Raw genomic sequence first — 55,543 nt, 5'->3', positions numbered from 1 at the left:
AAAGAAGAAAATGATTGAACAAACATAAAAAGAAGCAACAGTATTCACAAATGGACAAACAAACAATAAACATGTTGCACAAAGAGCTAATCAAAGAGGTGTGTGCCCCAACACAAACAGACTTATCATATTATAAATATGTGAAGCACACAACACACAAGAGAGTCAAGGAATTGTACCAACACTAATGGTTTTACGGAGTGATTCAAACCGTGGACCATCGAGAGGCTTGGTGAAGATATCCGCCTTTTGATTGTCGGTGTGTATGAACTCAAGACACACAACTCTTTCCTCTACCAAATCCCGAATGAAATGGTAACGTATCTCTATGTGTTTGGATTTTGAATGCTGGACAGGATTCTTGGAAAGATTGATGGCACTGGTGTTGTCACAGAAGACACACATCGTTTCTTGAGGAATTCCATAGTCATGAAGTAATTTCTTCATCCAAAGAAGCTGAGTGCAGCAACTTCCAGCAGCGATGTATTCTGCTTCTGCAGTAGATAGAGACACTGAGTTCTGCTTCTTGCTCATCCACGAGACAAGATTGTTACCAAGATAAAAACAGCCGCCTGAAGTGCTTTTCCGATCGTCTACACTGCCAGCCCAGTCAGCATCTGAATACCCAGCAAGACAAGCATTTGAGTTTTTTGAATACCACAGACCATAGTTTGCAGTACCATTCACATATCGAATGATTCGCTTAACAGCAGTCAGATGAGATTCCTTCGGATTAGCTTGGTACCTGGCACAAACGCCCACATTGAAAGCAATGTCCGGTCTACTGGCTGTAAGGTAGAGCAAACTTCCTATGATGCTCCTATACAATGTAGGACTTACTTCGACTCCCAACGAATCCACATTCAGTTTAGTGGAAGAGCTCATGGGAGTGGAGACATGTTTTTTGAAGTCTAGTCCAAACTTCTTGACAATGTTTCTGACATACTTCTCTTGAGATACAAATATACCCTCCTTCTGTTGTTTGACTTGAAGACCCAAAAAAAAATGTGAGCTCCCCCACCATACTCATCTCAAACTCCTTCTTCATCTCCTCAGAAAATTCAGTAGCACGATCTTCGATGGTTGCCCCAAACACTATGTCATCAACATAGACTTGTGCCACAAGGAGATAATCTTCATCATTTTTGGCAAACAGAGTTCGATCGGCATACCCTCTCTTGAAACCTCTGTCTAGAAGATAATGTGTAAGACGATCGTACCAGGCTCTAGGCGCTTGTTTTAAGCCATAAAGGGCTTTCTTCAATCTTAATACATGATCTGGAAAATGAGGATCCTCAAATCCTTTTGGTTGCTCAACAAATACTTCTTCATTTAGATATCCATTCAGAAATGCGCACTTTACATCCATTTGATAAAGTTTGAAATTCAAAGTGCACGCAATGGACATGAGGATTCGAATGGATTCGAGTCTTGCCACCAGAGCGAATGATTCATCAAAATCCACTCCTTCTACTTGAGTGTATCCTTGAGCTACTAACCGAGATTTGTTTCGAATTATCTCTCCATCTTCATCAGTTTTGTTTTTAAAAATCCACTTTGTGCCTATAACATGAACGTTCTCAGGCCGTGGAGCAAGTTCCCACACATCATTCCTCACAAACTGATTAAGCTCTTCATGCATTGACTCAACCCAATTCTCATCTTGAAGAGCCTCTTCAACCATTTTTGGTTCAAACTGTGCAAGATAACAGTGATATGTTACATGATTGGCTAGCAGAATGTTTCCTTTCCTGAGGCGAAGACCGTCATCAAGAGATCCTATGATATTACTTTCCGGATGATTCTTGATAACTCTTGAAGATGGCCTTTTTGAAGTGGAAACTTCATCACTACGAGAGATAGGAGGATGAACTTCTGGAGGAGTAAGAGGACTTGAAGTTCTAGACATCGATCTCGTTTCCATTCTTGGGTTGATGGGAGTCGATTCTACTTCTGGTATAGGTTCTTCACCTTCTATATCCAAAGCTTCTACCTCAACATTGGGCTCTTTGGTGCTCGGCCCTTCTACATCATCAATCATTTCCACCTTAGGTAAGACATCATCAATCTTGACATTTATGGACTCCATCACAGCCTTTGTTCTCTTGTTAAACACTCTATATGCTCGACTTGTAGTAGAGTAGCCAAGAAAAATACCCTCATCGCTTCTCGCATCAAACTTCCCAAGATTCTCTCGATCATTTAAGATATAGCATTTACTTCCAAATACCCGGAAATACTTCACTTTAGGCTTCTTCCCATTCCATATCTCATAGGCAGTCTTCTTTGTACCAACTCGAAAGAAAATCCTATTGCCAATGTGACACGAGGTGTTGACAGCTTCTCCCCAAAATTTTTGAGGTATTTGCTTGTTAAGCAACATGACTCTTGCTATCTCCTGAATCACACGATTTTTTCTCTCTACCACTCCATTTTGTTGTGGAGTTTTGGGAGCTGAAAACTCTCTTTTAATTCCATTCTTCTCACAGAAGAACTCGAATCTTGCATTCTCAAATTCCCTCCCATGATCACTTCTAACTTTGGCTATCGGAATCCCTTTTTCGTTTTGTAGTTTCTTGCACAGAATCTCCAACCTCTCACAAACTTCTGATTTTTCTCTAAGGAATTCAACCCAAGTGTATCTTGAGTAGTCGTCCACAATGACCATAATGTATCTCTTCCCCCCTAGGCTTTCAGTTCTGGTAGGCCCCATTAGATCAACATGAAGTAACTCCAAGCACCGAGAGGTGGCTATCACGTTCACCTTGTGATGACTTGCCTTAGTTTGCTTCCCCATTTGACATGCACCACAAACGGTCTTCTTCACTTTTCCAAACTTAGGAAGTCCCTCGACTGCTTCAAGTTTGGAGACTTTTGCTACTTGTTTGAAGTTGGCATGCCCAAATCTGTGATGCCACAGCTCCAACATATCCACATGAGCACTTCTACACGATATTGGTGCCGTGGGAACTATTCCATAACAGTTATCTGTAGTCCGATTTCCTTCCAAAACCTGAATCCCCTCTTCATTGATGATCAAACATCCTTTCTTAGAAAATTGTACCAGGAAATCATCATCACAAATTTGAGTGATGCTCAGCAAATTCGCCTTCAGCCCTTTTATGAACAGCACATCTTTCAACAGAGGCAAACCAGGTATCTCAATGGTTCCTTTGCCTAGGACTTGAGCATGACTTCCATCACCAAAGGTCACATAGTCACCAACCTTTTCTTTGAGTGTCTTAAACAGTGACTTATCCCCTGTCATATGGCGAGAACAACCACTGTCAAGATACCACAAACACGCATTAAACACCTTCAATGAGGTATGCACAAATAGGTTCACATGTGACAGACATTCTTGACCTTCAAACACAAACTCATCATCAGTTTTCATGCTTCTTTCAGATTGAATTTTCGTTTTCAGATTCTCAATCATCTCACACAACATTCTATTCTTTCTTTTATATTTATTAATCAATGATTTAGATTCAGATATGCTACTGTGTAAGACAAGATTCTGATTTTCAAGATATTCCAGCATGTGAACAAATACTCTAGCATGTTTCTTAGTTTTTAACAACTCTACAAAATCATCAGTAAGACACCTTTCAGACATATGCATAAAGTCATTTTCACAAACACTTAAGCTACAATTCAACATGGTATATTCCAAAACAACAACCACAACACAGGGGTCTAGGATCACACTTAGGTAATAAAACCACAACAAGTGTACTTGCTCTGATACCAATTGAAAGTTCAAAAATGTGTACAAAACACCTTTGAACGTTTAGACCCCCAAATTACAACTTAACCAATACAAGCAATATGTCAAACAACTAGTGTGCGGAAACTTAACACATGCTATACTACAAAATTGGTTAAAGACTATCTAAGCCATAACAAAATAAAACCACAGCAGATAATAAAAGGGTAAAGATAGAGAGGAAGGAAGATGCAAACACAAAGACAACACGCGATGTGTTATCGAAGAGGAAACCGAAGTCCTCGGCGAAAAACCTCTCCGCCGCCCTCCAAGCGGTAAACAATCCACTAGAAAATACAGTTGGGATACAAGGACAGCAATAGACCCTCAAAGCCTAATCTACCCAGTGCACCTAAGCCCTCCAAGCTTCTTGCTCCAACGAGGTTGCGCCGAACCTTTTTCTTTTCTAGCTTCCCGGATTCCGCTACTAGACCGTAGCATCAACCAATGAAGATTGGTTCCTTCCTAACTGCTTCCCAGAAATCCAAACAACTGTCTCACAGTGATAATGATGGTGAGTACCAGGTTTGGTATAATGCCTCTCAAGGATTTGACAATGGAGAGGAAGAGAGTTGAGGAATTTGAAGAGACTCTAAGGTAGAGATTATGGGTGAAACAATCTGGTTTTTCTTTAGGGTTTCTCTCTCAAAATTCTCTCTGGAAGCTCTCTTTCAATCGTGGGTAAAAGGGGTATTTATACTGGAGTGGGAGAGGAATGTGAAACGTCAGGTTTTACAAAACAGGGGTGGCTCGCAGCTTGACCTCGCGGCTTGACTAAGTCGCGAGATCCAGTCGCGAGTTAACCGTATGGCCAGTTGTCCTGTTTTGTCCTGTAGTGCTCCAGCTAGCATGACTGTTCATCTTCCAGCATGCTTGGCACGTGTGCTGCTTCTGGCGGCTTGCAGCCGCGAGTCACCCGCGAGTCCCAGCCGCGAGTCTATGTTTTCTTGCACACTCTTGAGCAATCTTCACTCTATCTCACTCACTACCCTTACAACAAACCCACCTAAATACAGGGTTACTAAATGCTGAATTACAAGCAAATTTGGCACGGAATAAAGCCAATTAGATGGTTGAATAAATTCAACCTTACAAATAGATATCTTTTGGCATATATATTACAACAAATCTTATATATACCTATAATGCAACACAAACTAAACTAGAGATGCAACATTCTATCTCTTATCCCTTCTCACAAAAAAATAATAAATAAAACAAAATTACTTTCTTTTGCCTAACTAATAAAACTAAAACTGTGTTTTTTCATTCAATATCATTTTTTTTTATAAATTTCATGCATTTTGCTTACTATTCCAACTCAAAAAGAATGACCTTTTTTTTTTTTTTTTTTTTTTTTTTCATGAAACTTATTCAGTTCTATTCTCGTGTATCGCACGGGTTAGTGACTAGTAATAACTAATAGCCAAAACGTTTGACTTTTTGTTGACCTTACCTCATTGTGCCATGTGGCTACACAAACTAGTGCCACGTCTACATTTAAAAACATGAAACATTATGCCTTTTGAGATTTTTACTTCCGATTTACTTCAATTCGTTTCACAACATTTTTAAGTTTCAACTATAAACAACATCTATATAATAACAACACATTCCTTCCTTTTTTTTTAATGAACAATTGCTCATTCATTTAAAAAAAAAAAATTGATCACCCATTGACCCCGTTTGGTCCCTGTAATAAGCTGTCTATAATAAAAGTTGCCTATAATAAACTAGGGACAATGTTTGGTCCCTTGGGCGGTAGTTTTAAAAGACCAACAACACCCTTTCTTATTTTTTATGTTTATACCCTTCTCTTCCACCGATGGCTCTTCCTCTATGATGAGAGAAGAAGCACTGAGCTGTACAAATCTCTACTCAGAGAGACTTGGGAAAGGTTTACAGGAGACTAAATGATGCTAACCGAGTTGGCTGTATGATTGAAAGAACAATGGAAGCTATAACAACGACTCTCTTGCTATTGCCTTCAATTGAACAACAAGATTTGCAATTCGAGCATCACAATCTATTGTGATTTTTGTTAGGTTTGATCAAGCACATAGAGGAGACCATCAATTTCTGCGTGATTAGAACAATGTGTATGTGGCTTGATTTTTACTCTGAAAAATATCTTATAGACTATTAATTTCTAATGAGAAGTCAGATTCCTCTTCGATGATAGAACATTCTAATGTTGATTTTGTTTTTTAAATGGATCATTTCGAAGTTTTTTTCTTCAGTTCTGTATTTTTTGTAGGGATTCATGTTGTTAAACTGTCTTTTCAATCCCATTAAGAACATGTACACCATGTGTTTGACAAAATATCTCACTCACTCTTGTAGTTTTCTTTTTTCTTTTTTATAATTCAATAGTTATACTCTTACATTAGTTTAAGTCAACTTCATGGTTTATGATTGTTTAAGGTCTCAGATATTGCCAAGAACTATTTTATTTTTGTTTCTCTCATAAAACTACACAGTAAAAACATGCATTTTTCTTTACAGAAACTGTCCAATGAACAGTAAGACTGACATGTTCTTCCATTTGGTTTTTGAATTTGATTGTTTTTCATATACTTACTAATATATTAATTGTTTCTGTGTCTTATTGTGGTAAAAGACGAATGCTTTAGTGGGGTTTTCAAACTTGGGCTTCTTTCTCTACAGGTTGAAGATTCTTCTATATTTTTCTTTAGTTTTTGGTTATTGGTTTCTGATTTGCATTACTTTCTTATTATTGTTATATATTATTATTTCATATTTGATGTGTAGAATTAGATCATGGGTGAATTAGAAATTGAGTTCATAGATTGATGAGTTGGATTTAGAAGGTTTTGATAATTCAAATTATTCGATGCATTGTATTTTTATGTTCCTATTTGTGTTGTGATTTTGATACATATATGTTTGTTTTTTTGATTGACTCAAAAAATATTTTATAGTTTTAATCATCAATTGCCCTTTTTAGTTGGTAGATTTTGGATCAAGCTGAATTGTATGGTTCCTTCTTTCAAAATGCCAGACCTTTACATAAGACTCATTGAGACAAAAGATCAACCACTGAGTACTACCATTAAAAAAAAAAATTACTACCATGTTAAAACATATTAGAATAGTGAACTCTCTTCTACCATGCTCAAATAATGTAGTGAAATGAGACTTAAATTTATATTGCTAAAATAACTCTCTTTTTCCCCTTTTGGGTATTTGGATTAAATTGGTTTTGGGTATCTTTCTATTTTCAATAAGGTTGAGGACAATTGCTATACAATATGAGACTAAAATTCATATTGGTAAAATAACTCTATTTTTTCCCAGTTTTGCTAATTACCTACCATGAGTCATTGATTTCCCCTTTGACATTCTTATGCTATAGCAAAATCTTTTTCTCATTTTGATATACATTAGATAGGCCCATAGGCATTAGGAAAAAGGTTAAAATATTCATGAAAGTTATGCCACTATGTTCATATTAATTTTTGTATTGTAGACAATTTAGCCTCACTATATGCACTTTATCTTTGCATCTTATAAGCCTTCAAAGAGATGAACAACAATACCTTCTTTGATCTTGAAATAATGCCGGTATGTCTTGAGCTAAGTAGAAATTACTTAATTTTGCAATCTTACTTATTTTAAGATAATATCTAATACAATTATCATCCTGCATAATCATATTTAACTGAGTTATATTTTAGATCAAGTTACGTTTTCAACAACAAATAAATTCATGTGTATGTATGATGCAGGGCTGTCTGCACCATAATATGTTTGAACAATGCAATTTGTTTTGATGGCTTTTTTAAAAAAAATAAACAAATAAAATTTAGATACTGTAGGGATTGTTTTATATATCTTTCAGTTCCATTATAGGAACATGTTCATGTTTATATGTCCTACTAAAGTGTCCTTATAAAATCTCACCTTGCCAAATCATGCAATTTTTCTTTGAAACTCTGTTCCCATCTATTGCGGTGGAGTTTATTCCTTACCCTTGGCTTCTGTAATATACCTTTCCCTCCATCCAACATTCTAATTCTTCACAAGGCCTTAAATAACTAAGTGAAGAATTTGTGAACATTCTTCAAGGTATGAGGTGAATAATTCAATAAAGCTATTAATTCTCTATGGTTTCTTTGTTCTTTAAAAATATATATATATATATATATATTTCTTTACTTTTACTGCCCATGAATATGATGGGCTTATAGTGGATGGTCATAATATGAATTTTTTTGCCAATAAATCTGGGAAGTGAAACCCATGACTTTGATTCTTCAATTAGGTTTGTGGTTACCATTTATATAGATATTAGTTGTCCATTCATGTTGTTTTCTAGGATTCCCTCAGTTTATCTCAAAACTACAAAATGTACCAATACTAAAAAAAATTATTTGAAAGGAGATTTAATTGGAAAATAAGTGTGCTTGCTAAAGGAGGAGTAAAAATTCATAAATTTACTTTTGTAAGTTTGGAATGAAGTATTTTTGAAGTTTATAATTATGGATTCATCACACTTGCAACATTTAACCATTTAAATTTGTTGTTTAAGTACATGAATATTAGGAATTAATCTTATAACTTTCATAAATCTAGAGGAAGATGAATTAAAAAAAAAAAATAATAATTTCTTGAAAATTTTTCTAAATTTTCACGTGCATCACACGGGTTAGCGACCAGTAATAGCATAAGCCTTTAAAGAGATGCTGTCACGTTAGGAAAAATGACCCTTTAAAATTTTGCCACGTATGTAAGTGAAAAAGCAATACATTATATTGTCTAGTAACACTACAACACCGTTAAAAATCCTCTCATCTATATATAAAATAATAGGTGAAGCAGAGAGAGTGTGAAATTGAATTCCAAATTAGAACTCTAATTTTATGCCATGTGTCTAGAATCTGAAATTGAAGTTGAATTTTGCATCATGTGGCTAAATGTATGTGGGCTCATTTTCATTAAAACCACTTCTATGTATCGGGCCAAGTGGGTTACTGTGCTAATTAAGTTTTTTCTTGATTTTGTAGTCAAACGTGAAAACCAAAGAGATTAATATCGGTGATAAGAACTTGGTTTGGGTACATTGCATAATTTCCAAAAAGATAGCAAAGCCAGAGTTTGCATCTTTGTTATAAATTGCTTACAAAGTTTGCATCTTTACATTTGCACTGAGTTTCGAATTAAAGTGCTTTCTTCTTGATTCTGACACTGAGTTTTGTTTACTATTTACTTACAAAGTTTGCATCTTTACATTGTTATAAATTGCTAATATGTGATTAGATGCACATTATGCCTAAAAATCACTATCCTTATATTTGGCTTTTTGTTCAGGTTGGGCACCTATGGATGATACTTTTTGTAGGCTGCAAAGGAACTTAGTGATCAATGGAATCTCACACGAATTGGAGAGGACCCGACTGTAGATGTCTGGATGGCAGATGTGAGTTACTATGTTTTTAAAATGTTCAGTGAAGGTAAAGATTATGAACAATGTAAATTTTCCGGAAAGAGATTTATTATTCTATATTTACGCAAGTTTGGTCGCCTTCTTGGAGTGGATCACTCCACCCTGTCTTTCTACTGGAATTTTTTATTTAGATTGTTGCAATTTAATTCGAAATTTTATTTGAATTTTCCTATTGTTGTTACTATCATATATTATCATTCCAATTTTTCATTCCAATTTTACTATACACGTGTACAATCTAATTATTTTTAATTTTGCTATCATGTGTAGAAGCCAGTGAGATGAAATTAATAACACATTAAACACTCATGCTTTGGGAATCGGTAGTACCAATCTAAATCCATTGGACCTACTTTGTGATAATAGAACTATGAAGGATGTATAAAAATACGCACAAACCCATCTCTCTATAAAAAGAGATTGGAGAGAATTTCTTTTATCAGCCATGGAACTTCAAAGGTTTTTTTTCACACAAACGGCCATCATATTACAAAATGACCCATCGTAAAACTACAAAATGAGTATAACTTTGAGGATTTTTTTTTTTTTTTAATTTAAAATTTTTTAAGCTGCGAAAATTTCAATCACCAATAGAGATTGAAGATTCAAAAGCGTGAATGGATCTTTTGGATAAACATTGTCACCAAGGTTCATCTTTCTGTGTAAAATCTATATACTATTAAGTTTTGTTAATGAAATTTTCTGGTTAATAATATGAATTTAGACTTAACTAAGCCTTTTAAACATGAATAAACTCATGATTAATAATATATTCATTCCTGTGCGGTAGCACGGGGCTACATACTAGTTATAAATAACCAAAAAAATTGGTTAAAATTAAAAGTACATGCAAATAGAAATAGAGAGGCAATTAGGACACGAAGAGAAGCAGAGAGAGAGAGAGAGAGAGAGGCAATGAAATAGAGAGAGGATGAGATCTGGGATAGAAAGAAAGAAACATAGAAAGAGGCAAAATGGTGAACAATGCATCGATTGGGCATAAGAAATCAAAAAGTTACAAAACATGATTTTGCAGACTCAAAACCTAGGCAGAATGGTAAACAGAGAATGCACAGAGAAAGAAACAGAGAAAGAGGCAAAGTTCCTAAGGCCGTCCATTGTGCGTCACAATCAAAAGGTAAAGAGAGCAAAGTTCATCCAAACCACACACCGTTCTTTCCCTTGCCAAATTTAGACCACCAGACAGCAGAACCGGCCTCGACAACGGTACTTTTTTTTCTCAATTTTGTAGGTTTGGGTCTAAAACGTTACTTTTAATTGAGTTTTTTTTTTTTTTTTTTTGGTTGGGTAGGTTCAAATTTGATTCGTTTTTGTTTTGGCTTTTTGGAATCTCTATCCAAATGTTTGTTTTCTCAATTTTAGATATTTGCTTTTGTTTTGTTTTTGGTTTTTTTTTAGATTATAGAAATCACTAAAAATATTGTTTTTAGTTTGGGTACTTTTGTTTCTAATGTTAACGAAATCATTGGGATTAAATAAGAATTGGATTGAATGTTGCATTGATATTTTTTTGTTTTTTTGTTTTTTTTCTGTATACCCATAACCAGTAAAGTTATTGTTATTTATTTATTTATTTTTTTCGAATCTGGGGATTGAATATGAATTAGGTTTGAATTTTTTGGTTGGATTGCTTTAGATTTAGTTATTTGAGTTAAAAACTTAAAATACAATCAAAACTCAAAAGGCTTGAGATACAGAGATAGGAGAGACAGAGTTCGTAGGGCAATTTTTATTTAGGTATATGGGTTACATTAGGTTTTGATTTGATTTTTTAAATTTGGGATTATATGTGATTTAGGTTTGGAGAGGGCAAAGGCAAAGAAATAAGAGAGAACGTGAGTTCGCTATTCAGAAAGAGCATTGGTAACGAGAGAAATCTGACATCTTCCAATCAAACCACCAGAAACTTTTATTGGTAATTTTATTTTTTAATATTGCTTTAAACATTTGAGTTGATATAGTCTTAGGTTTGGGTATTCAATTGAATTAATTTTGAAAGTTCAAATAGTGTATAAAACACTTTTGAACGTTTAGACCCCCAATTACAAAATAACCAATTCAAGTTTTATGACAAACAACTAGTGTGCGGAAAATGAACAAAAGCTATGAACAGAATTGGTAAACAATCTAAGCCAATTAAAATCACAACCATAGCAGATAATAAAAGGCAAAGATAAAAGGGAAGGAAGATGCAAACACAAGGACAACACACGATGTGTTATCGAAGAGGAAACCGAAGCCCTCGGCGTAAAACCTCTCCGCCGCCCTCCAAGCGGTAAGTAATCCACTAGAAAATGTAGTTGGGATACATGAACAGCAATAGACCCTCCAAGCCTAATCTAATCATTGTACCTAAGCCCTCCAAGCTTCTTACTCCAACGAAGTTGCGCCGAACCTATTTCTTTTCTAGCTTCTTGGATTTCGCTACTTGACCATAGCATCAACCAATGTAGATTGGTTCCTTCCTAACTGCTTCCCAGAACACCAAACAGCCCTGTCACAGTAATGGATATGGTGAGAAAATGTTTTGGTAAAAAGACCTCTCAAGGGTTTAACAATGGAGAGGAAGAGAGTTAAGAAATTTGAAGAGTCTCTTATGTGAAGATTGTGGATGAATCAATCTTGTATAACTCTAGGGTTTCTCTCACAAAATTCTCTCTGGAAGCTCTCTTTCTTTTGTGGGTATAAGGGGTATTTATATTGGAGTGATAATGGAATGTGAAGAGTCAGGTTTTTCAAAACAGGGCTGGCTCGCGGCTTGACTGAGTTGCGAGATCCAACCGCGAGATAACAGAATGGCCAGTTGTCCTATTTTATCCTGTAGTGCTCCAGCTAGCATGACGCTTCAACTTCTGGCATGCTTGGCATGTGTGCTGCTTCTGGCGGCTTAAAGCCGTGAGTTACCCGCGAGATCTAGTCGCGAGTCTCTATTTTCTTGCACACTCTTGAGCATTTCAACACTCTATCTCACTCACTATCCTTACAACAATCCCACCTAAATACAGGGTTACTAAATGCTGAAATACAAGCAAATTTGGCACGGAATAAAGCCAACAAGATGGTTGATTAAATTCAACCTTACAAATTTTGATTAAGGATCTGTCTACATTTTTTTACTTTTTTCCCTCTAAACTACAACCTAAAATACCATTTACAGGACAAAAAAAAAAAAAAAAAAAAAAAAAAAACAGACATCTCCTTCCATTATATAGAGCAAGAGGGAGATTAGAGAAGTTTGATTTTTTTAATTTGATTTTAATTGTCAATTTGTCATATACATACTACTACAATTATTGTTTCTTCATGTCTTATACTTATTTTCTTTTATTCATGTTTTGATTTCATGTTGGGTTAAAATTATAGGAAAAAATAATTGTGTTAAGTTGTTAAAATTTTCTGTTGCATATGACTAATTGTTGACAATGTTCTAGTCAATTTTTATCCATTTTAGATTAGTTCTATGACATATTTCGTTTGATGTTTCTTAATGATTTCAAATTGCAGAGTGAATATTTGTGGTGTAAATTTGAAATTATTTTCTAGGTTGTTTACACTGTATTTTAACTGGTTATTTTTCCTTTTATACTGAGATGCTATCAAATGGTGTGTTAACCTAACGAAACAATATAATTTATCCTTTTTTTAATTGCAAACATGGCAGAGTTTTAGATGACTAAATGGTGCAACGTGTGGCTGGTTTAATTTAAAAGCTGTATATGTGGCAGCATTTTAAGGGACCTTTTTTCCTACATGGCAGCACCTTTATAATGTGAACTAGATTGCCACTTATATTGTAAATAGTAGGTTCTTCTCCATTGTTATATATAAACTTTACTAATGTTTAGAATGTTCTAATATTACAGATTCATCTCGCAATGAAGTACAAAACTTTGAAGCAGATATCAATGAATGTGGGATGTAGTTAACATAGCAAACAACCATGATTTGATCAATATTTCTATGATTTTAGTTGACTAATAGGTAAGTTTAAAGTTTTTTTTTTAAACATAAAATAATATTAAAAAAATGGATACAAAAATCTAAAAAACATTTTCCATATCTGTTGGAACTTAATATTATAAGCATCAATAGTTGAATATAGAGAAGAAAAAAAAGGAGAAAGCTTACATTTTTGGTCATGCTTTCTTTAGGTTTGTTTGAGAAGTTGGTCTGACTGCTATGGGGAGTTATTGATGATCTTAGCCCTCTTGGGTTTGTGAGAAAGGAGGAAACTTCCTATATTTTTGGAGTACAAAAGGGTTCTGTTTATGGAGTGGGCAGCAACAGAAACTTACCAAAAAAAATGCCCCCTTTTGTAAAATATGTTACTATCTAATTTTATAAAGAACATTTTCCTACCATTGAGTTGGCTTATCTGATTTGGAGTATATGTAGTTTTTTTTTTTTTAAAATCTAATCCACATATGTAAAGGGTTTTAATGTTTCCTTCCTTAAAGGTATAGAGTATGGATATATACACTTCACATGAAACTGTAATTTGTGTATACACCAATTTTACTAATAATAGAATATTTTTTGCTGTGATTGTTTAAATCTGAGCTATGAAAACAAGCGATTGTATGAAATTATTACTCTTCATAGATCATACAAATATTGTCAAAATATTGTTGCAAACCACACAAATTGTTTTGCATTTGGCGAACTACAAGTTTTGGTATGAATTTAAAAAATGATCAGCTCATATAAATTCAATTTTAGGAGTGTCAACTTTCCTAGAAGTTCGTGCCCTCTTATGTTAATAGACTATAATTTACATTTTAGACTTGAGGAAAATTAATCTTTTTTTTTTTTTTTTTTTGAGAAACAAGGAAAATTAATCTTTAATTTCATTAATTTAGTTTCTGTTATCTTAAGTAGCATGGGTTCGATGAGGTTCTTAGAGGAATCCACACATTTTACAAAATTCCACTCAAAGGCATTATTTCAACTTAGCTCTTTGAACAGAATTACGTATTATTTGCATTTCTTATTGCATACTAAAGTTAAGGACACTATGCTTTGCTGATGAAATTGACCACCTCATGTGTTCTAAAAATAAAAGCACAAGAACATGATTTGATTGTTATAGTTGCTTTTATTAGTTTAAATTTTAAAGAGGATTCTCCTTGCTATTTTTTGGCTTTTATTATACTTTTATAGAAGCTATTATATTCAGCTATAGTGACCATGCTTGCTAAATCTGGTACAAATATTTCAAATATGTGATAGAAATTATCATATATAAGGTACTTTCTCCATTTCTTTTTTACTTTTTACAATTCAGTGCACATGTCAAGTCTTAATGATATTGATAATTAATTGCTATATATTGTCTTAGTTCATACTCTGTTAAGAGCATACCCAATTGCTTATGAAAAAAAAAAATGCATTGTCTCACCAAGAGAGAATAAAAAAAGGAAAAGAAAGAATGCATAGGCTATACAATATCATCTAAAAATACATGATACTATAAGAATGTTTAAAACTTGCTACAGGAATGCGAGACCAGTTATGTAATGCTCCGTTTTTCTGTTTTTATTTTTATTTATGAAAATCCTTACGTACTTTGCATTTCTTCGAGTTTTAAAGGACCAGATGAGCATAGAAGTAATACAATGCTTGAATGGATTATCTAAAAGATCTTAGATTTAGTAAGAGATCTCAGATTTAGTAGTAGGAAGAAGAGTACTAATTTTGAGAAAATCTTAGCGTAAAAGAGAAAAATGATGAAGTGTTTGGCTCAACTGTTGTGGCTATGATTTACTTCTTACCAATTATTATATTATTGTTTGAACCTAACATAATTTGTATTGCTTTTTTTATTTCTTTGGAATCGTTGGTCAAAATATTTTGGTACCATTTGATTTTGTAATTATGATATTGAAATATGATATCATTATCTAATAACTGAAAACATCATCTTTTAAAATAGTCTTTCTCACAATCAAAAATCTGGGTATCAATATACATATTAATAGTCATTTGCTCTGTTAAATCTCATTACCTCATGCTTTCACAATTTTTTGAACCATTTAACTGTACTTCTTTAAAGACCAAAATAATAAATAAAAAAATACTGCATTTACGTCTCTTATAAAAGAAATCCAAAGATGAGCATGTGAATGAGAAAAAAAAAATTGTTATAAGTTTTATTCCTTGAAACCTTTTTTTTATAGTTGATACATGCCTTAGTAATTAGTGTTTTGCAAAAACAGTTCTACACTTCTTTTGTAATAAAGCCATTCTCTTTGTTGGTGTAAAGTAAAGCCTTTTTGGCCTTTTGACACTTTAGTAAATTGTTGTTAATCTAGGTGAAATATATTAAGTGGTTATAATATTATTTACTTGAATGGTTTCAGATAAATGCCTTCACATATTTATATGTCTAATGTTCAATTGCAAAAGAAAATCATATAATAACATTATTGCAGTAGAATATGCTATTACTTTACAATTTGATTCAAAATTTAGTAATGAAAAGTGAAAAAAATCATTAATAGGCATTGATGAAAGATTGTTAAAAAAATTTGTAATGGAACCTTCTTATAGAGATTGGAGATTCAAAAGCAAGGGCAGGTCCTTTGGATATGATTCTCACTAAGGTTCACCCCTCTCTGCAATTTTTATTCGTTTCCCCCGACTTTAGAGTTTTTTTTTTTTTTTTTGGTTAGCACAATTCTCTGCAAGATGAAGTATATATGCACCCCATTTGCTTGACAATGTAAGAATGAGTCTAGAGTTGTTTATAAATTCATAGCATATAACATTCTTTTCATTTCCATTTGAAACATGGACACCATTTGTTTGACAAAACTTTCACTCACTCTTGCTGGGAATAGGGGTTTCTTTGTTTCCTATTTAAAACAAATTAACATGAATGCCTTGAATTTTTACTGCAAGAGTTTCTGTTTTGGTTCACCATGTGGAGAGAGACACCAAAGATGCTTGGGAGGCCTATAGAAACATGTGTTTGACATGCTACATCCTGTGCTTTACGTTGGTTTTACTTATAATTTTTCTTTTGATATACAAACTAATCCCAATTCATAGAAATTGCTTAAAATCGTTATTACTCTTTTTATTCTCTAGGTTGCCGGATAACTCTTTGTTTTAGCTTTATTTGAAAGGGAAAAAAAAAAAGTTAAAATATTTATCTTTGAGAGTTTTCCTTTGGATTATTTTCTCAATCTATATATATCTAAAAGCTGAAGCGTAGCAATTAATGTTGCTACGCTCCTGTTGAGACACATCATCGTCCATGTCATCTCTTTATTTGTTTTTTATTTTCCTTTTATTTTTTTATTTTATTTTGCTTCCCTTTTTTTTTAAATTGTGCAAAACATATGATGACTATATATATTCTCATGACTTTACACATTCTAAATAGTCTCAACTCTTTTGCATTAAATTATGCTTCCTTTTATTTATTTATTTTGCTTCCCTTTTTTTTTTTTTTTTAAATTGTGCAAAACATATGATGACTTTATATATTCTCATGACTTTACACATTCTAAATAGTCTCAACTCTTTTGCATTAAATTATGCTCTCCTCCTATTACTCAAAAGCTTCTTTTAAAAAAAAAAAAAAATTAAATAAAATAAAACCCCCTCAACTATCCATTGAATGTTTTCCTATTTTTCATCTTCCCCCTTTTTTTTTTGGATAACCTCTTCATAATGACTGATCTAACCGCAACCCACTCACCTTCCCCAATTACTCCATTAAACGCAACCAGCTAACTATTCAAATTCACAATTAACAATCCTCCTTAGTCTCTCTCTCCATCAAACAAATAGATAACATCACCCCACTTTTCCACTACCTTATTAAATCCATTTTAACATCAATTCAATACTACTTCAATTCTTTGATCTCAACTCCTATTCTCCCCCTATTGATTTGTTTTCTATATAAATTGCTATTGCTCCCTCTCCACTTCTACAAATGCTATAAAAACACCATTGGACTCGATAATGCTATGGTTTTTTTTGCTCTTCTTCAATCAACTAGGTAACCAATCTGTCTCTCATACTATCTCCTTTTTCTCTATTTACCAAAACCCAAACTACTAAGACCCAATTTGTGTTTCATGCTCTCAATTACTCCGTTGTCCATCTAATTTAATCTATTGAGAAAACCAGAGAACTAGACAATGCAAAAGCAAAAGAGACATATTGATGAAACTGAAAAGATAAAACGATCAATCTTTAGGCTTGATTTTTTGTCAGTAATTTTTCTCCTTTTTGTCAATACAAACTCTTTAATTGTCACCCATTTGTTTGTTTATCCCATGTGGAATGTCAGACAATTTTGCTTTTTTGGTTATTGTTGCATGACATATACTTGGATGAAATTTCTCTTAGATGTGTGGTATGAAATGTCTCTTAGATAAAGTTTTAAGACATGAATCTTGAAAATTTTGATGTTATGAAAGGAGCAGGTTATCAATGGGGAGAATACCTTTGAACACTATTTCTAAACTTGAGCACCATTCTCTTAATGGATGTCTCCATAGTTGAGCTTCAAATGTTTTTGTGGCTCCTAATGGTTGGGAGAGGTTTCTTAAGTTTATGTCCATGAATGCCATTTACATATTGCATGAATTACAACTCCTTATGGTGAGGATTTTGATTTTAATATTTGTGTTTCTATTGGTCACATTTGCATATGCACTTTCTTTTCGTAAGTAATTGCAAGCATAAGATTGAAGGGGAAAAAGACTTTCTTTGTTAGTAGTAGAAATAAGATGTTCGATGTGGGTATGCGGGTTTGCATCGTTGATTGTTGTAAAACTATACTTTACACTTTTTTTTATATAATTTTATAGACATGACTTGAAAATCTAAAAAATCTAGAAATGTTTCTAAGTATAAAAATAACAAATCACCAAACAAAAAAAGAGAGTTATTAATTCAGAATCCAATGTTACTTTGAAACTAATTTATAAATATTTTGTTGTTGGAAACAATCAAGCTCAATCAGTTATTGAAGCTCACAAATTTTTACTTTTAAGAGCCTTCACTTAGAAAACTATTTGCCATTTTGGAGCTAATAGAGACACCACAACTAAAATATGGACTCATAATTGCTTTATTTTATGGGATGTGGATGGAAATTAACACTGTTTTATTTAGCCCATCATTATTGTCAAATTTCTTGATGTTGATATGAAGCAAATTGATAATGAAAAATTTCCACATTTCTTTTATATATGAACAAAATGGTGGATTCATACGTATTTGTAGAGTATAGGAAAAGTCAAAAAATCTTCAATGTAGCTATTTTGTTATTGTTGCATCCCATGTGATTGGTAAAATAGCTTTTAGATTTCTTATATTTTATTCTCAAAATTGTATATTTTTTACTTTTGGTCATTCTATTACAAATAATCAACATCTCTACCATCAAATTTCTTATTGATTTAAGCTTTCTTGGTAAGCTTCTAATTTACTTAGCTGATCATCTTTAGGAAAAGACCAAAAGGAGAATAAGATTAAATATAGTTTACTTGAGAACATCATTATGCTATTATTTTTTTTATGTATAAATACTTGGGTAACTGGATTGTTTTTTTGTTGGCACTTATTATTATTCCAATTATCCTTATATCTAGACCCCTTATATTAATTTTTGGGAGTTCAAAGTGATAGCCTAGCAATAATGACATCCTTTGTGGTGTCTCATTATTTACTTAAATATTATATATATGCAATGCTTATTTCATTTAACATTTTTGAATTAATATTTTATTATTATTTATTTTCCCCTTTTAGTCTCCTTGCAAGCCTTGAAATTGCACAAATTATATTTTAACAATCAGCACCAGATTAAGCTTATGTTGTGGGAACAACAAATGCAATGCCTATGGTGCCCCCACTTTTGCCCAATTAAGCACTGCACCACATAAGCTTCTCAACAGTTTTGGTTTTTATGATGAAGTCTTTGGTATTTGTAACTGGAAGCCTAAATGGAGAATAAACTTTTAGATACCATGAACAATAATGTATTGAAGAGTTTTGTATAACTACTCGACAAAAATACTATAGTTTGTATATGCCAATGCCATCTTCATTCTAAAAAGTGAGAAACTAGGAAAATCAAAGAGAAAACTCACATGGTTGACAGTGATTAAATATTCCGTGATTAATTCCTCTTGGTTGAACATGTACACTCCCTAGAAAAAATAAATATCTTTATCTCACAATGTTGAAGACAATCTACTAGAATTCTCTATCATATGATACTCTCTAAAGATCTTATTAGTTGCATAGATGGTAATTATGATTTAAGAGACAAGATCAACAAAACAGGGGTTTTATATGACTATATTTAGATGACTCTGCAATGCCATGATGGATGGGCTGGTTTTATTTTACCATATAATCCTAGTAATCATGTAAGTTATTAATTTAAAGGGCTATATACCGTGGGATTTTTTCATATGTTGTAATTTAAAACTCAATTTCAAATAATACATACTGAATTTTTAAAAATATACAATATATAATATATAATATATAATATATTAATTTAATAATGTTTGAATAAAAAATTATGATATCAAATTTTCCCACGCATTGCGCGGGTCTGCGACTAGTTGATGATAAAGATTGGTGGTGAGATATTTCTAAGAAAGGGGCTCTGCCTTGGCAAATAACAGCTGTGATGGACTTGCTGGCTTAGTGTAGACATTTATATTTTGTACATAGAAATTTGTTGGCAAAAGAAAAGTCTTAGATGCATTTTTTTGGGACAATAACTGCAATGCATAGTAGTTTTTCTATATTCAAGATTTATAGAAAGCTTACAGAAATGTTCAAAGGGCTTAAAAAGGTTTGTAATACCGTATGCAATATACTTGGATCAATGATGATTTAAACGTAAATCTTCTTTTGAAAATAGATTTTTTTTTTATTTAGTGTTTTAATAATTTTCTAATTAAATACATTTTTTTTTCACACTTTTTTACTGTATGAAGTTTAGCCATTAGTAATTGACTTAATACTCTACTCATCTCATCTCTTTTATAAACTACTAATCTCTTAGGTCTTAAATATCATGGGTATTTTGATTGGATTGGTTTTGATTTAGGTATTTGGGTTAGATTTATTTATTTTAAATAATTTGAATTTTTTTGCAATTAAGATATGTATTTAGGTTAGAAGCAGTTTTGCTGTGGGTATTTGTGTAAGATTTTGTTCTGATTTGTAATATATAATTGCTAAACTTCTATTCAATCATAAGTTAATCTTTGACTTGGGAGGGGAGAATGTTCTACATGGAAGTCTTTCAAAATTGGATATGGTATTTGAGCATATTGGATTGATGGGAATGTTTCATTTTCTTTGCAAGTATTGATTTTTAAGCTTTTCAGTCTGTGGGTCTTAACATTTTCAATTACTTAAGAGATTTTTTTTCCCAATTTCCTATGGGGCTTCTTGAGTGCTGAAAAAAATGTTAGAAAGACAGAGAATTACCATTTTCTGTTTGCAAGATTTGGGGGCTGTGCAAGCTTGAATACAATATAATTTAGCTTGATTTAAAATTTTTTTTTAAAAGCTTTTTAGGAAAATAATTTTCAAGGTTCTTTTGTTTTGATAAATAAAAAGTTCACCTTAGTGATGCAAAATAACTAAGCCAAGCTGTGTTAGAGAGTTTTATTTATTTTACCATAAATAACAAATAAGAGTATCCTAATTCAAAATAAATAAATAAAACTAACTAGCCCACACATTGTGTGGGTCATACACTAGTTAGTATAATGGGAAAAGACAAGAAGAAAATAAATAGATGGCTGTTATTTTCAAGCAAAAGCCCAAAGAAAACGTCAAAAATCAAAAAGCTAGGAACATAGTTTGAATTTTATGTGTGTGTTTTGATACACAATTCTCTTGAGTGTTCCTTTTGTTTGACTCAAGGTTTAGGTAAATATTGCCCCATGATGCGCCAATTATGTTACTAGGCTACAAGCTAGGACTCTACTCAGCATGATATCTTGACAAAATGAGCGAAAATAACAGATTTACTAATGTAAGCAGTATTTTTCCAAAATTATAATATATTAACAATTATAATATATTTTTCACAAAATAAAGAAGATCATATGTCAATCAAAACCTATCATGTGCTAAACGAGATTAGTGCCAACATGGATTTATTATTAAAGTCAACTATAGACACATGCATGGTGAATGAAAAATGGCATGACAATTGTATCAAAGTAATCAAATAACATACCTCCTGGTGAGGGGACCTGCCTCCACTGGCGGTTGTGGCAGCCTCGTAACAAGGCATATAAGTGGGAACCTCAAATATGCCCATAGCTGCACCAACATCAGTGCTCCTCCAATCTGCTTCACCTTCATCTCTTATGCCTTGCATAGGTGCCTGTATAGCCAGGCTAATGCTCCACTGCCTCAACTGTACCTCTTCGCATCGCTAATTGGGTTCAAGAACTGTAGAGGCATCAACGACACCTGGTCTGCCGACTTGTCCATAAACAGAATCAACCCCAACCACACCAGTATGTGATAGCGTGCACATTGCTACACTACCTTGTGAGTAGTATCCGCAGGTAGGGGACCTCTAAACTATTCCTTCAGCCAGCTGACTCTTATCCTTGTCCCAGCAAGGATAGACGTGTTCTCATGGGGATGGGGTACCAGGTTTAGAGGACGATGACCTAGTAACTCATGGCACAACGTAGGTCAATCCAGCTTGACACTCCTAGTAATTGGCAACCCATCAACAGGAACCCCTAGCATCACCTGAATGTCTTGTAAGGTGATACCCATCTCTCCGTGCAGTAAGTGGAACGTGTGCGTCTCCGAACACCAAACGCTCGACCAATGCTGTGATCAATGCGTGATCAAGTTCCATGTTTGGAACCTTAAATAACCCTTCGAAACCTGCCTTAGCTATGTAATGGGCAATTCGTGGGTCCAGCCCAGGCTGGGATAACTCGCAAGATCGGCGTCTGCACTTTAGCACGCCTGGAACTACTTGCACATAAAAGAGCGTTGTCTTAGTATAGTGCACACGAAATAACTATAAGAATGCTACATAATAATAATATGCAAGAAACAGTAGGCTAATTGGTTAGTTACGAACATTTTGCAATATGTTAGTTACGATGTTAACTAGTTATTCACTTAGCTCAATAGTAGATAGGATCAATTCAAGATCAATGACATTGTTTAAAATTAGCATTATGTTTGGGAAAATAATGGCAGGGGGTTCATTTTAATTGATTACTATAACTTTTAAATGAGATCTATTGACTTTGAATATACCTTTTCATTAGCCACTACTGATGTTTAATATTTTTTTTAGCAATAGTAGTTTCACAATCATTTTCTCTTTGGATTAGATAAAATTCTGCCTAAACCAAAAGAGTAATGATACCATTTCCAACATCCATTTTCAAATAATCAAAGAACCTTACAGAAAGAAAAATAAATGACTTCGACATGTCTGAAGTTCAGTACAACTACATACCTGACCGGTGGCAATCGTCTCTGAAAGTTCAATTAGTGTATAAAACACTATGAACATTTAGTCCTTTAGACCCCCAAATAATAAATTACCAAATCAAGCTTAATATCAAATATATTAATGTACAGAATATGAACATGAGCTTAATACAGAATTGATAAACAATCTAAACCAAATAAAATTACATCCATAATAGAAATTAAATGGCAAAGATTAAGGGAAGAGAGATGCAAACACAAGGACAATACACGATGTGTTATCGAAGAGGAAACCAAAGCCCTCAACGTAAAACCTCTCCGCTACCCTCCAAGCGGTAAATAATCTACTAAAGAATGTAGTTGGGATACATGAACAACAAAAGACCCTCCAAGCCTAATCTACCCAGTGTACCTAAGCCCTCCAAGTTCCTACTCCAACGAGGTTATGCCGAACCTATTTCTTCTTTAGCTTACCGGATTCCGCTATAAACCATAGCATTAACCAATATGAAATTGGTCCCTTCTTAACTGCTTACCAAGCACCAAATGGCCTTCTCACAGATGTGGGTATGGTGAGAAAAGGTTTTGGTAATGAACCTTTCAAGGATGTAACAATGGAGAGGATGAGAGTAGAGGAATTTGAAGAGTTTCTATGTGAAGATTGTGGATGAGTCAATCTTGTTTTTCTCTAGGGTTTCTCTCTAAATATTTTTTCTAGAAGCTCTCAATATTTCATGAGTATGAGGGGTATTTATACTGGAGTGAGAATGGAATACGAAGAGTCAGGTTTTTCAAACAGAGCTAGCTGGCGGCTTGGCCTCGCGACTTGATTAAGTCGCGAGTTCAAGCTATGAGCAAACAGGTTTGCCAGACCGAACTTTTTGTCCTGTAGTGCTCCAGCTGGCGTGACTGTTCATCTTCTTTGCATGCTTCACTTATGTGCATCATCTAGCGGCTTGCCAACCGCGAGTCCCTGCTTCTTTACACAAACTTGAGCATTTCTTCACACTACCCTTACATGATTTCCACCTAAATACAGGGTTACTAATTGCTAAATTACAAGCAAATTTGGCATGGAATAAAGCCAACAAAATGGTTGATTAAATTCAACCTTACAATCTCCCCCTTTGGCTATTCCATGACAAAACCCTAAAACAAACTCTAGACTTAACATGTGAGTTAGGAACAGTTGAACAAAACTCACTCACACCTAACTCTAGAATGTGTGAAGCTCTTGAATCATAAGAACAAGTATCTCCTGAAACACAACAACACAACTTGATCATTGTATGTAGAAAACTTGTAATGCAAATGAAACAAACACAACGCGATCAAGCAAAATGGAATAAAGCAATAAACCATGGCTTGACCATACAAGCAATGACTATAGAATAGTGATCACAATGCTCATTCACATATGGAATGAACATCCAGACATGCAAGCTAATAAGATTAAACGTGAAGTATCATTTGCATGTCCAACATTCAACCAATGCACACAACAAGTATGCATCTAGGAACAAGATCCTACTAGGGCACAAGAGTAAGAGTACTTGAAGTAATGCATGACAAAACAAAAAGTACTATGCAACAAGGCATAGGTACAAACCATGAAAGCCTACAAATGCATGAAAACAAACCCTAAAAGCTTACAAAAGCAACATGGGTACAGATTCAAAGTACAAACTAAGCTGAATAACATCTTAAGTATTAATAAACCAAAGTTTCACACCCAAACATATCCATGAGTTTTAAAAAACTAGCAGAATAACCAAATTGTTTAACACATTGTATCAAACCCATAATGAAAACATTATTCAAAAACATAATACCATAACCAACACCATAACTATAAGCATAAAATAAGACTGAACAATAAACTTCATAAACACTGTTTTTGGCTACTCCCCCTCAAAATGGCACTCCCCCTCAAGAGCTACTTCTAAAAAATTCTCTCCCTCAAGCTCAAAATGGCACTCCCCCTTAAGACCGGAATAGCCAAAGGGTTATTGCTGGGTGTTGATGCTGTCAAACTTGGCTGAAAGTGTGTTGAGCTGATCCTAAATTGCTGCCATCCTATCAGTATGCTCATTTTGGACATCTCGGAGCCCATCAATCCTCTCTAGGATGATCTAGAATGTATCTGGAGGTACAGCTGATGAGGATGAAGCTCTGCTCCTCTTGCCTCGACCCCTTGAGCTTGAGGGTTCTCCTGTAGCCTCAATCTCAGTCTCCATTGGTTCACCTTCGTCTTGATCACCTTCATCTTCATAACCTGGGAGATGAACTTGTATCCTTGTGATGGTCAATTTGTTGATGGCTGAGGGTGTAGGCATGAGACTGATATCTTGAGGGATGGCAACTCCTTTTAGTTTAAAAAGCCTCATAAGAAGGCTAGGAAAAATCAACTTGGCCCTTGAAGTTGTTCTAATCTCATCCATAATGGTGTCAAATATGTGAGAGCTGATGTCAATGAAGGTGTTTTCCTTGAGCTCTATGAGAAATATAGCTTTGGCATTATTGATTGTAGTTGGCTTCCTAACTGGGTACAGGTTGAACATCATTATGGTGGTTAGACATCTCATGTTAGCTAGGAAGGCAGTAGTGTTGAGGCATCTCCCCTCTCTTGCTCCACCAATTCGAGATTGAACAGTTTCTATGGATAGCATCCTGTCCTTGTAATTGGTGAAGTCATGGTCATCTAGTCGTTCAAGACCCAGCACATTATCTATATCACTTGCATCTATAGTCAATTCCTTTCCTCTGATCCAACAGTTTAACTCATCTTTTCTCAGCATAGCATTTGCATAAAATTCTCTGATAAGAGGCTCACTCACTCCAGGCAAGTCACTCAGCAACCTTTCCCAACCTCTGCCCTCAAAACAGCTTGGAATGAAGGTGTCCTTCAAATCCATCAAGTCTACAAATCTCTCCTGAATGATGGTTGCCTCAAGTAGAAATCTCTATATCTTTCAAAATGTTGAAGAGACCTGAACTTGGTGTTGTCCATTTTTAGCTATTTATCACTCTTCTTGGCAGTAGTCTTCTTCTTTGTAGGAGAAAGAGCCATCTATAAACAAGCAAAAGAGTCCACAACAAGAGCATAACACAATAGGTGGAAATACACACATATTAGTAACAAGTTAGTTACATAGGGAGAAACAAAGTGACAAGACAGCATATAGACCAAACATAGTTGAGAACTAGAGAAAAATAGCTCAACTCAAAACCTAACAACTTAATCAAGTACAATCTGTATGGATGCAGACTGCAACAAGCACTGATTAGCTAAATTTGGACAGTGTAAACCACACTCAGACAAAAGTAAGCATATGTTTATGAGACATATCTTAATAAATATGAAATATGATATGGCAACACAAAATCAAAGCATTATTAGCCAAACAATCAAAAACCTCAGTCATTTTGAAACAACCATACTCACACTCAGTGTAAATCACAGAGAACCCAAACACATATCTTATGGGTACGAAATATTTCAAACAACAAATGTCAGATTACAGACTAGCTCAATGAAACTAAATCATGATAGCAAACATATTTAGCAGTCTAGCAACGAAAACAACCAACCCTAAACAACCAAATCCAGCATTTTAAGCAAACCTATATTCGAATCACAGCAAAACACACAAACTCAACAAAATCTCACAAAATGAAGAAATACACTCATAAACATGTAAAATAGAGTGAGAAAATAGAAACCCATACCTTTTTCTTGGAGAATGAGGTTGGAGAGACGATCAACAATGGAGGTTTGGGTTGAGTGCACGGTGTGTTTGGGAGAGGGATGAAATGAGGAAGACAGTGACTAGTCACAAAAGTTTGAGGGAAAAACTGAAAAAGTTTAAAAGCTAAACTATTTGCGCAAAACATGCGATTTTTGCGACTGAGTCAAGTCGCGAGCAAGTTGCAAGGGCAAGTCGCCAAAACACTCAAGGCAAAGAATTTGAAAAATTTATCTAAGTGTTTTTCGTAACTGGACCTTCCACCCGCGGAAAAGTCGCCAGACTGAGTTACGAGAAACATTAAAAACCCAAATTTTGAAAAATATTCTAAGTATTTTTTGTAACTGGGACATTGACCCGCCAGTGAGCCGCGAAAAATCTTTATGTTGGCTCACAATTGGGACATGCGACTGGATTAACCCGCGACTGAGTCGCCAAAACAAGGCAACACTGTTTTTGAAATTTTTTGACATTTTTGCAAAAACAAAAGACTTTCCAAAAACAACTAAAATACTCAAAAATCTTTTTGTGTTTGATCAACAATGATTGAGCATGTGAAAACACATTTAATCAAGTACAATCACACAAATGAATATGGCATTCATTGAACATTGACATGTGTGATGTGTGTGGATATCAACAATGAGATAGTCCTTAGTCAAATGTGAAGCTTCAATGATCAATTCAACCAAGCCATACTCAATTAGCACTAGATAATGTGACCTATCTCAATTATAGAAATATGCATGTATGACCTCCCACAAATCTTGATTACATAACTTTGAAGCTTTTCATTTGGCTCCATATTCTTCATAACATTTGATCTTTTTGAATCATAACATCTCATTGTGAGATTGATGCTTGAAATTTTTGACATTTCAATTGATGGGCAAGCCCTTGGCTTTTTGGGCATCCTACTTTTTATTCTAGGTCGCTTTCCCCTTTTCCTAGTCAAATACTAGTATGTGTGACAGGCTTTTGCAGCTCAATATCTCTTTTCATTTTGAGATTTACATTTAAGAGCTCTTTTAAGCAAAAATAATAAAATAAATGAGTGGGAAGATATATAGGCACAAGTCTATGCATGTTGCAAGATCAACAAAATCATTCACTAATCATTCATGACAAGTTTGAAGATCTATTTACAACAGTCACATAGATGTCAAGAATTCTCCCACATGGATATAAGTGCATAGGGAACAAGCTATGCTCGTAGATGCACAAGGCCATTAGTACAAAGGTACAAGGCAAAACATGCTTTGAGACAAAACTCAACAAAGTTGATCAAACTTTTTGATATTATATTTTTTATGCGTTTTTGGATTTTTGACTAAAAAAAAAAATAATGATTAAAACCAACAATGTAAAAACATTTAAAGCTAAAGCAAACAAACAACCAATTGACAACCCAAACAACCAACAAGCACACAACCAAACATAGTCACACAACATAGGAAGTTATTAATGCATGGACATGTTGTAATGCTTATGCATGAGTACCCTTCTTCACCCACACGTCACGTGTGTTTGGGGTGATATCCCTATAGGATTGGGTACGAGAGTTAGGACTTTCAAACCTTCTAGTGAAGCTTTCCAAGTAGTTGGTGAATGCACCAATCATCTTCATCACATCCATCATTCTGGGATCACTATTTCTATCTCTTGATGACTCAACAGCCCAAGTCCTCTTGTCATTTCTTGGTTCTCTTGACCTTTGATCACTTGCATTCCTCAATGCTCTCAGTTTATGAAAATTTGGTCGGGTGTGCCCTTGAAGTCCGCAGTGATGACACATATGGTTCATTCTAGGATCTCTTTGAGATCGTGGAAGAAATTTTGCTCTGGCTGCAGACTTGACCACAAACTGATTATGGGGCTTGTTCAACACTCGCTGGTTAGCCACATTCTTCTTCTTCTCACTCTTTGTCTTCTCCACAATAGGGGCAACTACAACCGACTCTTTGGCCTTCACAAACTTCACTTCTTCGGAGATATTCACAGTTGAACTACTTTCTCTAGTGTATCCTAATCCGGTTTTGTTGGAAGAGGTCTTTTGAGAGGAAAGAACATCATCAAGATTCTTTGTTGATACTCGCTCTACCTTGGCATTTGCTTGAACCACTTCATGCTCAAGGAATCTCACCTTGGTGTAAGCTTCGGTTAGCTCACCATTTAGTGTCTCTATCTCACACTTGGCCTCCTTATATCTCACTAGGAGACTTCTATTGTCCTCCTCAGCTTTCTTTATCTTTTTCACAGCTGCCTTGGCCACCCTTGCATATTCTCCCGACTTCTCAATGAGTGAATTGTAGTTCTCTTGAAGACTAGCTGTATCTTCATCTTCTTTAGGATTTGATTCTTCTATAATTCCTATGAAGTCTTCATCCCTATATTCCCCAAGCTCTTGCACAAGCAAATTCAAGTCCTCCGAAGACTCAACATGAGCAATAGTCATGAATGCTGAGAAATTCCCTTCTTCATCATAGCTATCCTTAAAATCAGATGTGGAAGAATCTGAGTCACTGAGAGTGGTGGCATATGCCTTGCCCTTGGATCTCAAATAATTAGGACATTCCTTTTTGAAATGGCCATGTCCATTACATTCAAAACAAGTGACTTCTTGAGTAGATTAGGACTCCTTCCCTTCTCTTTTTTTGAAGTCCTTCTCCTTTCTGAAACTTGTGAATTTCCCTTTATCACCAAATTTCCCATTGTTCTTGAACTTCAAAAATTTGCGAAAATTCTTTGCAAGGTAAGCAACATCTTTTTCAACAACATCCTCATCCGATGAGTTGTGTGCTTCCACCCTTTCATTTATAGTCTTAAGAGTAAAGGATTTGCTCTTTCTTTGGTTTGGAAATGAAAGCTCATATGTTTGGAGAGAACCAATCAACTCTTGGACTTTGATTTCATTGAGGTCCTTGCTCTCCTCAATTGCAGTCACCTTTGCACGGAAGCTCTCTGGCAATGAACGAAGAATTTTTCTTACAACTTTCGAGTCCTCCATTTTATCTCCCAAGTTAAACTTGCCAATGACCACTTCATTCAGCTTGCTATAGAAAGAGTCAAAAGACTCATCCTCACTCATTCTCAGCTCCTCAAGCTGAGTGGTTAGCATCTGCAACTTGGTGTCTTTAACTTTCTTCGTTCCCTCGTACGTGGTCTCTAATATCTGCCATGCCTCCTTGGCAATGGTAAAGTGTGAAATCCGGTGGAACTCATTTGGAGAGACACCACAAAAGATAGCATTAAGTGCTTTGCTATTAGCATTTGACACCGCAAGGGCTACCTTATCCCATGTGGATTTGGCTGCCTCCAACCTTGTCCAACCTACTTCAATTGCATCCTAAATAGCCTCATCTATTGAACATAAGAATGCTCTCATCCGAACCTTCCAAAAGGCATAATTACTACCATCAAAATATGGTGAATCATTTAAAGATTGAGACCGGTCCATCTCAATATGGGGTGAAGGATCACACTAAGGTAATGAAACCAATATAAGTGTACCCGCTCTGATACCAATTGAAAGTTCAATTAGTGTATAAAACACTATGAACGTTTAGACTCCCAAATAATAAATTACCAAATCAATCTTAATATCAAATAATTAATGTGAGGAATATGAACATAAGCTTAACACAGAAATGATAAACAATCTAAACCAAATAAAATCACATCCGTAGCAGAAATTAAATGGCAAAGATTAAGGGAAGAGAGTTGCAAAAACAAGGACAACATGCGATGTGTTATCGAAGAGGAAACCGAAGCCCTCGGAGTAAAACCTCTCTGCCACCCTCCAAGCAGTAAATAATCCACTAAAGAATATAGCTGGGATGTATGAACAGCAGAAGACCTTTCAAGCCTAATCTACCCAGTGTATCTAAGCCCTCCAAGCTCCTACTCCAACGAGGTTACGCCGAACCTATTTCTTCTTTAGCTTACTAGATTTTGCTATAAACCATAGCATCAACCAATATGAAATTGGTCCCTTGCTAACTTCTTCCCAAGCACCAAATGGTCTTCTTGCAGATGTGGGTATGGTGAGAAAAGGTTTTGGTAATGAACCTTTCAAGGATGTAACAATGGAGAGGATAAGAGTAGAGGAATTTGAAGAGTCTCTATATGAAGATTGTGGATGAGTCAATCTTGTTTTTCTCTAGGGTTTTTCTCTCAATATTCTCTTTGAAAGCTCTCAATATTTCATGGGTATGAGGGGTATTTTGTAAGGTTGAATTTATTCAACCATCTAATTGGCTTTATTCCGTGCCAAATTTGCTTGTAATTCAGCATTTAGTAACCCTGTATTTAGGTGGGTTTGTTGTAAGGGTAGTGAGTGAGATAGAGTGAAGATTGCTCAAGAGTGTGCAAGAAAACAGAGTGTCGCGGCTGGGACTCGCGGGTGGACTCGCGGCTGCAAGCCGCCAGAAGCTGCACACGTGCCAAGCATGCTGGAAGATGAACAGTCATGCTAGCTGGAGTACTACAGGACAAAACAGGACAACTAGCCATACGGTTAACTCGCGACTGGATCTCGCGACTTGGTCAAGCCGCGAGGTCAAGCCGCGAGGTCAAGCCGCGAGCCACCCCTGTTTTGCCAAAACCTGACGTTTCACATTCCTCTCCACTCTAGTATAAATACCCATTTAACCCACGATTGAAAGAGAGCTTCCAGAGAGAATTTTGAGAGAGAAACCCTAAAGAAAAACAAGATTGTTTCACCCACAATCCCTACCTTAGAGTCTCTTCATATTCCTCAACTCTCTTCCTCTCCATTGTTAAATCCTTGAGAGGCATTATACCAAACCTGGTTCTCACCATCATCATCTCTGTGAGACAGTCGTTTGGAGTTCTGGGAAGCAGTTAGGAAGGAGCCAATCTTCATTGGTTGATGCTATGGTATAGTAGCGGAATCCGGGAAGCTAGAAAAGAAAAAGGTTCGGCGCAACCTCGTTGGAGCAAGAAGCTTGGAGGGCTTAGGTGCACTGGGTAGATTAGGCTTGGAGGGTCTATTGCTGTCCTTGTATCCCAACTGTATTTTCTAGTGGATTGATTACCGCTTGGAGGGCGGCGGAGAGGTTTTTCACCGAGGACTTCGGTTTCCTCTTCGATAACACATCGCGTGTTGTCTTCGTGTTTGCATCTTCCTTCCTCTCTATCTTTACCTTTATATTATCTGCTGTGGATTTTATTTTGTCATGGCTTAGATAGTTTATAACCAATTTCATATTATAGCATATGTTAAGTTTCCGCACACTAGTTGTTTGACATATTGCTTGTATTGGTTAAGTTGGAATTTGGGGGTCTAAACGTTCAAAAGTGTTTTTATACACGTTTTTGAACTTTCAATTGGTATCAGAGCGGGTACACTTGTTGTTGTTTAAATACCTAAGTGTGATCCTTGACCCCTTGTGTTTATTTTCCATGGATTGTGCTTTGTATGACTCTTTGCATGATTTGGTTGGTGATGAATGTAACATTCCACATGTTTGTGAAAATGCCTCTATGAGTGTTAATCCTCATAAGTGTGATGACATGTTATTTGAATCTATGGGTGTTGTTGACAAACTCTTGAAGAAAAATGCTAAGAAGTTTCAAAAGAATTTAAGCAAGTTATTTTGTGAAAAGGATGATTTGATTGCTAAGTTCAATGAATCCAACAAATTGGTTGTGAAATATAAAAAACTTGCTGAAGATTCTCTTGAAAAGCTAAAAGAGTTTGAATGTTTGAATATGGACTTGGATGCTAAACTTGTTTTGTCTAACAAACTTGTTGATGAGTTAAAATGTGAAAATGAATCTCTTAAGATGCATGCCAAATGTTTGATTGCTGAACCCATTGATAAAATGGATGATAATATGTGTTGCAATCATGTTGTGGTACCCGATCTTGTGCCTAATGTGTATTCTACCTCTAAGGACAAATCGGTGTACGTTCCTCCACATAAAAGAAATCAAAATGTGGAGAGAAAGGCTGTTAAGTCAAAGCCTCTGTTTAGGTCTCAACCTAAGGCTTTGGATGGATCTAAGTTTGTTCCAACTTGCCACCATTGTGGTGTGATTGGTCATATAAGACCTCAATGTCATAAGTTGAAGATGGAACAAAATCATATTGCTAGATCCCTTCCCAAAAGGCCTAGTGGGCCTAAACACATTGTGTGTCACCATTGTGGTGCCTTTGATCATCTAAGACCTCAATGCTCTAAGTTTCATGCTTTTAAAAGAATCAAAAGAAAAGAGAAACTTGAGCTTTTTGGAAGTTGTGCTAAAAAGAGTAAACTGGATTTGAGTGAAAATAGCATGTTGTTAAAGAAAATGTTTAATGCTCTTAACTCCTTGACTATGTGCATCTCCGGTTCTCATTCTTCCAACCCTCGTCTCGCTTCTCTTGAGACACTCATTCCAAACAATCGTTCCGTTTGGATGAGGAAGGGTTCCTATGGTTGAGCTTTTGCTCTTTTGGTCCTTGATCTAATTCTTTCGATCTTTGTAGGACCCTTCATGCATTAAATGTCATATCTTCATGCATTTTGTGCATCTTGCATTTATTTGCATGCATTGTTTCGTTTTTGATCTTACTTTTATGTTTCTATTTTGTGTGAGTAGAAATCCAAAACCACATAAAAAGTGAAAAATTCAAAAAGTTTGATCGTATATGTTTGAGCACATATTACATGTAAGTTTGGCCTTGTACCTTTGTACAAATGGCTTTGTGCATTTTCGAGCTTAGCTTGTTATTTTTGCACTTATATCTTTGTGGGAAAAATCTTGACATCTTTGTGTGATTGTTGTAAATCGATCTTCAAGCATGTCATGAATGATTTGTCAATAGTCATGTTGGTTTTGATACATGCGTAGACTTGTGCTTATATCTCTTCCCACTCTTTTATCTTTATTGCTTAAAGAGCTCAATAAATGTAAATCTCAAAATGAAAAGAGATAATGAGCTGCAAAAGCCGTCGCACATACTAGTATTCGACTAGGAAAAAGGGAAAGCGACTTATATGAAAATGTATGATGCCCAAAAAGCCAAAGGCTTGTTCATCAAATTGAAATATCAAAAATTTCAGGCATCAATCTCAAAAATGAGATGTATTGCTCAAAATTAGTTGTATTGATTCAAAATGATCAAATGATATGAATTGTAAGAAGCCAAATGAAAAGCTTCAATCTTATGTAATCATTTTCTTGTGGGAGGTCATATATGTTCACTTCTATAATTGAGATATACCACTTGACTTAGTACTAGTTGTGTATGACTTGATTGAATTGATCATTGAAGCTTCATTCTAGACTAAGGACTATTCCACATTTGATACACACACATAACACACTTGCCTTATGTTCAATGAATGTCTTATTCATTTGTTAGATTGTACTTGTCTAAATGTGATGTGTGTGTGCTCAATCATATATGGTTCAATCCAAAAAGATTTTTGATCATTTTATATGTTTTTGGAAGTGATTTTTATCACTCTTTGAGTTTATGTTTAGTGCTTACTTTGTTTTTCAATGTTTAAACATGTTCTGGTTTGAAAAACAAGTGTCAGATTTTTTGGCCACTCATTTTGGCTACTTGCGTGAGCTGCCAGCAAGCTGCCAGTTTTGGCTGGTCGGTTTGGCGGCTTGCAAGCCGCGAGTCTAAGCCGCGAGCTCAGACAGAGAGGTTTCGCGGCTCACTCGCGACTTGGCTCGCGACTCGCCAGTCGCGAGTCGCCCAGAATCAGCTTTTTAAAGAGCTTTTTCGTGGGAAACTTGTTTTAAACCTCTCCCATCCTCTCTAAAACCCCTCTTTCAATATTTTTACATCAAAACCCAACCAATTTGAATGGTTTTTCAATCCATTAACATCTCTAAGGTAATTATAAACTCTTTTCATTGATTTTGATCCTTAGATTATGTTTTGGAGAGTTTTGTGCTCTTGGTTGGGATTTTCATCATAGGGGTTGGGAAAACTTATTTTTTGTCAATTTTCTTCATGGGATTGGTTTCTTTTGTTGATATGCATTGGATGTTGGCCCCTTGTGGCAGTAAGAACATGTATTAAGGGTGGTTTTCATGATGTTCATGCATTGTTTCACATTTTTGTTTATAGTGTGCATGCTAGGTGTTTGATAAAATGCATCTTCGACATTTTCTCGCTTGTTTGGACTCCGATGAGTACCAAAATTTGGGGTTTCTCATGTTTCCTCATTAGGAACATGTTTGGTTCATTGGTTGTGTATTTTAACACACTTTGCCCCACATGTGCATTTTTCATGCATTGATCATGCATTGCACTTAGCCACCTCTTGCACACACCTTTGCTACCCTTGTCATGCATTGGTCTTGACCTTGCTGTTTCATCCTAGCATGTCATGCTTACCTTATGCTTTGTAGCATGTTACTTTGTCTTAGGTTTGAGCTTCATTTTCTCATTCATCTTGCACCCCTCATGCATCAGTAGCATTGTTCATACCTTCATCTCTTGCCCTCGTTTCTTCTTGACCCTTTGTCTATTCCTGACAAAAAGGGGGAGAGTATACTCTAGAGTATGTTTCGGAGTATTTTGTCATTTCTATATGACTCTTGTGCACATCCTTAGGGGGAGAAATTCTATTTCTCATGCACATTTGTAGGGGGAGAGATATTCCATAGGGGAGATGCATATACCAAGGGGGAGAAGACATTGTGTTAACTAGAAAACCTTGTTCTGTTTGTTTTCTTGTTGGCTTTATGGTGCTTTGTGTTATGCTTTGGTGTTCTCATTGCATCATGTTTGTGCTTTGGACATGCATATTTCCCTATGCTATTGTGCTTCTTTGAATGCATGTTCAGATGATCTTTTGCTTTGCTATGAGATCATTGTAGTCATTTCTATATGACTATTTTGGTGTATGATCAAGTTGCTCACATGTTTCACATCATGTTTACTTGATCGCAATTTACTTGTTACATTATACTTGTCCTTTTATTACTTGCTTTACCTTGAGGGTCTAATGTGTTTTGTGCAAGTGTTTCAGGTTACAAGTATATATGTTCCAAGTGCATCACAGCTTCTCATCACTTTGAAGGGGAGAAATTTTAAGCACTTTTAGTTTATATTGTTTAAGTTTTTATTCAATATAATGTGTTTGTACCCATGTGCTTTTGTAAGCTTTTAGGGTTAATGTTTTATGCATAGTTTGTAGGCTTTATGGTATGTACCTTGCTTAAGTGCAGCCTTTATGCTATGTTGAAATCAGTACTTTAATCTAAATGTTCTGCATTTTGGTTTATGTACTGTCACTCTTGTGCCCTTGTAGGATTGTTCCTAGATGCATATGCCTTGTGTGCTTTGCATTGGTTGAGTGTTGAGCATACAAGTGTCTTGCCTTGTGCTTGTTCACTTGTATGTCCTTGTGTTCATTCCAAGTGTGAATGAGCATTGTGATCACTACCTTGTGGTGTTCACTTGGTTGATCAAGCCATGGTTTGTTTATTAACTCCATCTTTGCTTGATCACATATTGCTTGTTTCATATGCATTTATAATTTTCTGCTTACAATGATCATGGTGTATTGTTGTGTTTCAGGAGTTTATGTTCATATGATTCAAGTGCTTCGCAGCTTCTAGAGTTAGGTGTGAGTGAGTTTTGTTCAACTGTTCCCAACTCACATGTTAAGTCTAGAGCCTGTTTTAGGGTTTTGTCACGGAATAGCCAAAGGGGGAGATTGTAAGGTTGAATTTATTCAACCATCTAATTGGCTTTATTCCGTGCCAAATTTGCTTGTAATTCAGCATTTAGTAACCCTGTATTTAGGTGGGTTTGTTGTAAGGGTAGTGAGTGAGATAGAGTGAAGATTGCTCAAGAGTGTGCAAGAAAACAGAGTGTCGCGGCTGGGACTCGCGGGTGGACTCGCGGCTGCAAGCCGCCAGAAGCTGCACACGTGCCAAGCATGCTGGAAGATGAACAGTCATGCTAGCTTGAGCACTACAGGACAAAACAGGACAACTGGTCATACGGTTAACTCGCGACTGGATCTCGCGACTTGGTCAAGCCGCGAGGTCAAGTCGTGAGCCACCCCTGTTTTGCCAAAACCTGACGTTTCACATTCCTCTCCACTCTAGTATAAATACCCCTTTAACCCACGATTGAAAGAGAGCTTCCAGAGAGAATTTTGAGAGAGAAACCCTAAAGAAAAACAAGATTGTTTCACCCACAATCCCTACCTTAGAGTCTCTTCATATTCCTCAACTCTCTTCCTCTCCATTGTTAAATCCTTGAGAGGCATTATACCAAACCTGGTTCTCACCATCATCATCTCTGTGAGACAGTCGTTTGGAGTTCTGGGAAGCAGTTAGGAAGGAGCCAATCTTCATTGGTTGATGCTATGGTATAGTAGCGGAATCCGGGAAGCTAGAAAAGAAAAAGGTTCGGCGCAACCTCGTTGGAGCAAGAAGCTTGGAGGGCTTAGGTGCACTGGGTAGATTAGGCTTGGAGGGTCTATTGCTGTTCTTGTATCACAACTGTATTTTCTAGTGGATTGATTACCGCTTGGAGGGCGGCGGAGAGGTTTTTCGCCGAGGACTTCGGTTTCCTCTTCGATAACACATCGCGTGTTGTCTTCGTGTTTGCATCTTCCTTCCTCTCTATCTTTGCCTTTATATTATCTGCTGTGGATTTTATTTTGTTATGGCTTAGATAGTTTATAACCAATTTCATATTATAGCATATGTTAAGTTTCCGCACACTAGTTGTTTGACATATTGCTTGTATTGGTTAAGTTGGAATTTGGGGGTCTAAACGTTCAAAAGTGTTTTTATACACGTTTTTGAACTTTCATATTTATACTGGAGTGAGAATGGAATGTGAAAAGTCAGGTTTTTCAAAACAGAGTTGACTGGCGGCTTGGCCTTGCGACTTGACTGAGTCGCGAGTTCAAGCCGCAAGCAAACAGATTTGCCAGACTAGACACTTTGTCTTGTAATGCTCCAACTGGGTGACTATTCATCTCTCTGCATGCTTCACTCGTGTGCATCATCTGGCGGCTTACCAGTCGCAAACCACCCGCGAGTCCCAATCACGAGTTCTTACTTCTTTGCACAAACTTGAGCATTTCTTCACACTCTCTCGCACACTACCCTTACATGATTCCCACCTAAATACATGGTTACTATTTGCTAAATTACAAGCAAATTTGGCACGGAATAAAGCCAACAAAATGGTTGATTAAATTCAACCTTACAGTCTCCCATAGTGCCATGGATCGATGAGCTAGTTGTTGCGTTAACTGTATACCAACCACGGGTCCAAGATCCATATTTGGCAATTGTTGCATATCTGACACACATGCAATCATGTTAATAAACCGTTGATCATAGGCAGACATGAATAATACAGCCAGGATTTGCAATTATAAACATTCATAATTTCCAACACACCCAGCACTTGCAAAAAACATAGAACTTGCATATTAAATATGAAAGTATCATAACAACTAACATGCAACTTTAGACAGAAAACGTGCATGAGGTTAAAATTGAACATGCATGAGGTTCAAATCTGGCAGAACAGAATTTCCATCAGAACCGATCACCATGAAATTTGGAGGGGAAACTTACTATAGAAATTATTTTTTTAAACTATCAAAACCATTACATATATGAAGAAGATAGACATACTTAATATTCAGGTAAAAGATAGCAACAATTCAGGTTGAATTCCCACAGATTAACACCAAGACTAAACTAAAACCAATAAAGTCCACTGCAATGAATGTTTAACTTAGGACTTTATCAGAGCCAGATTATAATCATACAACCCAAACCCATGTGCTTTATAAACATATACAAAGGTCGTAAAATAGGTTGTACACTTGTACGGAGTCAAGGAAAGGTGATTGGTAGGCAATGCAATGAAAGTTTAGCTCATACTTACACCCCCCCCCCCCTTTTGAGTCTCAACTAACTCAAGAGTGAGTACATATGTAGCTATAGCTTTTAAACTCAAAGTTTGAATCCCATATGGTTGTGTGCATTGTACTTACCTTTACAAAATAGGTTTACATTTAAAAAAAGAAAAAGCACTAGAGTTTAAACCTAAAAATATTCTATCTTGTCATTTGTATACATCTATATCCTATCTTGTCAGCTCTCAAGCTTGAGTATCATTTTAAGAGTATAAACAAGTATACTTTTTTAATGCAGGTATTCATTACCATTTGAACAAATTTATTTTGATGAGCCGGTTAGGCGGCAAAAAATTAATGTTGTTTAAGGCTTATAGTCATCTCTTGACCAAAGAGGGGTGAAATAGATGGTCCTATGCTAAGAAAAAGATGAGTACAGAACATATGCCACAAAAACTGCACTGTATATGTACTCTCCATACAACTATCATTTAAGACGTTTTCTTCATCTTTTTAAACTTGTGATGATTGAAGCATTCTCATTGATGCAGTGAAAAGAAACTTATATATAATTGATGCAGCAAAAAAGCATTAACTTTGTATCTGATAAATGCAACAATAGGCATTAAGAGGAAAGATCCAACAACAAAATAATAGAGAATAGAAAAAGAAAGGTTGAAACTTCAAAGGATGAGTTTAAGGGTTCAAGACTAAAGAAGTCTGAATTTCTTTGATATTATGTGGTAGAAACTTTATACTAAGGCTCTTGAGAGACTATTTTGCAATAGCCCATTAGGAAACTTACACTGTCAACCCTTCATTACACAAAGCCTTCTAATCTTTGCCATTGATGCACATTCAAGGTCATATTTAAATTACAAACATAAGAAATACATCAAGAATATATAGCCATATTAGAATTTTTCAATATGTTTAAAACAGAATTCTAGCCTGAATGAAAATGTGCAAGAACTTTCACACAAAGCAATGGGTCATTACTTTTTTGAAGCAATTCAAAGAGATTTTGCAGAAACAATTCAGTGTTGTTCCCAGTACCTTGTTCTGGTAATCATCCTTTCATTTTATTTTAGTTCAGAATATTTACTAAAGCTTCATCTAACCACTCACTTGTCAAATTAATGTATCCACAAGATCATTCTCAACTATTGGATTGCCCCACTGGAAAAAGAAGATTACTTTTTGTGATGTTCGTGCTACTGAAAGGTTCTATACCTTTCTCTCTGCAGGCCATTTGTTCTTAGTACCAATGGCCTGACTGATTAAGATGAGAAACTCACTGCTGTGCTTAGAAATACTAAAAAGGTTGTATCTAGTGCATAAGGCTTCCCACTTCTGTAAGGTCTATGACAAGTGGTTAGTAGATAGTCTTACCCTTAATTTTGAAGAGGCAACCACAAAAATCCAAAAGCCTACAGCAGCTCAATATTTTACATAGTATACGAGATCATCAAACCAAACCAAATTTTTTTGCATTAAAATTCAGTCTTTCAAGATTCATAATAAGAAACTTGGATGGAGTGTGGAGTACATACTATCTAAAATGTAATCCCATTGTCAATAGCATCCACAAATTCGGGTCATGAAAGTGAAGTCTCTAGCTACCTTTCAAGATGAATATTATTTTTTAAATTATAAAATTCAGGCTAGCTATACCTTTTGTTAGAGAAATCAAGAAACCTATTTGAGACGCAATTCACATTTCCTACCATAAGATTTGTCTATAGCTTTATTGAGTCTCTAGTCAGTTTATTATAAGTATGTGGAAAAATTATATTTTAAAACTCCTACTTTAAGAGAACAAATTAGACCCACAATCCATATTAAAGCCCAAATACAATATAGTTCCAAGGTAAAGATTAGATTTTTTTTTTTGTTTTTTGTTTTTTTGTTTTTTTAACTTTCTGTTGAAATTATAGAGTTTGATTTGATATAGTTTCAAACTATATGAATTAAAAAGCAATTTTCCCTAATAATGATCACCATTGTCATGCCAACTATATTTTATATGAATTTGTGCCCTAGTTATGCATCAAAACCCAGTTCAAAACCAATCCCAACAAAGCTTAAATAGCAACAATAATAATGAATAGAGAAAAATCTAATAGAGAAAAACTGAAGAAGCCACACTCAAATCAGAGTACATGCACAAGCCATACTTAACTCAAATTAAATGCAAAGGGAAAAAAAATTGAACTCAGCATTTACAAATTACCTTAATACATTTCTAATCCTTTAACTCTAAAGATGGATTGGGTTGACCTTCGACTATGGTAAGGGTTATGGTGAGAGTTTTGGGTGTGGGTTTGCGTTGCGCTTCGGCCTACAGGTAGAAATAAGAGAACTTCAAGATGCGAATTTGGCTTTGTCTACTCTGAACGGACTAAGGGAAGGAGACAGAATGGATTGAGGGTGGCTACTGATCAAACTAAGGAAAGGAGACAAACTGTTTTGGAGATGTTACATTCAAAATTGCAATTTATTCTGCATATAACTCGGTTTCTATATTGCCGAGTTCTAAACAGTTATGCGGGAATATTTTATTGCCCAAAAGCCACGCTGGATTACCAACATGGCAAGAACCTACCCAGAACTCGACTTCATAATAGTCGAGTTATTTAAGTAACTCGATTATTGGATGGCCGAGTATCGAAACAGGAGCACGCCCCTATATAGTTTGGAAACAGGGGCATAATGCCAAATATTTTGCCCAATAGGGGCAAAAGGCTAGAATCTTCTTATACCGGGTGTAACTTGAACTCATCTTATATATATATATATATATATATACTAGTCGCTAACCCGTGCGATGCACGGGATAGTTAAATAAAAATTAAATATATTTATTTTGTTCAAGATATTGACTTGAAAATATATGAAAATAAAAAAATTTATTCAAAATAAAAGTTCACATAAAAATAAAAATAAAAATAAACACAAACTTGTAGAAACCTAAAACAACATAATTTCAAAAGATCGCAAAAGTAATACATGTAAAATTTCATAAACATAGAAGAGTAGGTGTTATTAATGCTAGTTGAATGTTACTTTATGAACACCACCACAAGTTGAATAAGCAAATCTATCATTGTACATAGACATTTGTCAATTTACATAGTCCATATTTCTATGGTTTATGAACTGGTTCTGCAACTGTGTATGTGAAACTCATGAGATGTTTGTCTTCTTGTCCTCATTTCCTCCATGAAAGCAGGATCATAATTGAATTGAGTTATCTACTTTTTGTTGATGCTAAATCAAACCTTTCATACCTCTAGGAAATATCGACAACCCCTTCAATTAGAAAAATAGTCCCAGTAATTTAAAGCAAAATCATCAACACCCTTTTAAGTCAATTCTCAATGCATATGATGTTGTCAAGAGTCACCACATATGTTAGTAGTTCAGTGTAAAATTTTGAGAGAATGACCATAAGAGATCCCATGCATGCAATCTAATAATGTTGTAAAAATTTAAATATTTTTGCTTTCTTTCACTGACGATGTAATTTATTTGAGATTCTAATTTGAACTTGATTTCCTTCAGCAACCAAATAGAATTCTTCTTTTTTTTTGGGGGGGGGGGGGAGAAAAAAACAAAGCCCAAACAGCTATATAAAGAAGATGCCCAAATCCCAACCAAACTAAATAAAAACCTAAAACTATATGTATTCTATTACTACACTTTCTTAGTAACCAAACAGAAATCATTATTAAAAAAAATTGCAATGACACAAAAAGAGAGAAGGTTTAAAAGAAACCTCATATAATACCTGAAGGTACTCATCAGAATCCACTGGCAGCCCATGTAGAGAATACTTGTAGTCAACAACATTGCAAGGCTGCAAGCAATCTGCTATACAGATTAAGATCATTCCCCAAGAAAATTTTATCTAAAATGAGTGTGAGAGGAATGGGAAGAGACATAAATCATAAATTTGAACATCTTGTTTGGACTACATGATCTATATTATTAATTTAAAATTTCAAAGTTTCCTGGCTTTCATATGAAAGGTTGATAGAGCCACACATCAAGAAAGTTAGGATTTTGAACATAATAAAGAATTGTATCAATGTACTAAATAGTTCATCATCGTTGTGTAGAAAAACCATCAAATTTAAAAGGGATTAATTCTGAAACTATTGTATCAACATACCATCCACCTACCATATTTTGGGTTATCATCTCTAATCACCCTTTAAACAATATTCTCAATTTTGTGGTTGCCTATGCTTCTAGCCAACAAAAAATTATGTTTCCCACCATTAAACAATATTCTCAATTTTGCAAATATTCTTAAACCTACCAATTTCATTGAAGAAACCACAATACACTCTCAATAGTTCCATCACTATAAACAATACAACAAATTGAGCTATACAAAATCTTGATAACACAAATCTCATAAATGATGTAATGGCATATTACCGGAGGTAAAAAACAACAAATTTTTAATCCAAATGGATAGTCTATCTATAAGTTGGAGTATGTATATCTATAAGCCTATCCTAGTTCAATTGAAAAGGAATCTAAAATTTGGTGGAGGGCTCCTGAGTTGAACAATTGTATAGGATAAAACAGGAGAGAAAAGAAAATAAAAATAATGAGACAAAGTTTAGAAGAAAAAAAAAACATTTATATACAATACATTTTTAATTGATAAATAGTCATAAGAATCAAACATAGCTTACCTTGATTAAATCAACAATAGAGCATCACATTTCTTACCTATCTTCCTCCTTACAACTCTCCATGTATTATGGCTTCTAGAACTCATAGGAAATTTCATCAAACACCTTGTGTACATGTAAAAGAAACAACACTTAATGAAAGTGAACATTATTAAAAATGTCTATACTCAACTTTAAAATAGTGGCATAATAGTTATAAATCATTACAAAACTACAAATGTAACAGAAAAAATTCCAAAACATGTATCTATTAGTACTTCCAAATTTGCTATCTAAGCCCATATCTGACAGATCAAATAGCTTTAGTGAATTTCTCGAACGATTGGCTCAATCTAAAATACAAATAGATTGTACAGTAATAACCTTATCAATTGGGATGGTTCCCACTGTTCGTTTCAAAGATTCAACTTAAATTTATCAAGGAAAACCCAAGAAAAATCACAAAATTAACACTAAATGTATTATGACTTTGAGAAAAAAAAATAGTAATGAATTGCTAATGGTGATGATTTGGAAAAAAAAAAACTTTATAGGAAAAAAATAATATGAAGAAATTACGTGTGTATGCTTTGAAGCTACTACCATCTCTATCAAAATTTTAAGGGGAAAATATAATAAAATATATTGATAAAAGATAAGATATAAACTTCATAATTGATGTAACGGTTTCGTTAATGTCAAAGTGAAAAAATAATATTCACTACTAAACCAACTATTTTCATTGCAGAAACCAAAATACACACTCAGTTGTTCCACTACTATAAACCATACAACAAATTGAGCTACAGCAAATCTTGGTAACACAAAATCTCATAAAGGATGTAAAAGCATATTCCAAAAGGTAAATTTTTAATACATGTTTTCTTAAAGAATACAATCATATGAAACTTAAAAGCAAGTTCAAAGAATAGGTGTAGCACATGAAAGCTAGTCATTCGCTTTAAGTTGGAGAAACAAAATCCATCCTGGTTCAATTAAAAAAGCATAAGAAAAATGAGTGGAGTTCTTTAGACTATTTATATAAACCATTCATGCTATCCCTCATCCAAAATCATATATGGACCTTTTATATATCATACCTACATATCGAATCATAACAATTTTGTAACCAAGGGCCTATTATTAACATTCAATACTTTACCATCAGATCTGAAGCAAAAACCACAGCAGCCAATTCCAAATCATGAGTTTGGGTAATTTTTGTTCAAAATTATTTAATTGTCTAGAGGCACACATCTCAACCTGATTAAATCAGCAACATAGCATCACATTCTTTACTTATCTTCTTCCTTACCAATCTCCATGTAATATGACTCCTAGAATAACAAAAAAAAATTACACAGGAATTTTATCAAACAACTTATGTTCATGTAAGAGAGATGGGAATACTAAACACATCCAGACACAAACACACCATGAAATAAATCATTAAAAAAATCAAACCTACTTCTCAATATGGTAAATCCACAGACTAATAATCAATATAGTAAATTATTGTCACAATAGTGCAGCCAAAAAAAAAAAAAAAAACAATTGTACAATACTATCAACTATTACCAAAACTATCTAAATAAATGTTGTTTCCTACAATATAAACCTATCCCACCATCAATACCAATCCCAATATCTAACATATGAATCATAAAAGAATTTCAAATACACAATCTCAAAGAATTAGAAATTAAAATTCCTTATGAATTTCGAATTTAAATCCCCAAACTATACACTAAAATCAAGTTTTTAAGGGGTAGTCACATGAACCCAGATAAAAATTCACAAAATTAAATCCAAAAAAACTGAAGAATTATAAAGAGAGCAATAAAAATTCAGAATTATAAAGTGAGCAAAAAAATTTCAAAAGAGAGGAATGAAAGATAAAAATTTTTAGCCATGAGTTGCATGGTAACAAATAATCCCTAAAAAAACATTATTTATAATATAACATAGGGTTATGGATTCCTAATCAAATTTGGTTAGGGTTATGGATTCCTAATCAAAATATTATGAAATACCCAGATCAGAAAATTAAACATTTACATTTATTGGGAAAATTATAAAAATAAAATATGTTAATGGTATAAAATACCAGCAGTGGCGGTGCCTGATTTGATTTTCTCTTCAAGCTCTGTTGCGGTCCCATCGTCACCTTCGCTTCTGGAAAAACTCTCCGAAGGACCAAACCATATGGTTGGTGATGCCTTCTTTCTATCTCAGACCTAACCATGTGGGGATGACTTCTTGGCAGGATTGATTTTCAGTGTTGGGTTTTGGGGAAGGAGACGATAGAGAAATAGAGAAGAGAAAGGAACGGCAGAGGCTTCTTTTTGCGATATGTTTTTTTATTTTTTGGTGAGAAGAGAGAGGAACGGCGTTTTTTTATTTTTTGGTTTTTATCGGGTGTTTTTATTAGGTTTTAGAAAAGGTCTTTTTTTTTGTGCTTACTTTTTTATTTTTTTTTAGAATTTTTTTTTAATACTGTGCTGACGTGGAAAATTGTGGAAGCTTCAAAAGCTTCGGTTTTATATATATACTAGTCGCTAACCCGTGCGATGCACTGGAAAACTATTAGAAAATAATAAAGCATGCATATATTAAAAGACAATTTAAGTTCATGTGTGCTTGCAAGGGATACATACCTAAATAATTCTTGCGGTAGAAATAAAAGCCTTATCTTTGAGATAAAGAACTAATGTAAACAAACTAACCTTACATAAAACAAATTAAAAAAAAAAAAAAAAAAAAAACATAAAACTGATGTCACGGGAAATTCAGCCACATAGTAGTAATATATAAACCTCTTAAAACCTAAACCTAAACCTAAACGTAAGGACTAAATATTTATGCGCCTTCTCTTGCTTTCCTGATGTATTTGGTTAAAAACATAAAATTGATGTCACGGGAAATTCAACCACATAGTAGTAATATATAAATCTCTTAAAACCTAAACCTCAACGTAAGGACTAAATCTATACCGTGAGTTGTAGATCTTGAATGCTATACCGTGCGTTTAGGGCTTCCTACATTTGGAGAGAGAGAGAGTTTGCAGAAACCAAAGAAAATCTCTCTATAGCTTAAGAAACACAATATACTAAAATCAAAGAGATAAAATTTTCAGAGGACAAAATATTATAGATAATTTAAAAGAATTTTGGTTTAATTTTTGAAAACTGAATTGTAAATTGATTATATGAGTATTCAATGGTGAACAAAGTACTATGTATTAATTAATATATAAACAAAACTAACCTTACAAAAGCTGAACTTTATAAGCTGAACTTTAGGGCTTCCTACGTCTGGAGAGAGAGAGTTTGCAGAAACCGTGGCTTTATATTTCTTAACTTGAGAGAGAGGTAAGGTTGTTAGGGTTTTGTAGATCTTGAATGCTTTAGGGCTTCCTACGTCTGGAGAAAGAGAGAGTTTGCAGAAATCGTGGCTTTATATTTCTTAACTTGAGAGAGGGGTAAGGTTGTTAAGGTTTTGAGGAGTTATAATTTTTATTTATTTATTTATTTTTTAAATATTGTGCTGACGTGGAAAATTATGGTGCCAGCAAAGGCTTCGGTTTTATATATATATATAGATTATATTGATGAGAAGTTGATTGACGCTTGCAGAACCTAGTACCAGCTTTTTACAAAGTCAGTCCAAATTAATTATAATAATAATAATTAATTAATAAAAAACACCGAGCTAAATCAAAGGTTATGACAAAGATATTGTTTGTAGTTGTGGTATGGTGGTGGGATTGTTACAAATATGATACTTTGAGTCGGTGGAATGTATTAGATCGTTTCCAGCTGTTTAGGAATATTTCCATCCAATTTCCAAGAGTAAAAGTTTATTTCGCTTATTCTTTCTAAAGTTGTTTCCACCAAATTCTCCGTCTATTTTTTTTCCCTCTATTCTATTTAAATATTAAAAAAGTTAATTGAAATTTTAAGGGTATTAATTTATAAAATATTTTTAAAAATTTTTTATAAGAAAAGAAGAAAACAACTTTTTTTTTTGATAACTTCTTATATTTTGTTATGAAAGTGGTATAAAAAATTTCTTAAAATAGTCTATTAATAAATGACCTAAAAGCATCCATTGTGAGGGTTTTTTTTGTATTGTTGGGCCTTAACCCCTTTTGTCGCACAGTGACCTATTAATCTGGAGTAAGAGAGTTGAGACTGGCCTTGCTAGAACTGCGCTTCAAGTCAGCTTGTGCACAAGTCAGGCTTACCCAATGTAGACGTGTCCTGATGTGAGTGTTGTGAGCTGCACACAAGGTGTTGCACATAAAGTATGGTCACAGTAGGAGTAACTGTTACAGATATCACAGTAGGAATATACTACTGCAGGATAACTGATAATGAAAAAAGGTGCTAAATAAAGCTAACACCGTGAACAAAATTAACAGCGCTTGAGCAAAGTAAGCAAGCTTGTTTCTCAAAAATAAATAAATAATTCACCATACACGCATGGCTAGAGATCGTTGTCAGGTTAAAGAGAGGATTATAATTTTTAAAATAGCAAAATGTGATTTTCCAATTAATATGATCACACAGCTCAACCAGTGAGGATTATTAAATTCCTTGGAAGAGTTTGTGGAAACTAAAAATCCCTTCATTGCCAGTTTGCTAGAGGCTAGAGTGGTGTGGTTCGGCGCACACCCCTGGGTATACACACCATGTTGCTACCCAATTGTTGAAGAGATCTATGGGCTTGAAATAAAAAAACTAGTCAAGCAAATACAAAGACCCGCAAATGGATGTGAAGTCCCAAAAATGGGTGCAAAAAGCTATAAATGAGAAGGCCCCTATAAGAGGCTACAATAAAGCCGAAAGGAACTCATGAATGGTTGTAAAGGTCCAAAAAGTGCTTAATTTCCAAAAGCATTCCACAGGGTGGAAACATTTACAATTTTACCGAAAAGGGATGCAAATTACAAAATACCTATTTTATTCCTAACCGGACTTATTTGGGACCCTAATTTAAGCTTAATGAAAAAATATCTACCTCTAAATTCTTCAGAAGTAGTTTCTTTAAATGAAAAGAGTATCAACACAAAAGCCAAGACGTGCGCGTGTGCATATATATATATATATATATATATGAATATGAGTTTAAGGCATCCTCTGAAGCCTTTGTTGTTAAAGATGATAATCCATATAATTCCTATGATCAAACTCTTTTTGAACATAACTCAGTTGCAACTCCATCCTTAGTTGAAGACCGGTTTCCTATTTCAACTCTATAATTGCAAAAGATGATACTTGTTGGCACATATCGACGAAATTGCTAAAGCCAATTCTTACATCGCTATTGTTAGCACATTCCAACAAAGCTATTGAAGACCTACTGTTAATAGAAAAAAAGTCAAATTTACTGTTAACAATTCACTATTCACTATTCCATTAGTGTCTAATTTTGCCTATAAAAAGGCCACTTCCCTTCAGTTGTAATTAGAACTCAATTTTCTAAGTTTTTATATTCTCCCTAGATTCCCCTTGCTTTCTTGGTTTTTAATCTTGTAACCTCCATCCATTCCTACTTGGAAAAACTTGCTTCTACCTATATTTGCTATAAGTGTTTATTTAAATAACTTGTGATGTCCTACTATTTGCTATGAGTGTTTATTTAAATAACTTGCTTCTACCTATACATGATATTGTTTCATTTGTTTAAAAAGAAAAAGAAGAAAGAGAAGTAAGTGAATCAAAGAGATTTGATGAAATGTAAATTACATAGCAAAGCAATTTTCTCACGTTGTGGGGCTAAATAATTTTGCAGCAACTTGATAATAATATCATATGGCGCAGGTTAACAAAATGGACAAGTTCCTTGGCTCCACCCACAGATTTAGCAAAATGGAGTAATTCCATGATCCCAGCAAAGCCTTGGAGATCCTTGATCCCAGCAAAACTGAGGAGATCCTTTATTCCAGCAAGGTTAAGTATATCCTTAATTCCAGCAAAGTCTAGGAGATCCTTGACTCCAGGAAAGCAAAGCCTGGGAGATCCTTGATCCCAACAAAGCTGAGGAGTTCCTTTGTTCCAGCAAGGTTGAGTACATCCTTAATTCCAACAAAGTCTAGGAGATCCTTGACTCCAGGAAAGCAAAGTCTGGGAGATCCTTGATCCCAACAAAGCTGAGGAGATCCTTGATCCCAACAAAGTGAGGAGATCCTTTATTCCAGCAAGGCTGAGTACATTCTTAATTTCAGTAAAGTCTAAGAGATCCTTGACTCCAAGAAAGTAAAGCTTGGGAGATCCTTAATTCCAACAAGGCTAATTACACTCTTAATTTTAGCAAAGCCTAAAAGATTGTTAGTTCCAGCAAAGGCAAAGTATTTCCACGAATCCAGCAAAGTAAAATGGTTATAAAAAAAAAAAATGGAGGCATCCGGAAAATGGATAGAAGTTCCATAATAGCATCAAGAGAAGGTGGATCAAGCATAATTCAACAACCACCTCATGTCTTGGGGGCTAAAGCCTATTATGCAATGGACCTTAAATATATTTTGAAAAAAATCAGTAGAAACACTATATTGCAAGTCAGCAGCAAAATCAACATTATTGAAAGCTCAACAACTATACAGTGCATCTATCATTTCTTACAGCTCAATAATTGGGCTTACCTATGGAAATAATAGGATTTGGAGGAGATACAGACACCACTGGAGGACACCTACAACTAGCTTTAAAGGCCAACCATGACATCAGAAGTATTGCCTAATCCTCTCAATGTACCACTAGTACGTGAAAGAGGGATTGAATGGGAAGCCCACAAAAGTCACTGCCAATCTTAGTCCTTTCATCCAACACAAAGTAAAACTTTGTGAAAAATATATTTTATGGTGAATCGGCTCCAACTGGAGAATATCACATTGTTAGGATCTCGGGGGCTCCCATCTCTAGGATCCCGAGGGGCTCCCATCCCAGAAGAAGGAAGCAATACCCATGGTTTGAGGAATCCCTTGGACAGAAAAAATAGAAGGAGGAAGGCTAATTTACTGCTTATGAAGGTCCTGGAGAAACTTACGGATATGGAAAGGAAGGCATAAATCCTACCAAAGAAAAAACTAGAAGAAGTGAACTTGGGGGCTGGCCCAAGGAACCCAAGGCCAATCCTAATCAGCAATCAGTTATCAGTACAAAAAAAAAAATAATAAAATAAAAAAGATCGTTTTGGTGGAGCTCCTGGCCACCAGTTCACCAGTGAGAGCAACCTTAGATGACTCATAAAAGAAGATTCTTTCCATAAAGAATTTGTTCACAGCCAAGAAAGGATATTTTAGAAGATCCTCGGAGAAGAAAACAAATCCTCAACCCTTTAAAGAAAAGAAAAGAAATCAGTTCAGTAAGCCCACTTGAAAATAAGGGGCTACGAAGGAACTTTTTTTGAAGATTGAAAAATTCAATGGTCATGAACAAATTTTCTAAGTGGCATGGCCTAGGACTTGGGAAAAGGCAAATTTTCCATATACCTATCCTAGGACTTGAGCAAAACACAAATTTTCCAAGTGGCATGGCCTAGGACTTGGGAAAAGGCAAATTTTCCATGTACCTAGCCCAGGACTTGAGCAAAACAGAAATTTTCCAAGTGCCATGGCCTAGGACTTGGGAAAAGGAAAATTTTCCATGTACCTAGCCCAGGACTTGAGCAAAACAGAATTTTTTCCAAGTGACATGGCTTAGGACTTGGGAAAGGAAAAATTTTCTATGTACCTAGCCCAGGACTTGACCAAAACAAATTTTTCCAAGTAACATGGCCTAGGACTTGGTAAGAGCAAATTTTCCATGTACCGGGCCCAAGACTTGGCCTAGAACAATTTTTCTAAATACATGGCCCAGAAATTGGCCAAGAGCAAAAGTTTCCAAGTACGACCAAGAAAATGGTCAAAAGCAAAAGTTTATAGGTACAAGCTGTACCAGATCCTAGCAAAGGATGCAAATTGTAAGCAAGGCCTAACGAAGGGTACAAAAAGAAAGAGCCTCGAATGGGTATGAAAACCCAAAAGTCGGTGTATAAAGTCCACAAGATTGACCTCCTTGAAAGGAATTGGTTCAAGGGAGCGTAAGGAAGCAAGGAAGGCATAACTTAACAAAAATTCTAAGAGTACATCACTTGAAGCCACAAAAGCATGGATACTTTTGCAAGTCTCTATACAAAGAGATTAGTCAATGACATTGCAAACTAGCTAGCGACATTTCCCTTCTCCTTCAAGGTGCAAACTCACCAAAGGCTTGAAGGTATTTCGACTCAACAAAAGAAAGGTACCCTTTCGGTAAGCCCACTCATTAATACCATGTTTGAATATGTCAAAACACTGCAAAATGTTGTGCAAGAGGTATCACCCATGCACTAATGTTTTATTCATATAGATTAAAACGAAAATTCTAAAATTTTGGTCTTCTTACTTGACCAATTATCAAAAATCAAATTTGGAATTCTTGTGTGGTTGAAATCCTCACATGGTTTCATATACATGAAATAATTTTTATTGCTATATCTTATTTGGCAATTGGCTTTTCCAGTGCATACATTGGGGGCTAAGACAAGATTAAAAATCTTCCTTAGATATATCTTTCACTTGATGAAAATTAAGAAGTCTAGTGCAAACTTTATTGTACATAAGTTCAGCCACTGTTATTTTCTTTGGCTTATGAACTATATGGAATTTAGCAATTCAAACAACAATATAATTGGTGGCATGGTATGTGAATAATCTGCTGCAATCTGAAATATTATATAATCTCTCACAATTTGGAAAAAGAATGAGGCAAAGATCAAGAGCATCCACCAGAAGAGCAAGGTCTTTAGCTAAAGCAGGGCGCGGAGACATTCCTAAGCCTTCTAAGTCATGTCCTCAGGGAAGTTTCTATCTTCTAATACATTTTGAGAAGAATAGCTAACCTTGATTAGACTCTAAATCAGTATGTTTTTATGATTCAATGATTTATGATATCATGGTCCCATTGGTAAGTCACTATTCATGGACTAAAAATCTCATGGGGCAAACATCTTGATGTTATTCACCTTAGCCATAGCATGCATGTATTACAATGCATAGAATATCTTTGGCAAAGTTCATGGGGGGTCCCCTCATTCAACCTATTTTGTAAAACAAACAAAATCTTGTTGACAAAGTTATGCTATCTTATATTAAGATTTAATATGCATTCAACACAATTTTTGTATGCTACTTTCAAAAAAGCATATCCTAGAATTGCTAGCAAAAAAAAAAAATGTTAGTGCTAGAAATATACTTTTAGCATTAAATGTGATACCAATATAATTTGGTTATACATATATATCTGCATATATTATTGTTAGTTTGACAAAGTTGATTTATTAAATACCAATCTACAGCCTAATACTAATATGAAGGTGAATTCTAATCTTTCGCAACATGTTAGTTCATCCCATGATGGAAGTGTAGCAATTCCTTTGGAGTTTCCCTCAAGAATTATTTGGCCTACTCATTGGTTCTACAAACCAGGAAAGTGTCCAAAGACAATTTATTTTCTCACGCGTGGGCTACAGGTAACCCATGAGCTCGGGGGGCTAATGTTGAAGGCCATAATTTCACAAGAGAGCCCATTCCATGAAAAGTAAAGAAGGCCCAATTCAAGCAGCAAGAAGAATCAACATTAAGGCCCTATTTATGTTCAGATTTCCAGAAAAAGGCCATTAAATAATCCAGCAAAATCCAGAGAAAGAACTGGGCCGGGATACCCAGAGGCTGCCAGAGGCCCGGGATCCTCAGGTAATGCAGCACAGCTAATGTGGGATTGAGACAGCTCAAGAGAGGTACCACGAAATACAAGAAATGAAGAACAGAGATGTCCTTCTCAAGTACCCAGTGGTGCAGCAAAGAATCAGAAAGTATAGAGCCAACATTCATGAACAAAGGAGCTATACCACAAGGAACCAAGAATGAGAAAATCATAAGTAGAAGCGACTGGAAGGGAACTTTCAACCCAACAGTAAAAGATTCCAACTATTTGGGAATAATGACAGCAACGAAATACAACCGACAGCTGAGTTTGAAAAGTGAGAAACCTTGAAGGAAGAAAGATTGAAGGCTAGTTGCCCAAGGACGCCTCGGAATGGAAAGTTAGCAAGTGACTTTTAGAGAAATAGCACTAAAAGATGAAAACCATAAGAAAAAAGGGAAGTGACCAGCCCCTAAGCAACTGTCACAGCACGAGCTCTGAGGGACAAAAGAGAGAAATCACTAGTACCTCGGAGCCCTAGAAAACACACTAGAAAAAAGCACTCTCACACTATTTAGTCAAAAGCCTCTCTAATCTGTGAGATTATAATATAATCTCAAGTATTTGTTTTGCTATGACCCAATTACAATGTCATAAACACTTTGCTTATCTATGTAAGGAGGTCAGTTTTTCTTTGACTTTTTGGGTATTTTCTGATTATTTTTGAGAGTTTTTTCTACATATGATTGTGTAGATTGGATTTCTATGTGGGTTATGTTCTGTGTAAGTCTGTCTTTCTTGGGAAATTTCAGTTCCTTTTTTTTTTTCCTTAAACTTCTCTCTGCGATTTATCAGTTTTGAAAGATTTAAGTTTTGAAGACAAGCAATGAGTTTTACATTTTAAAAAATATATATTTAATTTTGACCAAAACGTTGAAGCAAACAGAATTTGTACTGCTTTATTTAATTAATTGGGTTGGTAGAGGAATTCTGTTGATGGGCTTTGTTGGTGATAGAATGAGATATTTGAAAGATCATTTTGAACAATTTAGAAACTACAAGATGGGAACAACCCAAATTTTGTGGTCGAGGTTTTGTCTATTTTAGAAGCTATGCCTTGAGCACTGTGACTCATGAGTATTTGTAATCTATGTAGTTAATTTAGAAAAAGTTTGTTTATTGATTTATTTTTTGTTTATGGGTAAAAGGAAATACTTTACTAATAGGAAAGATGTTTACTAATTTATTTATATATTTCACTCTTGTAGAGAATAGAAAATTGAGGCTTTAAAATAGGTAGATGTCCATGTTCATCAGTTTGAGTAGTAATACTAATGCCAAATATTTACCATTTTTTGTCCTTTATTCTCTATTGTCTCTTTCTGCATCATTATTGGTAGTATGTCTTGAGAAAGAATAGATTCTTTCAAACAATCCTGTGATCCTTTCACTTTGAGAGAGATAAATGTACACACATGGAAATGAATATTTCATTTTTTATGTTTTCTAGCAAACATAGTTTTAACTTTTAATGAGCATTTTGCCTCATAAAACTTTTGTTTTTCATGTAGACACTAAATACTGAATACTAAATTTGATGTTTGTGATGTTCTTTCGTGATCAGATTTGTATTACTAGAAGGGTCATTTTTTAATGTATGTTTCTTGAAGTTGTTCTCTTTGAATTTTGGATCTGTTTCTGTATTTAATTTAGTTTAGTGTAGTTGTTCATCTTTTCTTTGCGGGATCTCTTATTGTCACTCTCATATATAACAAAATTTTGGAGAAAACATCATTGTCTGATCCTTTAAGCAAAAATATAGATACTAATATAAAAGTGATTTGCACAATGAAGGCACCATTGTCATCTTTTATTCATGATGAGTTTCACTTTCATAGTTGTAGAACCTATTCACAATTATGGGGTGCCAATGCTGGATGGCACAATGGCAAAACAATAAGCCACATAGAGCAAACGGACGGAAGTCTATATACTTGAGGGTGGCGGATGCAGTAATAGATTTGCCACGAAGTGTTCATAAAAGAAATGTTCAACCTGTGTTGATGCAAAGGATAACTTCCACTCTTTTAAGTTTATGAAATTTTATATGTATTACTTTTGTGATCTATTGCCTTTATGAAGTTGTAGATATGTTTCTGCAAATATTGTGGTTTAAAATGTGACAAAATGTATTGTTTTAAATGTTGTAAACTAAAAAAAAAATGAGAAACCTTTAAATATTTGAATTGTTATTTTCAAATATGCCTTAGTGTTTTCCAAAAAAGTCCTACGCTTCTTTATAATAAAGGCATTCTCTTTGTTGGTGTAAAAGTAAAGCCTTTTTGGTTGCTATGCTAATCCAAAAGTACGCATTTGTAGTCTTTCAATTGCTATTAAAAGTGTGAGGAAAATTATTAAAATATAACAAGATGCTAACTTTTGTTTTTTGCTTGACTTTGTGATTCATTAGATTGATTAGAAAAGCTTTAAGAAATTAAAAAGCTTTTGTTGGTTTTTGAAGTGGTGCTTCAATTTTATTTGTGTCTACATAATTTCAAAATCATATAATTATGATACAATTTTGTCTCTGTTTTGATGAAATAAATTAAATTGAAGTATTTCACTATAGGTGCTAGAAAGCCATCTTCACATGGAATTGAAGTTGGTATTGTCATTTCAATTTTATCATTTTCTATCATGTCTGATACTTTGTACCTGATGGATGACATTTGGTGAGTTTGGATGGTTGTTTATTACGTAATCTAATGTTAAAAAATTTAGAGG

General features: G+C 34.8%; 1 long non-coding RNA gene across 4 annotated transcripts; it reads right to left on the bottom strand.

Moving 5' to 3' along the window:
- Positions 1-41,363: 41,363 nt before the first annotated feature.
- Positions 41,364-45,416, bottom strand: LOC126720513 (uncharacterized). Of its 4 annotated transcripts, XR_007653469.1 has the most exons (4): positions 45,142-45,416; positions 43,056-43,160; positions 42,137-42,216; positions 41,364-41,638 (listed from the first exon to the last, which is right to left on the bottom strand). It is a non-coding gene; the product is annotated as an uncharacterized LOC126720513 (long non-coding RNA). The 4 variants fall into 4 exon arrangements; XR_007653470.1 differs by having other exon boundaries at positions 41,364-41,658; positions 42,137-43,160; XR_007653468.1 differs by having other exon boundaries at positions 42,137-43,160.
- Positions 45,417-55,543: the final 10,127 nt, after the last annotated feature.

This window comes from Quercus robur, chromosome 4 (assembly GCF_932294415.1).
Source record: "Quercus robur chromosome 4, dhQueRobu3.1, whole genome shotgun sequence".
Lineage (NCBI taxonomy): Eukaryota > Viridiplantae > Streptophyta > Magnoliopsida > Fagales > Fagaceae > Quercus > Quercus robur.
Note: the sequence above shows the minus strand (reverse complement) of the source record. Positions and strands in the feature narration are given on the sequence as shown.